The sequence below is a fragment of the Uloborus diversus genome, chromosome 9 (assembly GCF_026930045.1).
Source record: "Uloborus diversus isolate 005 chromosome 9, Udiv.v.3.1, whole genome shotgun sequence".
Lineage (NCBI taxonomy): Eukaryota > Metazoa > Arthropoda > Arachnida > Araneae > Uloboridae > Uloborus > Uloborus diversus.
In genome coordinates, this window is record NC_072739.1 from 58,768 (window position 1) to 130,856 (window position 72,089).

Sequence of the window (72,089 nt, forward strand, 5' to 3'; positions counted from 1 at the left end):
TTAAAAGGAAACACTACAACTTACCTAGTTTGTGTAAACTTAATTTTCTTCTGATTACAATTTCGTTCAAGATATGTTTCCTGTAAGTGTGTGGTAGAAAGATACTGTGTGCTAAAACAGAAAATAATAGGAATTTCAATTACTGATTCACCAGGGATGCACCTCACTCTGGCTGTCCTTCGTGCAGCATGTGTCTGGGAAATCAATTCCAAACGGGAAAAGAGTCGAAAAAAAAAAAGAAAGAAAGAAAGAAAGAAAACCACCCCAAAGAGACTGGGGAATGTTTGTTGACAATTACTTTGCCGATGACAATCTGGTGGACTGAGGGAAAGGGGACGAATTTCAAGGTCACAACCCTGCTGGGTTGAAAGAATACGGAAATTCTTCGTTTTCGTACGCAGTACGCAACACAGTAAAAGACAGGCGGCAACTGGGAACCTGCAGTTATTGCACGAGGTTCTCGTGTTCTGAATTGACTCGGATGCGGGAAAACTGCTGATTAATGGGAATATTTAAGGGGAAAATACCGGGTTTCATAAAATTTCTCTCTTTGGAAAATTTTTGTTGACATGAAGTGCAACAACCGAGAAAAAGCAGACAATGTTCTTTCGGGAAGGGGGGGGGGTCCGGACCCCATGGAACCCCCCCGCCGCCTTGGCTACGTCCTTGTGGGTACTGAATGTACGTAAAAACAGTGCTAAACTAAGTTATTTTCTCTAAGTCTCAATTTTTATATTATGATACTCAGGGAACTATTCCAAAACACTTTTTAAGCAGCCAGACCAATCGTAGGGGACAAACATCCCGCCAGACACAGTTATAACAAACTACCAGACACATCCCGTGGGCACTAATGGCTGCCAGCGGCGCAACTTTACTTATTTTCTAAGTCCCAATTTTTACATTTATGATACTCAGGGAACTATTCTAAAACATTTTGTAAGCAGCCAGACCAATCGTATGGGCTAAACTCCCGCCAGACATAGTTAAAACATCGCTCTGAGTACGAGCGCGATGCTATTACTCTTCAGCTGAAGCACTGAAAAATATTGTCTCATCTCATCTCATTAAATTTTGGTGGTGGAAGTTGTTAGAGAAGAACCATCTAGCCAAAAGGCTAACCTATGGAAAAAGAAAGGGGGGGGAGGAAACTATGGTCCCGTTAGGCCGACGAGACCGCTTACGAGTTCTTGAAGTTGGTTGAACTGCTGCTGCTGGGCATGGAGTTGGGCGAGGGCCTGCTTGATGATCATCATAATCTGTGAAGGGTCAGGCTTCGGCTGGGTGGCAAGTTGATGGAGGGCGACGGGCCTTGGGGTGAAGTCCAGTGGGTCCTTCTTCTTCGGAAGCAGGGGTCGGGTCCAGGTGTTGGTAGTTGCTGCAAGAAATGTCTGGTCTGGTCGTGGTTGACGGGGCTTGGATCGTTGAGGGCATATCGGTGCATTGGCAGGGTGGCTGCCGCCGCAGAGTGCTCAGCATGCTGGAGTTTCCTTGTCTTTTTTACACTCGTAGGAGCGATGTTCCTGAGAGCACTTCAAACATCTGGGTTTTTGGTGGCACTTGGAAGCAGCATGTCCATATCTCTGGCAATTGAAACACTGGACTGGGATTGATTTTGGCTTTAGGTGTTCCACAGTGATGCGGAGATATCCCAAGCTTGTAAGATCAAAGATCTTGTCTGCTTTGTCAGACTTGTGAAGGAGCACGATGAACAGGGGGAGCAGACGCTTTTCCGGCCCGGTCTTCATCTGGACCACCTTGATTGGGTTAAAGCTGCGATCTTTTAGCTCTTGGGTGATATCAGCGGTGGAGAAAGTCTGCGGGAGCCCGCGGATGACAACTTTCAGTGGACGTTGTTTCGACATCAGTCTGCTGTGGAATCGGAAGTTGTGAGCTTTGAGGTAGTGCTCGACTTGGTCCATGTCCTCCTCCATGGAAAGGAAAATTTGAAGTTCGTCTCCCGAGATTTTTCCCTGGACTGAGCCAGCACTAATATCTGAGAGTTCCTTCAGCAGCTTGACCTGGTCAAGCTGCTGAATACTGAAGCACGTCTGATACCGTGATGGGGGGGGGGGGGGAGAGCGCCGTCTTGCAATCGATTTGGCTGGAGTCGCCTCTGCTGTACTATGATCAGCATTCGTCTTGATGTCATCCTTCGGGGAGAGGGGGGTGAATCTGCATCTCTTGATCAAACTTTGATTTACTTACGATTTTTACATTCAAACATTTAGAACTTTTGGTGTGAGTAATCTTTATAATACTTTGAATCTCTCTTTGCATTTAACTGTTTTTTTCCCTCTATCTCTCTATTTCAAATTTATTTCAGCGGCCAATACATTTTTCTCCACTAAGCAGATTTTTAGGACAGCATTTTTCATCAAAAAAAAAGTATATACGTACATATGGGAATATTTTGGCGACCCTATCCTGAATGCTGTCCTATTTATTTATGTATTTTTATTTATTTGTTTTTTTTAACTGCAGAACCATGAAGCATGGTTTTGTATAACCAGGGCCGCAAAGAGACAAGGCGTGCAACATGTTAGTTTGGTCGCCTGTCCTCCCTCCCATTATTCAAATTTTACTCAATGCACATTGTTTTTAATTCGAGCCAAGCCCATAGTTTCCGACTTAGCAGACATACACACTCTGCGGGCTAGTGAAGAGTGTACTGTACTGAATACTTTTTTTGTGTTAATAAAAATGTTTGAAGTGTACATTTCTGTTTCCCTTACTTAGATACTTTTGATAAAAGAGAATCACGGATGTTCCTAAATTGTATTTTATAATTACATTTTTTATTCAAATTTGACAGAAAAAATACTTTTTGTCACTATTATTTCACTTCATCATTTATAAATATACTATTTTAATTTTTTAAAACAACAGAGAGTTTTCCTTTTTCTTCTTTAATTGCATCGCTAAAATGAAATTGGCGGCCACACTTCTGAAAAACGGGAGGGGGGTGGCTTGCTTCAGCGACGACCCTGAAAAATACGCGGAAAAAGTATTATTAATGCATCTATTTCTTGTTGAATGAGTTTAAATATTTTTTCTTTCCAAAATTCAAAAATTTCATTTTCTAAATAAAAAAACACTTTCCGAAAAAATATCCCCCCCCATTTTGATGGCGCAACTTGCGCCATAATCCCCCCCCCCCCCTCCGTGGGCGCACCTTCTCGTTGAGGGACTTTTCTTCTATGTCTAGAGCACCATACCATTAGAGATACATATGACCCCAGAAGCCTCAGTGGATTCAGGGGAAGAATTCTTGATATATACCTTTGATGCATGTTGTATGATTTTAGATTTCTGATACATTTTGACAGCAGAGTGTGGTCATCAGTTGAATTTGGCTATCAAGAGAACAACCAGGAGGACTTCCTCTCAAATGACAGCTACCAAAAAATTTTGCCATCTGATGAGAACCGTCGGTCGCAATATCAACGTCAACATTACCTTAAGCTCGGAGCGTATTTGTCTTGTGTTTCAACAGCTTCATCATTAGCGGATTTATCAGCTGACCGTTATGAAATTTGGACAAAAACCTTGTTTGACCGTCGTTTCAATTTTCTACCAAACATTGATGTTCATATGGTTTATACAGTCGTCTCTTTTTGCCTAACAGTTTTGTAGACTAGGTATCCTCAGTAACAACAAATTCAAATTTAATTAAATCAATGTCGTTATCAATTTTCTAAAACAGTACGTATAGCGCTGACTTTCTGTACGTCCTCAGTCCACCAACTCATATTGCACATGCGTAATTATGTAAATTTTCGTCCGATTCCTTGGTAAAGGGCTGTCCATATAAATAATGTCAAATTTTTTTCAACATTTTTGTCCCCTCCCGCCTCCTCTTTGTCACAAAGTTCGTTTTACAAGCGACTTTTCATATATATTATCGTATAAAAAAATGCTTGATGTCACACTTCTTACTCTATCATTTCCCCTTGTCACAATTTCACGCCCCCCCTCCCTTCCTGAACATTTTAGCTGTAATAATCCACAAATACTTCTTTACTGTCCATCAGGATTGTCGAATTTCTTGTGGAAAGAGGAAGTGCGCGATTCTTTTGAGTCAATTTGAAATCTGTGAATGGCAAATGCTCCATTTTTTGCCATGAAAGTGCGTGTTTGAAATTCTGTAACTTTTGATTAGTTGAATATAATATAACAAAATAGCATATTAAATTGAGGGAAATTTAAAGCTCTACAACTTTGCCGTTGATAAATTTCATGAATATTGATCCCGGGAGGAACTAGGAGCAAATGTTTGACAAAAAGAGAGACTTTTCCCGAAAATCATCAATTTTTCACAACATATACCCGGAAAATCATTGGAAATTTGAATCATATGTGTAGAAACAGTTTCATAGGAAGTTTATTTAGCCTGTACTTTTATTTTAAACTCTTTTTTTTTTTTTTTTTTTTTTTTTTTACCGTTTCCTACATTTTCTCGAAAAAACCCAAAATTTTCTTTCTTCCTTCCTCCCACCTTTAGCTCATAGATCTTTAAAACGGATAGATATGCCTTTCTCCTACAGCGCAGCGTATTTCGCCCGGAGAAAGTGGGGTCATCATGATTCTTCCGAGAATCACGTGATCAAGGGACATCGTGTCTCCCTCTTCTCGGGCAGCAGTGTTATAATGATATAACAATGCGAAGCGTCGTTAAAAGTTCAGGATTGTCTGAAGATTTTCATTATACTTTTGTGAGAATTCTCTATATGTGTGAATCTGAGATTTTCTAGCGAAAGAGGGTTTGATGAATTTTATTAAAAAATAAAGACATAGTGAGTAACAGAAATCTTTCTTTCTGCGAAAGGCAAAAAAAGTCCCCATGTAGAGTTGAAATTAAGAATATTTTAAGCAATTTACTGTAGATGCCGAGCATTATATTAAATCACTAAAAACAAGCGATGGAAAATTAGTTATAGTATGTCCGCGAAAAACTGGATTTTCAGGTTTTTCTAATTTCTATGAAAAGTGTGCTGGGAACATATGAAAAGTATACAGGTGCCCGAATTCCAGTTCTAAACTGCGTAATGACTTATAAGCTTACTCAGGATCACCTTGAAACTTTTTTCAGTGCAATCAGGTTATGAGGGGGGATTCAACAATAATCGTCGGACAATATCGAAGTGCGAAAAAAAGATTATTCATTCATACGGAAATTAAAGAGTCCAGTTCTTCAAATTGCCTGATTTTGACAACCTTCAAATGCTAAGATTAAATTTGAAGCGTAACAAAAATGCTTTGAAAGAAAGCCTTTTCTTCCGATTCCTTTGACGACGATTTGGAAAATTCAGAAATCATCTCAGTTAACATGATGCAGTTAATTAATGATGTTTCTGACTACGCTGGATTTTTTGTCCGGCAAGTGCACTCTGTTGTGAACTGCGACGACTGCAACGCAGTCTTAACTACAATAAATCAAAAAATAGACCAAATAAAATTTAAGAATTTTGGGACACATTCATGCATGATAACTTATTGCAAGATTGCATCCATTGAAATATGTACATTTGTGAAGAACAACTGAGCGAGAATGTGAAAAAGTTTTGGGAGTAAAACACAAAAACATAATGTTACTCATGAGACCACAAGAGTTATGAGAAAAATTTCGAATTCCGTTTTTCTAAGTTAAAATAAGCATATGTTGGAAACAGAAGCAGCAGATTTTCTCGTTAAAAAATAAAATAATGGTTTAAAAAACTAAAAAAACACGCTTCCGTAGCAAAATGAACTAAAAAGTGAAAATTAATCTTTGGAGGATAATAGTTGACCAATCACTTAATTTTAATGTAATACAAAAAAGCGTGGTGTGCTGTCTATTTACATTTTTGTTTTGTCAACAAATGGAAGAAACTCAAGACAACTGATAAGAAGCCCCCCACGCTTTTTTGTATTACATTAAAATTAAGTAATCGGTCAACTACTATCATCCAAAGATTATTTTTCACTTTTTAGTTCATTTTGCTACGGAAGCGTGTTTTTTTAGTTTTTTAAACTATTATATTATTTTTCTGTTTTTTAGTTTTATGTTGGAGAATTATCAGGTGACGAAATTATTTATAAAACAAGTGCGAGGTAATATCTTAAAGTTAAGACGAATGCACCCCGATGGAAAGCTACTGTAAGTCATCGATGTAATGTTTGCGGAAATCATATTTATATTACTTTGAAAATTTGAGATGCATTTGAATAAAAGTTTTGTTCAACAAAGGTCTGATCAGCAATGAATTTCCAATTGAAGGCTCACGTAAATTTTGGTATGAAATTAATTAAAAACAATTATATTTCATGTTCTAATTACCTTGGAACATTGGAACAAATTTTGTCTGATGCAGAAAAATTAAAGGTTTTTCTAGATATTTTAAAATAATTTTTGCGAGCATTTTTCAATGTATTTTTTAAAATTTTCCTTTTTCACATTGTTGGATTTATGCCAAATTATTGATTTTAAAATTGGAGGGAACTAATAATTAAAAGAGTTAATTAATTAATTTGATTATAGAATATTGCATTGTCATCGGGTCTGAGGTCGCGTGATAAATTTCAAAAGAATCTGATCGCAGGAAGTGGGCGAAATTTGAGCTGCAAGATTCCGTTACAAGATACATACATACATACATGCAGGTGAAGCTAATAAAATCGTGTTAATAAAAAGTTTATAAAGTTAATCGTTACTAAATATTTAAGCGTTAGAATGTATCGCGCAGTCAATTCAAACAATGAAAATAATTCACAAAGACCAATAAGTAGAAAAGTAACGAAATCAATATTGTTAAGGGACAATAATCACTAGTTTTCTTCACCCTCGAGTTTAAATTGTCAAAATTATCATATTCTGTGGACGAAAAAAAAAGAAGAAAAGAAAAATTGGGGAGGGAGGGCAAAAGCACGCATTGAAACTATTTGAAAAATTTGAATGAAATAAAAGAAAATTTATAAGGTCAATTTTTGTTTAAATTTTTTTGAAGACGTCTATTTCAACCCAGTATTTAAAGCACTTGAAAAACTGTTTAAATAGCTTCTGCGCCTGCTTCAAAAGTTATGATGGGAAAATATCTAATGAACCATTCCATGAAAAAGCTGTCATTTTGTTCCGCATTATAAAGTAATAACTTAAAAAGGTAACAAAGAACATTTTTTGCAAAAGTACAACAAATACATTTGCGATATCTTAATGAAAAAAAAAATGTTACTTTTTTTAATTATATTACTTTTAGTAAAAAATATGAGGTGTTACGTGAGGGACAGAGTGTTCCCTTTTTCTTTAATATTGGGTAAAATGCTTTAATTTAACCCATGCTTAAAGGAGGGTTTAATTCTTAAAGCATTTAACCCATGGGTTAAATGCTTTAATTTCCCTTAATTGTGCAAATGATCGCGGCGCAAAGTAATTCTCTTCGATAAGGGAAACAGTTTCTTATGAGGGGTGTCCCTTGATCACGTGATGTCCAACGGGGGGTGTTGACGCGCGCTCTGAGGAGAAAAGTGGGGAAAAGGCACATCTATTCTATTTTAAGATCTATGCTTTAGCTCACCCTCTAGGAACGCGGACTTTTAGTATATCTATTTTCTAACTGCGCCTAACAATATTCAGAAGTCAAAAATTATCGCATATTCCATGCACGCTGCAATGTGTGTCCACTGACTGGACAAGAATTCACAAAAACTTTTCTTGTAAATACGATTAAAACGGTTGCGCAACAAACACCGCTTCTTCTTGAAAGATGGATTCTTTTGTCACAATGGACTTGTTTCAGCGTCGTCTGCTCGATCACGTGATATCGGTGTCACATGACTTCCGGTTCGCGCCGAAAGACTGAATTCGTGTTGTGATTAAGCAGAAGATTTTTGTTTACGTTAATTTTGGGGGAAAAAACCATTCTGTTTCATGGTTACTTGTTCTCATGAGTGTATTTAAGAGATATAAAAGTCAAACAAGGTTGTTTTCCATGGATTTCCGTTGAAAAAAAAGTTTTTTGAACAGAGCTTGTCAACACGAAATGACAAGCTATGCCAGGAACGAATTATTTGTTGTTATGAGTTCAAACACTTGATTAATATTGTGTTCGATGCCAGCCATTCACTAAAGATTATTTTTTTAACAGAAACATGCACTTCTTGCAGCATTTTTGTTGAATAAATGTGTTATAAACAAAATCTTATCGTACCACATATCTCACAGTAAGTACGACATATTTTGCTGTCATCGAATACATGTTACATTAAATTGCATATTTGATAGATTCGAATAATCGTTTCGGATATTTGCTGGGTTTTTTTCGTTACACGTATTTCCTTGCTAGGAAAATTTTCGGAGCATTCAAATACAAAATCATATTCATAATTTCAAGCTAAACAAAATCGAAGAATTTGGTTCTTCTGCATGACTGGGTGGTTACAACAGGGAGGTTTGGTGTCATATTTAAAACAAATCCTCTGTAGTAGCTTTTCAGTTTACCTAACCAATGCTTTGCAGCTTAGAATTGCTTCTATTTTCTTGTTTGATGAGTTATATATGTTTTTTCACTCTAAAATTTTATGTAGAAACTTTTCTAAATAGTTTATTACAAGCGCTTTTTTTCGATGCATTTTTTTTAGCTATTTCAACTTTACACTTCAAAACAAACAAGTAAATAGATCTTAAAATTTAGTTTTTTGATTGAGGAATTGTTAAAGCCCAAGATCAAGAATAACTAAAGCAACTGCAAGAAGGGGGGGGGGTTAAACCCCCACATTAAGATACTAAACTAGATCAGATGCCAATAGGAATTCATATATGTGAACCTAGGGTGCCCAAATTTTTTTGGGGGGGAATGCGAAAAAGTAATGTTATTCGATTATTTAAACTTATCGCCTATTCCCATTTTCTAAAAGTTTTCATTCAATGCAGTGCCAGATTAAGGAGAATCAAGCCTGGTCCCTTGCCCTGAGCGGCAAATGCATCCTATTTTTTACTTTTTAAGTAAAAGCAATAGTTTCAAGTTTTTGCACTAGCTCTGAGAAAAATGTAGATCCGGCACTGATTCAACGTTATATTTTTCCTAAAATTGTAATCCAAACTTGTGAATCCTTAACCATTATTTAGTGTTTTTCACTTAACTTGCAAAACTTAACATACATTTTAGATTAAAATCCTTATGCTGCCGTGCTACACTCAAGTCATATCTGCATCTGAAGTGAGGTCAAAATGAGGAACTGCTATTTTAAGTTTTAGGCCAGCATAGCTCACATGAGAAACAAAAATTATATCAGGTACCAAAGGCGGCTGGTGCCACCATTAAGACGCGGATGTCAATGCACAGATGGTTTTGATACCCAGTTTCCACGAGATAGCGGCACCTCAATGATTATAAACCACAATAGGATTTTTTTCCAATTTTGCCGAAAGTGTTCAAAGCTGAACAACTCAAGGGATCTTTTACTGCCGCATAATCATACCACAAGGGTCCTGATGATTTTCTGCATCTGGAAAACGTACCAACTGGCCACCGGGGCGGGGAGGGGCGGGGGGGGAGAACACGGTACCAAGACATAACCTGACCACCACACCACCCAGCCGACTTACACTTATCAAGTTAATTCTTCGTTTTTCTAACACGGGAATCGATTAATTTCATCAATTTTTTTTATCAATCATTATTTTTGAACTAAAGAAATGAGGGGCAAGGCCCCCTTTGTTTTTGAAAATGAAGGGGCATCTATCTCCTTCCAACGTTTTATAATGTAATATTGCCTCCTCCTTCCATCACACCTTAGATATCAAATTGTGTGCTGGGCCGCTGAGAGCCAAGGCGCGCCTTGCCATAAAATGCTACTCCGTGCTACTCCGATTCTGAGCCAGGCACCCTGAAGGGAAGGGCCCCAAGGTTCCGACAACCTGACATGTCATACAGCCTCGTCGGCCCTGTTTTTATGAAGACAGTTATAACCAAGACAAGTTTTTTAAGTTTTATTTACACAAGAAAGTTCGCAAACTTGTGCCCTTCTCACCCCTGCAAGATTGTACCGATGTTACAGATAAGAACATAAGCACAGTAGAATGTATATGCGGTGAGACTTGAGAAAGCCGAAACTATGTATTATTTTCGCAGATATCATATTGACAACTCTGTCATTTTTAATTTTTTTAAGGAAGGAGAGCAGAGTCGACGGGTATTAACTAAATATAATGTTATCGTACAACAGTTACCTTGCAACAGTTATTCACAAGAGTTGTTTTTAAGCAAATTTAATAATGTAAGCAGACATGGATCTATAAATTTTGAGCAATCCTGCAAAAAGATCCTTGAGGCCCCCTAACTGTCAACTAGGTCTCCCCTGCTCCCCCAAAAAATTTAATTTTAAATCAGTATGTTTACTTTGCATCTTCAATATTTCTACATACATTTTCGAATTCATTTGTTTTAATGTTTGAATTTATTATTATGATATAATTAAAAGCTTTTTACTACTAGTCTAAGTATTTTCAAGAGCACAATGCGGATTCTTTCAATCCTGATTTCTGGAAACACATTTTATTTGATAAGTTATGCTTATAAGCACCAAGTAAACAAGTTTCGCATTGCTCAGCATTGTTCAAATTTCATCCAATTTTTGAATTTCAATCCAGGTTTTTTAAAATATCTAAAACTTCTCTCGTAAAATTTCCAAATTTTATATATGGTAGTATTTATTTAATTAATAATTCCACTTTTGTTTTTGATAATACTTTTGACACATGCTTTTGCAAATTATAATTTGAATAATTCACTCCAGATCTCCTACTAATCCCTAAACTGACACTTGGGACCGGCATGCCTTTGTGTAATGAACCCCTCCAAAACCAGAAACTGGATCCGCTCTCGGCTGTGAGATATTTCATTTTGTCTTGTTCTTCAATACATTGTACTTTAAATTGAGTTGTTTTGACTTGCAAAATTGCAATAATTTGTATTTTAATTTATAGCAGGAATGAAAACAAAAATTAATTGAATGTGTGAATGTCAAAGGCCGTCCCTCCCCCTTTTTTTTTCGTTCTTATTATAAGAGGGGAATAAAATTAAGTCTTTTGAGTTGTAATGGCGTCGTTGATGAAACACCTGACAAATTCAATTTTGATTTGTTTCATTTTCAAGTGGAACATTCATAGCAATTCCTTAAAATACTCACACACACTCCTTAAAAAATTGCACATTAATCAAAGTTAACACCTTCATTTTTGTCCAAATGATTGTCTAATCTGCCTGTCTAAAATATCGAAATGTATAGGTCAAAAATAAGTTTCAGGAAATAGTCGAATAGTGGGTTACGCAAACAATTGTCTGCTTATAGCATCATCAGAGCACCTCAAATAGTGGGTTACACAAACAATTGTCTGCTTATAGCATCATCAGAGCACCTCGTGACACTTTCAGGTTGCGCGGCTGCTAGAAAGGGGGGGGGGTGATGCTAGCAAAATCGTGGCACTTTCCAAAAATAATAATAACAAAGTACAAAATTACTGGTAGAGATTCTTCTATTTCTAATGTGAGTAAAATGTTCATATTTTTATCTTTTACCATTACATGCTAGAAGGGGGGGGGGGATGCTAGAGCAAAATCGTGGCACTTTCCAAAAATAATAATAACAAAGTACAAAATTACTGGTAGAGATTCTGCTATTTCTAATGTGAGTAAAATGTTCATATTATTTCCCGAAATTTTTGTAGAAACAAAACAGTTAATAATTTTGGCTGCAGAAATTTCAAATTTTGCTTTTGAAAATGTTTTAAGTGAAAAAAAGTGACCATTCCTGAACTTTGATGGTTTGGTCAGCTTATGTTTTTGTTCTCAGCTTTAAATTTTTCAAACTGGAATGACTTTTCATTACGATATTTCAAAATTTTGAAAATTCTTAATGTTGCCGTACACTAGCGCAGCCAGAAATACCTTCTGAAGAGTTTTTTTTTTTTGATCAAAACAGCCCTTTCATATGCATAAACTACTGTATTAGAATTTGCATTTTTATGTTAACAGCAATAACTTTGAAGGGTGTTTTCACTCCAACCCTCCCCCCCTTCGTTGCGCCACTGTTGCGGTAGGATATCAAACATTTTTTATTGTTTCAATTTTTCGTTGTTTTTTTGAAATGAACATTTTAGATTCTTTTTTATTACTAAGCATTTGTTGATTTTTTTAAATAATATTCGTTGAATTTCTATTTTTCCGCAGCTTCTTACTAAAACAACTTTTACCAAACTTGCCAAAAATATTTGCAACTTTATTTGTATACCTGTCACAAAAAAAAAAAAAGTTTGGTTTCTAGGGCGGGGGGGGGGGTCTCTTAGTGGTGTCTCCCCTCCCCAAACCGCACCATGAGATATGCACGGTCTATCTCAATTCAAGATGTAACTGTCTATTGTTTCGCTTCAAGATAACACAACAAAGGGTATGTACCACTGATAATTAAAAAAAAAAAAAAAAAAACAGAATTGCATTTTAGGAAATTCAAAACAAACTTTGGAATTGAATTTATCTATTGGTTTGTAGAATAAAGTTGAAGTAGTTAAAAATATACATTTAGAAAGTTATCACATACCTAATCTGTCAGAGCTGAAACAAAATATCATGCATCAAACAAGCCTGTTGCTGGTTGTCACTTTTGTATTTGTATAAATATAGAAATAATTCTCAGCTGCAAAGTATTGGATAGGAAAACTGAAAAGCTACTACAGAGGATTTGATTACAAATATTATGACACCGAACCTCCCTGTCGTAACCATCCAGTAGTAATGCTTCAATATTTGTTTTTCTTCAAATAGAAGATTGAAGTCATGTATGTGATCTTGTATTCGATGCTCCAAAAATTCAACAGAAAATTTTCAAAGTTTTACCATGAGTTATACGAATTTTTCAGAAAACACTGTCAGAATTAATGTCCATTTAATATTAAAAAATAATAGCTAGGAAATACCGATGCGAGAAGTGCCATTTCTCAAATATTGGAACTCATAGAACTAGTGCATTCGTTCCTGGCGAAGTGTCATTTCGTGTTGACAAGCTGTTCAAAACCTTTTTTTTTCTCTGGAAATCCATGGAAAACAACTTTGTTTGACTTTTATACATTTTAACTACACTCATCAATACAAATTAACCACCGAACAGAATGTTTTTTTTCGCAGAAAGTAATGTAAACAAAAAATCTTCTGCTAAATCACAGCACGTTTTCACACTCTTGCGGAGCGGAGCGAGATCACGTGACACCGAGATCATGTGACCTATGACGAAGCGTGAAACGAGTCCATTGGCTGCAGTGAAAGTTATCTTTCCGGAATGGACCAATCATTTCTCCAAAAAGCATGCCCGCTCGACGGATCGCTAAATGCATAAGTCACACAGAATGCGGGTCTATATGTACGTTAGTCCAACTGCAATATGTGATGCTACTAAAAGTACAAACTTCGTTTTTTTTCTCTCTCTTACTTAAGACCAAACATATTAGACTATTTTTGATCATGTTTTATGAACTAGAAGAACATAAACAGATTAAAAAATGTTAATCGCAAAGCTACGTTGTAACTACCAGGCTTTTTATGTGGTTGTTACAATATAAGTAAAAATTTGAATTTTCTTGACTGAATGAAGGAAGCTCATTCCTCGAACTCATGATTATCACCTTTTAAATGGAGGGTGATAGATATGGTTTGTATTCTGCATGGAGTCGTTCGGCGTATGTCTCGGACAGGCGTTACGGGCAGGACAAAGCTCTAATGTCAAAACCTTATTCGCTTATCCTTAACGCCGGGTAGGGAAAACTGGTTGAGCTTCTCGCTCTTGGTCCTGCTTCCTCAAATCACTGTTTATTTTCTTATACTATTATTATAATAATGCATTAATTCTAAGAGAAATGTTTCTTTCATTATCTACATTCATATATATACATTTTTTGGAACAAATTTACATACTTTGAATGGCTTTTAGGTATAAATGAGACGAAAATCTAGATGCTCGTTCCTGGGGAGTACCTGAGGCGGAGCCTCGCACCTCTCAAGCCTTGTCATTGGTGGGATGGATCCTCCGGAGAGGAATAAGCTGGTTGGTCGGCAAGTTAAGCCGATGACGTAGGAGCTTCCCCTGGCGGTCAAAACATGACTAAGAAATTTGGAGTCCAGAACTGAATTAAAAATGAAAAAAGGGGATAAAAATGAAAAAACTTAGTCCTCATCAATAAAGATTTGGACTAAAGTTGAAATTTTGCCTATAAGGTTTTCCTGACTTTTTAGAATAGGGAGGGCCGTCCTGAGTTTGGAAAAGACTTTTGAAAGGTTAAATATTTTATTGATTTCAGCAAAAAAGTTGCATGAAATCAGTAATTTCGTTGCTGGAGTTAGGCTCCTTAATATTAGGGGTGGAATGCTCAGGTAAATTACTGGAAGTGGCCTCAGCGTAGGAAAATCCTGCTCTGCGGCTAGCACCGCTTCCGCGGTTAACGGCTCGCTTGCCTTCCAGATTGATTTTGGGTTTGGGGAAAGCCACGCAACCCCTATAAGAGGCTACGTGATCACCCCTAAAATTAACACATTTAGGCTTTTCCTTATTAATTTTGGCCGGGCATTTGTCACGAGAGTGTTCCCCCCCGCAAATGACACAGCGGACTTTACGAAAGCAGTTAACTGCGAGGTGGTTGAACCCCTGGCAGGTATAACACTGTATAACACGTCGATTGGTCCGGTATCGCTCGACGGTTATGGCAGTGTGGAAGAGTGTTTTTAAATCGTTAGTTTTAGTGTGTTGCTCACCGGACGGGAGCTGGAGTTGGAATAGTGGGAGCTTAGTCGCGTCCCTTTTGGTCAATTGAGCGACCTTGACAATAGGAAAATTTAATTCAGAAAGTGCTTTCGTAATTTCCTCAGTGTCGGTGCATGAGGGTAGTCCTCTGATGACATATTTGAAAAGTCTGGGTCCCTTTGCCCTTTGAATGTAAAAGTCTATGTGATTAGACTTGAGAAGATTGATAATTTTATTGCGATCAGTGGGGTCATCCACAAAAATCGCTGTTTCATCCTTCCTATTTCTAAGTTTAAAGTTCTGACAGTTATCGTTTAGCTTGCGGATGAAATCAAGGTAGTTGGGGGGGGGGGGTCTCCACAACAAGGGGGGCAAGCTGATTAACTCCTCTAGCCGGAGAGGTAGAGGTAGATTCCTGGGAATTTAAATTTGGATTCGAGACTTGGGGGAGGGTGGAGAACTTATTTTCCAGTGCTACAGGCGCAGCCTTTACGGGCGAAGGCGCTTTACAAGTTTTACGTGGCAGCTGGAATTCCTGAGCATTAAGATAATCAGAAATGTGAAAATATTTCTGAAAGGATAGGAATTTAATTTTGTCAGTCAATGCATGACTCACCAGGGCCTCCGCCACTTGAGCGTCCGGGATCCCGTCCTGGTCCAAGAGTTGGAGTATCTCCCGGAGAGTCTCATCCTCACCGTCAGGGAAGAAGATGTCTGTGTATCTGAACATATCCTTAGCTGTTTTGATGATTTCGGTCACCTCGCTGTATGATAGGGGTGAGTCGTACTTTTCAGTGGTGTTAGTGGTGTTGACTTCCATCTCGTCATCTGATGGGGTCATGTCCGCCCATGAAGTGGACTGCGTTGGGGAATTTGTGTGATGATTGAAGGGGGTGGCCGCCTTGGCCGGAGTCCGCGAACCTGGAATACTCCCGGAAAGCTTCTTCCTAGCGTTCGGCGCCGCATTCCTCTTCGCCGCTACTCCTGTAGCGGCGGGTTTTCCTTTGACCCTCATTTTCCCACGTCCGTTCCTAACGGGATCCAAAGTGGGAAAACCGAAACCAAAATGCGTATAATGAATAGCATAGCATAGCCAGGCCCGCTGCTAGGCGTCTGAGCGCCCGCGTGCGAAACCTATTTTGGTCGACCCCCCCCCCATATCATGGGATATTCGGTCCCTCCCCCGAGGGTCATGAAAATTTATTTATTTATTTATTTATTATTATTATTTTATTCATTTATTTATTTATTTCATTTATTTATTTTTGAAGTAGGTTGAAAAAAACTTTCTAGCTTGATTTGCCCAGCGATCTCCCCTCCCCCCCCCCCAAAAAAAAAAGAAATCTCTTTGCCTGTGCAAAATTTTCCATGTTCTGTGCTTCCTAACACACGAGACACATAAGTTGTTCTTTTATTGCTACGTGAGAAAGCAGAAGATGAATGACACTTTGCCACTTTTGCAATTTATAGATTCTTCTCTCAATTAGCTTATTTTGGTGATTAGCTAGCACATAACGCTTACTAGTAAGCAACCTGTTGCTTCAGTATCTTAAATGAAACTTTTCATTTCAATTGTAGAGACGGGTAATCCAGTTGTTAAAAGCGAACATTTATTGTAAATTGCAACAAAACACATTACCATTAAAAGAAATAAATATAAATTAATCAGTTCCATCTCGGAATAATCTAACATTTACACACAACACATCAATCCAGATACCGCGAGCTAGCCAACTCAGCTGGAGCCTTTTAAATAAACTTTGCCAGATTTGCATGCGCTGTTTCTCTGAGTTTAGGCCGTTGCCACAGACTCCCTCACCAGTCTCACAAGACCATTGGGAGACGAAAACGTACTTTGCGGCCAAACCTTGTTGTAACTCCAGGAGTCCTTGGATTGGAATCTCCAGCAATTAAAAATGCTGGTTTTAAGCGATCGATGTGAACGATCTTTTCCTTGTCGTTCACCGAAATCAAAAAGTTCTTGTCCATTATCTTTAGGACCTCATAAGGCCCTTCGTATGGCGGCTGCAATGACTTTTTTACAGCATCCAAGCGCACAAAAACATGTGTACAGTTTTGCAGATCTTTAGGGATATAAATCCGTTGTTGACCATGCCGAATAGGAGTAGATGGACTTAGCGAGCTAATCAGTCTTTGAAGACGTGCAACGTAGTCAGGCATATTAGATAAAGTTTTTTCTTCATACAACTGTCCAGGTAACCGTAGAGTTGACCCATAAGTCAGCTGTGCCGCGGACGCGCCAAGGTCTTCACGTAACGTAGATCTGAGTCCCAGCAGCACTAATGGAAGTGCTTCAAACCAATCGGATTTGTAACACATCAAAGCTTGCTTCAATGGTCGGTGCAATCTTTCCACCAGACCGTTACTTTGGGGTCTGTACGGCGATGTCCTTGCTAATTTTATGCCAAGCATCTTTGATAGACTCGTAAAAAGTTCAGATTCAAACTGTCTGCCCCTGTCACATGTTATCCTTTGCGGAGTACCAAATCGAGAAACCCATGATTGTACGAAAGCACGAGCTACCGTTTCTGCTGTTATATCAGTAATTGGCACAACTTCAGGCCACCGCGTAAATCTATCCACTATAGTCAAGCAATACTTAAAATTTTGAACTTGTGTTAGTGGACCTATTACGTCTAAATGAATATGAGAAAATCTCTCATCCGGAACTAAAAATTGAACTAACGGGGATTTAGTATGCAAATGTACTTTAGTCTGCTGACACGAAACACAAGCTCTGCACCAAGCAGTTATATCTTTGTTTATATTTGGCCAGACATATTTGCTATCGATAAGACGTTTTGTAGCACGTATGCCGGGGTGAGACAAACCGTGCATTGTATCAAAAATTTTACGCCTTAGAATTTGCGGAACAAAGAATCTTTTATAATTTTCTGATGTATCACAATATAGAGATTTATCGGTACCAGGCATAGGAACTTTAGCTAATTTACCACTGTACTTAATTCGTCCCTCTAAAACGTCCTGAAGTTCTTCATCCTCAGATTGTGATTTTTCCCACATTTCTATATCATCTAGAGATGAAAATGTGATCTCCGATATTCGCGATAGGCTGTCCGCAACCAAATTTCCCTTGCCAGGTAAATATCTGATATCCGTAGTATATTGAGATGTGAAATCCAACTGACGGATAGTTCGGGGTTAGGATTTTTCATGTTTCCGCGAAATGCGAAAGTTAGAGGTTTGTGGTCTACATACAAAATAAATTTCCTTGCCTCTAACATGTATCGAAAATACTGAATTGCACTATATGCTGCCAACAATTCTCTATCATAAGTTGAATATTTACATTGAGTAGCCGATAGTTTCTTTGAAAAAAAACCTAAAGGCTTGGGACCTTCGTGGGATAATTCATGCAATACACCACCCATCGCAAAATCACTGCAATCAGTTGTTAAAGCAAGTTCTGCATTAGTAGAAGGGTGATAAAGCAAAGTCGCTTCCGCTAAAGCACTTTTAATTTTTTCAAAGCTTGTTTCTGAAGCAGTATCCCACGGAATTTCCCTCTTATCTCGTTTTTTTGCTTTAATTAAAAACCTATGAAGTGGCGCTAAAATCACGGCGATATCTGGAATAAAGCGATGAAAATAGTTTATCATACCCAAAAAACGTCTAAGTTCAGAAATAGTTTTGGGTTTAGGGAACTCTACCACTGCCTTCACCTTTTTTGGATCTGGCATACACCCCTTACTGTTTATCATATGTCCTAAAAAAATTATAGTTTCTTTCCCAAATTCACATTTTGATTCGTTTATAACGATCCCGTAATTAAGGAAACGTTTAAAAATTTCTTCTAAATGCTTTTTATGCTGCTGGTGATTTTCACTCGCGATTAAAATGTCATCCAGGTATGGAAAACAGAAATTCAACCCTCTCAAAACCTCATCCAAAAAGCGTTGAAATGTTTGTGCTGCTGAACATAACCCGAAGTTTAGAAACGGAAATTCATATAACCCAAAAGGTGTTATTATAGCCGTTTTCGGAATATCAGGGGGGTTCACAGGAATCTGGTGATACGCCCTTATTAAGTCAACTTTCGAGAATATTTTTTTCCCGTGTAAAATGCTAACACAATCTTGAATGTGAGGAATTGGATATTTGTCCTGAACTGTTATACGATTTAGTGCTCTGTAATCGCCAGTTGCTCTCCAGTCATACTCGCCTTTTGGGACCATATGCAAAGGACTAGCCCAATTACTTTTTGACGGTCTACAAATCCCTTTGTCAAGCATATATTCAAATTCCTGTTTAGCTATTTGAAGTTGCGTTGGGTGTAACCGACGCGTTTTAGCTGAAACAGGGGGTCCCTCAGTCGGAATGAAATGAACTGTATTATGTTTCATTACCTTTTGTGAAAGAACATTAAGTTGTGTAATCTCAATATATTTCTTTAACAATTCTTGATATTCTGAATTCCCATAAATTGTTTTCACATTCGGAACCTCGCAAAATATCGATCGACCGCTTGCACTAAATTTAGTCACCGGATCTAAAATACGCCTTTTCTTTAAATCGACTAGCAATTCAAAATGCTGCAAAAAGTCCGCCCCTATTATAGGCTTTGTAACGTCAGCTATGATAAACGGCCATCTCAATCTGCGTCCTAACCCGAAATCTAAATTTAATAACTTAGTACCGTAAGTATCAATCCCAGATCCATTTGCAGCGTACAAAGTGAATTCTTTTTTTCCGCTGTCTAAATTCAAAAAGGATTTTGGGTAACAAGAAACATCACTACCTGTGTCAATTAGATAGCTCGTTTGAGTTAAAATATCAGTGATATACAGTCTGCGACTAAATCCTTTTTTAGTAAAAGTCATAGAAACTTCCGACGATTTTGAAAAATTTGAAAATTTCGCTTCAAAAGCGCATGGTTTTACACATTTGGTAGCTTTGTCTTTAAATTTAAAATGATACCAACATAACCAATTATTCCGCTTTTCAGCTCTCAAATTAAATTGTTTACGGCCCTGAGATCGATTTGGAGACCTTGAGCGACTGCGCGTTTTTACAATTTTAGTAAGTTCGTCTACTTTCAGTTGCAATTGTTCCAACTGAATTTCAGTACTAGCAGTTTGGTATTTACAAGTTTGCTTATCAATTGAGTTTACAACCAACCCAGTATATTCGCAAATCTTGTCTGCCATTTCCGCTAACTTTTCTAAATTTTCAGAACTGACCGCTAAAATTGTTTGCACTGGTACCGGTAACCTACGAAGCCAAATATTTTTTAAAAAATCATCATCTACATGCCTCTCACTTAATTCTTTCATTTTTCGTAATAACATAGATGGAGATTTGTCACCTAATTCTAAGTCTTCAATTAATGTCTTTACTTTACGACTCTGAGAAAATTCGAACTCCGCTAACAATCTTTCTTTAAGTGCGGTGTATGGTTTTTCTGGCGGCTGACATAAAATATCGGTAGCATGAGACAAAGTTTCTGCATCTAGCGACGCAACGAAATGATCGAATTGCGTTTGTTCAACCGTAACGCCAGCTAACCTAAAACTAGCTTCAAGTTGTACAAAAAATAACTTCGCATTATTAGGCCAAAAATTAGGTACTTTTACAGAAACCCTATTGCAACTTAAGTTTTCAGCACTTACTTCCTTTTGAGTCAAATTTAAATTCTCTTTTGTTTCCATACTAACATGAAACAACTAATAGCTTAGGTACAATGCTACACTCAAGAACCTCAAAGGACACATGCACAGAAAAGCAAGACAGTTGAAAAAAATTGAAGTTTTTCGTCGAAATACATTACCTTCCGGCGAATTGCTGCGACCCATTCTTTCTTGAAATCATTTCGCTACCAACTGATAACTGCGTGTTCAGGTCACCAATGTAGAGACGGGTAATCCAGTTGTTAAAAGCGAACATTTATTGTAAATTGCAACAAAACACATTACCATTAAAAGAAATAAATATAAATTAATCAGTTCCATCTCGGAATAATCTAACATTTACACACAACACATCAATCCAGATACCGCGCGCTAGCCAACTCAGCTGGAGCCTTTTAAATAAACTTTGCCAGATTTGCATGCGCTGTTTCTCTGAGTTTAGGCCGTTGCCACACAATAAAAAAAAGGACAAAATTAAGTCATATTTTTGATTTAATATTTCTCTGGAGAGGGAGCTTGACATGCATAAGATAACTTCGGAGTTTAAATATCGGCAATGAAGGTAATAAGCAAGTAATAAGCTTAGTAAGCAAATAATATGTTTTGTTTATGATCAAAAATATGAAAAACAGATCCGTAATTAATTACCATGAAACAGTAACAGAAATAAGTACAGCAATTAGTTGTATGTTTATTTTGAGAACTTTTTTTATCCTACATTTCTATATAAAGTTTTAAAACCCACTGAAAATGTTTTAAAACAGTTATAAAAACCAATATGATTATGAGTGGGTGTAGAAAATGAGTCAATACTCATATCAAGTAGAAAACATAAGGAGTAAGTAATAGCATTTTTTGATTTGAAATGAAAAACACAAGCTATACAAAGAAAAATAACTTCCCAGGATTTCTTACTTTTTTCGGATTTTCAAATTCGTTCAAGAAAACACAACATTTTATTCCTTCTTTCGTGCGAAATGTACAAAGTAAAAGACATTTTTCCAAAAAATAAATAAATAAATAAATAAATACCTGCACCGAAATTGGCATATTTTTTGCTTTCTTAGAAGTTGTTTAGTGTCACGCCGCCCCATCTGTAGGTTTAGTGTTTTGGAACTAGCAAGGAAATAGGCCGATCGTATAGTTTTAAATAAATACTTTATTTGGACAAATAGGGCAGGACATGAGTGTGCATATGTTGGTCTCACAATTCAATCTAAAGTTTAAAGTTAAGGGGGAATAGCTGATGGAGATTTACTCACCCATATTTTCAAGCCGCTGCATTTCTCCAGCGTAGTTCAGCCTCTCCCTCTCTCTCTCGGAAAAACTGGAATGGAATCTCTGATCTAATTTGAATACGTGGAGTTTTATTCCCAGAAAAGCGACCCTTGTCACCTCAATCTTTCCCGAACTTTCAACTTCGCCTTGATTACGTGTAGGGTGCGGCGAGTTACACGCGTATATAATCCAAACATTCCTTAATTGATTAGAAAGTTCTACGTGACCTTCCCAGCACGTGAATTACATGAGCTTCCGAAGGTTACGAGTTTAATCTTATCAAGACCAAATGGAGGGAACATTCCGGAATGGGAATGAAAGATGCAAGTTCCCTTACGTGTTTTTAAAGTTAAATGGTTCCATTTTCATAAATGCTTAACGAGCGTCGTGACATCTCCGCAATAACCATGGAAAAAAAAGGTAAAAAAAAAACAATCGTTGACACAAGGTAAAACAAAAAAAGGTGGCGGAACTCCATCAGCTATGTACATCAGAATGGGTGAAACAATTGTAATGAATAGTGAAAAGATAAAATGCACATAATGACATAAATAAAACTTGTACAATTATAAAACACACAAACAAATTCCATCCAAGGGAAAGGTTAAAAAAAAATATAGTAATAATAATAATAATGAATAAAATAAAATATGTATTTATATAAACAAAAGAAGTATTAACTCTCAATGAAAAAAAAGAAATTGTATTTGAATTCAATACTTCACAGAAAAAACACTGCGGGAAAAAGAGAGCAAAAAAAATAAAGGAAATGGGAGTTTTTTTTTTTTTCTTCTCTTCCCCTTCTCTTCTCTTTAAAATGGACAATATCCACGTTTTTGTTCCCAGAACATCATGCATAAAAGTAAGTTCATTAAATGCAAGAATATATTGCTTTTTTTTCCTTTTCTCAAATTCCGAAAGTTCCAATAAAGGAAAAAAAAAGTTTATGAGAGAGAGGAAAAAAAAAAGTGAAGAAAAAATAAATAAATAAATAAATAAGTATAATATAGTAGCACTATTTACGGCAACACGTTAAACAAGTTGAGAACACAGTTATACTAAGACAAATGATTAAAAGAAATGCTCCAAGCATTTTCATTGAAAAAAAAATGCCATTTAAAGTCGGCATGGTAAACAAATTAAAAAATCCTGAGCCCAAGGAATCCTCATGAAGAATTGAAGTTGTATAAGAGGTATTAAATTTAATTAGTTCAATGCTTGGTTCGTTAAGACAAAAAGAAACCAGTTTACAGGTTTTCATGTTATGAGATACGAGACAAATTTTTTCGTCATAACATTGAACCATGGCTTGAAACTTTATAATGAATTCCTTTGGCTCAGTTTCCAAAATTAAAGTCTGTGTAAAAAGAGTAAGAATTTGAAATTCTACAGTGACCGTTCCTTTCTGGCACGTTGAGTGGGCGGTAATGGACAGTTCACTTAAAATGTTACACTAATAGCAACCTTTTGTGTTTACTTTGTCGTCTGACAATTTTGGACACACATCTGAAGTCTGCAGGAGAATTTTGTAGTCCGTGAAATGCAAGTGCACAATTACGGGTGCGGTTGATAATAAATTGGACGTTAATTGTCCTTTCTGCATTGAAAGGAGATGCATAGAGCGAGCAATTGGCAAGGCCCTATCCTTTGTAGTGTAGAGAACCTGCAGGTAATCAGGTTTATTGCGGCAACGTAGAGTTGTTTCAAAGAAGTCGCACTCTGTGAGCGATGGAGCCGTGAGGAAATCAGTAGAATAACTGACGTTTGCCTGCACTTGTCCTATCAAACCTGCTATAGGCATATTTCGTGGGCTTGTTGGCACTAGGTAGGCTTCGGATGTGTCTCCTACTCTAAGTACTAGAGACTCACTCAGGTGCAGTTGAGGTTGGTCTAAGGCCCCTTGGACTGCCATGTGAATGCCATCTGACGTGTGGGCGGTTGAACGCAGAGTCAATAATTCGACTGAATTGTTGAACGATCGCTCCACCGAAATCGTGTAAGAACAGCGGTGTCCCGAAATGGTACGGACCTCGTAGGAATGAAGGAGGTCCGGGATGTAGTACACGCGGTAAAAAAGACATCCCATTCGAGAGATAATGGTACAGCCGCTGCCAACACTGGAAGGATGGCAAAAGTTAGCTCCAGGGTAGCTAAGGCTTTCCTCTGTTAAGGCGGCAAAATCTTTCCCCGCTTTACAGTGTTCGCCCCATGCACAGTAATAATTTTGGGGACAAGCTAATTGTGAAATTGTTCGTGCCTGGACAGGAAATGTAAAATATTCCCTCTTGGATGAAAAGGAGCACTGTGCCGATATCAGTTTTATTTTTAAACTGAATAAGTTTTTCTTTTGTTTATCTTGAAACCAAAGGCACGTTTCGTAATTGAGGGATTTTAATGTCACAGCTGCTGTAGTAGAGAGTTTGCATAGTTGTTGGTCATCCAAGGATTTGCAGTTTTCGATGTTGGAAACTACAATCGAATGACTGGTGCAGTCTGCAGTAACTACGGCGAGTAAAGAAAAGATGACGAGTAAAGAGACGTTAGGTCTCGCTGCGGGGGCGTGCTCCTCCAAATGTGCATATAAGGTATGAAAGTGTTCGTGAAATTTTGAGCCAATAAGAGCACCACATAATAGGCAAATTCTAAAAATCGCCCTAATGAATTTGAATATAAAAATAAAAATTGCAGCAAAAAGTTTTAAAAGAGATACAAGTCCTCGGATGGCATATCGTAAGAGGAGTAAGGCTACAAGACCTAAAAATAGCAGCCCAATGTACAGGGTGTATGCTAGATATGATGGCCAGCACTGTACTTGAAAAAAGAATTCTCTACAAAAAAAACAGTTCGTAGAGCGGCAAATGGTTTTTCCCTCGAGCAGGACTTCTCCGCTTACTGCTTTTCCGGTTTCGGAAATAAAAATTATTGTTAGCTTAGTTTTATAGGAAACAAACTCAGGTGGTAGGATTATATTAAAGTCATCTTTAATATTAACTATCAGTTCATTTCCTGAAATACGGACAAGTAGTTTCCCAGGTCCTGGAACCGTGACAATGGGATCATTGTAATGTATGGATAGGTTGTGATTACTAAATGTTGCACTTTCAAATTCTAATAGGTGTCTGGGCGAAAAAGTGGGCTTTTGGAAAAGGCATGAGTCAAAAGTTACAAGGATCGGATTTTCTTGGTACCGTTTAGGAGATAGGTGGGAAAATGCGTAGTTAACTGTTTCGATTTTGCATTTACATGAAGCAGATGCGTCACATGCCGGATAAACTGCGCAGAATTCTGTTGTGCCGGTGCAGTTTGTAGCACAATCACAGGTTTCATCGTTCCCTTCCGATGTGGCGGCGCATCTGAAAACTGTTAAGTTGCCCTTTGTTTCCGTGGGTCGGTCGAAAAACTGTGACGGCTGGCTGAGGCTCCCCTCGGTGTACAGTAATGTTCTTTTGACCACGGTGCACCTTCTGCAGCGGTGAGCAGTGCATGCATCTTGAGACAGATCGATATCTGCTAGTTCTGCGGACGTGGCATTTCTGCAGACCAGGGCTGCTTGTCCAGGGGGTCTGCTGCAAATGCGAACGGCATCGGCGACGGTGAGGACTAGAATCCATAGTAGTAGGAATTCTGCGGAAAGAAAGATACGGGGAGTGTCTCCATCAAAAAAAGGAAGGACATAAGTTTTTTTTTTCTCTTCTGAGATATTAAAACGAGCGTCGTGACATCTCCGAGTTGTCACGCCGCCCCATCTGTAGGTTTAGTGTTTTGGAACTAGCAAGGAAATAGGCCGATCGTATAGTTTTAAATAAATACTTTATTTGGACAAATAGGGCAGGACATGAGTGTGCATATGTTGGTCTCACAATTCAATCTAAAGTTTAAAGTTAAGGGGGAATAGCTGATGGAGATTTACTCACCCATATTTTCAAGCCGCTGCATTTCTCCAGCGTAGTTCAGCCTCTCCCTCTCTCTCTCGGAAAAACTGGAATGGAATCTCTGATCTAATTTGAATACGTGGAGTTTTATTCCCAGAAAAGCGACCCTTGTCACCTCAATCTTTCCCGAACTTTCAACTTCGCCTTGATTACGTGTAGGGTGCGGCGAGTTACACGCGTATATAATCCAAACATTCCTTAATTGATTAGAAAGTTCTACGTGACTTTCCCAGCACGTGAATTACATGAGCTTCCGAAGGTTACGAGTTTAATCTTATCAAGACCAAATGGAGGGAACATTCCGGAATGGGAATGAAAGATGCAAGTTCCCTTACGTGTTTTTAAAGTTAAATGGTTCCATTTTCATAAATGCTTAACGAGCGTCGTGACATCAGTACAGAACATGTTCAATTACGAGCAACGTGTGATATTTCGATTAGGTTGCATTGCTCTGAACAGGATAACCTAATGTTTAGCACATTCGGTCGGTAAATAAACGGGTTGAAGTAAACTAAATGTTGGATAAATAAGTACATCATTGATAAAGCACAGTAAAATTTATGAGAAGTGCAAAAAGCACTCTGGTGAGCGAAGATCTAAAAAATGATTGCAATTGTAAAATTTTTGATATATCAATGTCTAGCTTTTCAAGGCACGAATTGAAAAAAAAGAAAGAGAAAAATGAAACCAGTTTTTTTTTTCAGATCGTTGCTAAAGTAAAATACCTGTAATAAACAGAATGGTTCACGCAGGGCCCGATCAAGCCAAACTGGTGCCCAGGTCCTGAGTAGAATTTGGTGCCCCCCCCCCATGAGAAAATCTGCACAATTTTAAAGTCAATGTTTCATACTAGAATGGCACAGTTCAGTCCAAATTCAACTTCCTTCAAAAAGCGCAAATGAGGTTTAGATTTTTAAAAAGACAATTCCTCCAAGAAGGCAGTTAGAAACAAATATTGGAACAATAAACTCTGAAGAGAATTATATACCTAGAAGCCTAATATATACTAGAAACTATATTTTAAAGGAACATTACTACATTTAAAAGGAAACCTGGGATTTCAATACCAAACACTTGATAGTTACCTAACTAATCACAGTTAAAATTTTCTCTCAATGTGAAAAAAAATTAAAAAACAATTTAAAACTGCAAAAAAAAAAAAAAAAAAAAAAAAAAATCTTACTCATTCTGACATCAAGCTTTAAAAGGTTTCTTTCTGGCTTTAACAGAGGCAAATGTGTCGATCAAATAATCGAAATCTATGTTTGATGTCACAGCATTTTCAGTGGTCGATAAGGAAAACACCTGTAAATTATCCTGAGAAACGCAGCTCCTCAAATGATTTTTGATTCTTTTCAAAAATGAAAAGGAACGTTAACTGGAACAGCTGCTGATAGGCAAGGTAAGAAGAAGCTGCAGGGGTGAATCCACATTCGAAAATGTATGTGTAATGTTTAATGATCTTATCCTTTTAAAACATTCTCCAGCAGAAGAGTTTCCTTTTGCAAAAATTTGAAAGTGTGTTAATTCTTCTGGAAAATGTTCATCTATGTCATCCGAGTAATTTTTTTGAAATTCCAGAGCTAAGGGACAACGACTTCTTTACGCGAAATTTTTTTAACTTCATGAGTTTTTGAGCTGATTTTTAAAAAATTTTGAGCCTCCCTCTACCTTAAAGTTGAGAAAAAGTAAAATGAGCTTTAAAAAAAAAAAGTAAAAAAAAGGAAGGAAGGAAGTGAATTTAGACTAGGCTATTTTGGTGCCCCTAAATTTGTGGTGCCCAGGTCCGCGGACAAGCCGGACCGTGCGTTAATCAGGCCCTAGGAAAGTGGAGAATTTATAGGGTGAAGTAGTAGAGGTATGCCTAAAAACAGATGCGACTTCACTTCTTGGGTCATTCCATACAGATTCAACGGATGAGTGCGCTCGACCATTTTTAATTTTTTTGAAACTCATATCCCAAAAAGATGCATATAAATGATGTTTAAAACCACTTTTATTTTTTTTCTAACCTTAACCCTTGGTTTTTTAGAGTCATCAAAATTCATTTTCGCAATCAAAAATGGGACTTTTAGACTTTTGCATTTTGGCCAAAATCTATTTGAATTACATTTAAGGCAGTTAATTTTACGCATTGATGTTAAAGTACATAAGATGATAGTCTTACATGCTGAGTTACGCGGCTGTAACTTAATAACTAAAATAATGGCAATAGGTTAAAGTTCAAGGTCAAATGTAAAATTTTTACTCATTTCAAAGGGGGCTAACTCGCGTAGGGGACAGAAACACAAAATGAAATACGGCAAAAACTAATCACTGGAACCATGCTAATAAGAATATGTAACTGTTGCTGTGTGTTTGCTTACCTTGTATTGGTTACAGCTCCTCAAAGATCAGAAAAATGACAAAAAATGACATTTTTAGACCCCTGTAAACCAAAAGGGGAGGGAATTAAAAATAAAATTTCTTGGCCAATTGAATATTCCATTCAAGGCACAGGTCTTTGAAATTGAGCAATTCTGCTAGTTAATTTACGCACTAAAACAGAAATAAAAAGTGAAAACTTCATTGCACTTTCTTAAATGGCCTATGTAATATATTATACTGAAAGAACATATTTTAAGTATTAAAAAAAACTATTTTAATTTATAACTTAGAAATATTTGGACATGAATGAGTAGTTCATACTTGATTGACAGCTTAAGTAGTTAATTTATCTACACACACAAATTTTCAATGCACACAAACATATGCTCTGTTCATAAACATATCTAAATTGCCTTAAACATATGCAAAAACATTAGATATACAAAATTTAAATTTTAAAAAGTGCGTTTTTTATTTCTTGGTTGAGTGTAGTTTTAAAAAAATGAACTCACCTAGTAGTTCTATAGTTGTAATGGTGACTCAAGTATATGGCGTTTTGGAGTGCTTTACCAAGGCACACTCATAATTTGATGTTTTGAAAATGTACTAGGAGCAAGACAATGACAGGGGTTCTAAATTTAGTGATCAACACAAGCTATGTAATAACTTTTTTTGACAATAATGGGTATTTTCTTTTAATAGTCTTTTTAGTAACACACTATTCTTCATACCTGCTAGGTGCTAATAATTTTACAGTGATAGTATTTAAATACGGTGGCATAAAGTGTGATTAAATATTGTATTGGGAATTTTATTTGCAGAGTCAAACCTTTAAGCTGTCAATAATGTATGAACTACTCATTTATGTCAAAATATTTCTAAGTTATCAAATTAAAATAATTATTTATATACTTAAAATATCTTTTTCCAGTATAATAAATTACATAGAGGACACTATACGTAATTTAAGAAAGTGCAATGAAGTTTTCAGATTTTTTATTTCTGTTTTAATGTGTTAATTAACTTGCAAAAATGCTGAATTTCAAAAATCTGTATCTTTTTTAAAAACTAAGTACACAAAACAATATATATAACATGTATAGTACTTGAATGGAATATTCAATTGGTCAAGAAATTTTATTTTAAACTCCATCCCCTTTTGGTTTACAGGGGTCTAAAAATGTCATTTTTCTCAATTTTCTGAAATTTGAGGGGCTGTAATTTATAAAGGGTGAACAAACACACAATTACAGCTATATTTTCTCATTAGTGTAACGCAGTGTTTAGTTTCTGCCATATTTCACTTTGCGTTTTTATCCCCTAAGCGAATTATGACCCTCTGAAATGAGTAAAAATTTTACATTTGACCTTGAACTTTGGCCTGCTGCCATTATTTTAATTATTAAGTTACAGCTACATTACTCAGTGTGTGAGACTATTATCTTATTTACTTTAACATCAAAATGGAAAATGTTCTGCCATGATTGCTATTCAATTAGATTTGGATCAAAGTGCAAAGGTCTAAAAGTTCCATTTTTGACTACGAAAATGACTTTTGATGACGTCTAAAAAATCAAGGGTTAAGGTTAGAGATAAAATAAAAGTGGTTTTAAACATCATTCATATGCATCTTTTTGGGATATGAGTTTCAAAAAAATTAAAAATGGTCGAGCGCACTCATCGGAATCTGTATGGAATGACCCAATTGTGAAACACATTTTATCTCATCTCCGATTGGGGCCCGGACTCCAATGAGCAGGGATAATCAGCACATAAGTCTTCCCCCCCCCCCGACCTTCTGGAAGGGCAGATTATCGGCAAATGTCCTGGAAAGTTGCATTAAATTCGAACCTTATGTATCACATACGTTCATCATTTCAAAATTTTCCTGGAGGGCTCAAAAGATACATATTTGTCAATGCATATTGCAGTAGACGGTCAAAATTCGAAATACCAAAAATCCGAAGGCACTCCCACGAAGCTTTTATAAATTGATCAACTGTTGCTAAGAAACAGATGCGTTTCGTGAAATAAATTAATTTCCTCACAGTGCATACAGGGGCGGACTGGGTCCTCAAGATGGCGCCAGCCTTGACTCCCAAAGCACGCAAATTAGGAATAAATAAATAATCAACAAAGATACACAGGTTCGAGGGCTCAAAAAAAAAAAAAAAAAAAAGCTGAGGGCGTAGAGTTTCGAGGGCGCAAAAAATGCATAGGTGGTGAGGTTCCAGGGCGCACAGGTGGGAGCGCACCGCCCCGCAACGGGTTGAAAGACCAGTCCGCCCTTAAGTTAGCTCCACACACACTCACGCTCACACGGAAAAGGAAGCTGGTTTTACTCGTAAAACAAAAATACTCCAGTGGCCAATAAACATTGGCTTTATTTTAATGCTGCCAAACTCACGCTAACAACGACAGTGAGAGTATATTGGAAAAGTACCGAATATTTTCGCGTTTTCATTGTTAACAATATCAGATTTCATTTATAAAATAATTGTGCACATCACTGTTTTTTTTTTTTTTTTTTTTTGCATCAAAAAATTAAATATAGCATTTTAAAAACTGTTTAAGATTAAGAAAAACACTTTATAAAAATTAAAAAAGAAGACTAATTTTAATGCACAGTAGAAGCTCAGTTTGTGGCTGCCCCTCTCATCTCTTGGCGCCCCCCCCCCCCCCGCTCTTCTAATTGTCCTGATCCTACGTTAAAAATTACCTTGCTTTTACGGGAAGAAGATATCGGGCTTTAGAAGACCAGCCATTTTACTTCACATCCCAATCCGACGCGTCACTACCTTTTTGACTTGATCTCCCGACGGGGGCGGCAAAGTGACCAAACAAAACACAAGCAGAACAAGCTTTTACTACACTGCCACTGAATAAGCCGTGAGCCCCTCTCCAGCCTCGAGGGTTGCTTTTCATTTATTTTTTCCTCTTATCTTGATATACTTCCGAGAACATCAGGGCTATCTGGTCTGCTTGGCCTGGTAACTGAGTGAACATTGGAAAAGGTCAAAAAAGGTCATGAGACTCCCTTCCGCCTGCTTTTATTGAGCACTGGCCACAGGTGGTACTAAGAATGAAGTTAAAAGAGCCTTCTTTCTTGCTGTTATTAAATTTTCTCGCACTGAATGGTCTCCTATGAGGGGGGGGGCGTCGTTTTGAGCAAACAAAATTTTTGGAAAGTCAGAACTGATTTTTTTTTTTTTTTTTGATTTTTTCCCCTTGATTTAGCATGTTGAAATTGATTTTGGCGCCCCTTTGCCGCCTCTCAGGCGTGCGGCGCACGCCTTGCACGCCCGCTTACGGCGGGCCTGCTTTCATCTCAAATCATTGAGAGTGAAATATTTTCCTGTTGTGCGCAGAAACTGTTCCTTCGTATGACAGGATAGATAACCTTTTTCAAATTCTGTTTTAAATATCTTAAACGATGAATAGAATTCCAAAGCTCAAAGAAAGTTATACAACACCTCAGTTATCGTCAAAATGGCCATGTGCTGTTTACTAAAATTTGAGATTCTCAGTCTTAGACTTAGAGATTACTTGCCAAATAATTTTCGTGATAAATGTTCGGTATTCGGTCATTATTGCACTCGTAAAAACATCAACGCCTGGCATGAAATGGTGTAATGGGATGTTACTTACTATTTCAAAAGCATAAACGATTTTCAAGCTTAGAAATCCACGAGATTAAATTATGCCCTAGAGTTGGGCTTGGAAATATGTGGCATATGGATCATTTGAACTGTGCTTAGGGCTCTTGAGTATTTTAATAAAATGTTAAAAAATATGTGCTAGAGTGCCATTTGCCAATGTTTCGAGTAAAACCTTTCATCTTAATGCATTCTTCATTTTTCAAAGTACTTGCAGTAAAACCAGTGGCGTGCCGCCCATGTACCAGAGGGACTAGGCTGGTCCCTTAAATATTCGCCCCTTCAATAAAATTACCTTGCAGAATAATTTATTAAGAAAAAACGTGAGCAGAAAAACAAGTTTATTAGAAAGCGCTACTTCTTTTACTGCTCCTCCCTCCCTTTCTCCCCTGTGTGCGACGTCTTAAATTTACTTGTCCGAGGGACTAGCTCTTAAGAACCTGTTCCCTAGATCTCATATAGCTTTGTTAGATCCTTGGCGTTTGCTCGAAAGCTTATTTGATTATTTCATGCATTTTTTAAACCAACGGATAAATTTTTGTTTCCGTACCTAGTGTACAGGTTTCTATATGAGCTTCAGGAAACAACAGATTCACTAGTCAAAGTTATTTTCCTGCGTCCATTGTGTTTTTCTTTTGTAATGGAAGGAGACCCTGTCGAAAAAACAAGTCCCCAACTGGACGTAGTTGAGGAGCATGCGCAAAAGCACAGACTGCCCCGGAGCTCGGAAGAGAATTGCTGCCTGCTGGACGTTTTCGCAAACCGTTCGTTCGGAGCTTTGACTTGACCAAGAGAAAGCTCAAATAATTTCACAGAGCAGGCCTACTCCTGACCTAGCAATATCTGCGAAGCTAAAGACTGTTAAGTGGCTGACTGCTTGTAAGTCAAGAAGAAAAAAAATATTTTGCTGGCCCTGCGTCCTTTTAGAAAAGGAAAAAGGCGTCTGGAATGCCAATGGATTTTCAGATATGAGCAATTTCCACAAGGCAACGATTCGTCACGAGAAAACCTAAGGACACTACCAAGCCATTACTCAGTTGAAAACTTTTGGTAAAACTCGAATAGATTTTCATCTTAGTGAGCAATGTTACTCCTCAACTTTGAAGCATAACACTAAAGTGGATAATAATAGGGAAGATAATATATCTATAAATCCTTTTACTTTTGTGTATCGTAATTTACCGTAACCAACTAGTCCCCTAAAAAATATTGATCTGCACGCCACTGAGTAAAACCTGTAAAGTTGACCACCTCTTTAAGTTGACCGCTATTTTCAGGCACAGAATTAGATCGATCTCATATAATTAAACCTCTATAAGTTGACCACCTGTTTAAGTTGACCATTAAATTAGTGCACCGCAAGTGGTCAACTTATACAGGTTACACTTTATCTCATTTTCGTTGTAAAAAAAAAGTTTTCAAATGCTTTTGTTCATACACTTTACGCCCAGATTTCCACATACGTTTAGCCGTTTCGTCATGCTCGATGTGAATCAATTAGACTGCAACGTCTACACAGCTACGAGAAATCACAGCAACTGATAAGGATTATCAAGGTCAAACTCTGCTCTACCATTTTAGATCAGCTGCGCAGGAACTGTCATTTGCATGTGTTACATTCAGGCCTGCCAAACCAGAACAGGGAAAATACGAAAAAACTTTTGACTTAACCTGGTAAGTGCTGATCTTAGGAGAAGGGGAGTTTTTCCTCCGGTAGGACTTTATGCAGTAATTAATAATGAAACATCACAGGCCGTCATCAAGACTCACGGCTATATTTTATACGACTTTCGTAGGCACGACTAAACAAACGCAAGTAATACTTTATTTATTTTCAACTTTCATGTAAGTTAAAACTATTATTAGAACTTATGAACGAACGTTCTAACTTCAATAAGCAATCTTGTAACAGACTAAAAACATATTGGTTCTGAAATCAGGAGTGCACTTTGTTTATAAATGTTATCGTTTATGATATGTTTTTAGCACTTTTTTTTTTCTTTTTTAGATGTCTGTAAAGAGTTATGTTGCTTTTATGGAGCTTGTAAGACTGACAACGCAGGAAAGCCATATTGCAAATGCAATCGGAGCTTTGGTGGAAAAAAAGGTGAACTTAGTGAGAATACAAAAGTGTTTCGAACCTCGTAAACAATATTGGAAATCTAGTAAAAATAATTAAAATGAGAAAAACATCATTTCTTTTTTAACATTTAAACTATAATTGCGTGGGTGTTTAAAACAGAAATTGTAAGCAATTTCTGTAAATACTGCGAATAAAGCAAATATCTCTGTTAAGCAAGTGATCTGATGAACTTTTTACAAAAAAAAAAAAAAAACTTTGTTTCCTGCACCCTATAAATGTACAGTAAAAGATATTAATAATTCAATTAAACTGCGTAAGTACTCGTTAAAAAGCCAAGGAAACAAGTTTATGAGTAGCAACTTCTCAGAAAGATGATTCGTGTAAACGACATGCATTGCTACATGCATTTTAAGCATTAGGACAAGGCTGTCGTAGGGGAATGTGAGACAAAGTGAAATAGATAAGGTAACTTACATTTTTTCAAAATGAACAAATTAGAATGTGTTTCTGGAAGTTGCGGTACATAAAGAAATACCAATATATTTTATAGTAAAAACTTGTATTGAAACTTGACTTTTTATTTTTGGCAGTGCATTGGTACCCCCAAAGAAAGGTGGAAATTTTTCTCTTTTTTTTGGTCATGGGGTAAAGTGAAAATACAATATTTTTTAAATGAAATACTTTCTTTCCAACCATTAAAAACATTTTTTAGCAAATAAATGAGTAAATAAAAAAAAAGAGTGAATAAATAAAAAAGTTTGTTAACATTGAAGAAAAAAATAAATGAGTGAATAAAATAGTTAATGAATAGGCAAATAACAATTTATTAAATAAAAGAGTGTAAATTAATGAATTAATAAATGAATACGCAGGTATTTAATATCGTAAGTAAACGAAATGAATGATTTCTCTTTGCTCCATCCACTTGATCCCTGCATGCACTTGACTAATTATAAAAAGAAATTAAAACCCAAATAAGCTTAATATTATACAAACAAATACTTCACCAAATATTAGTAGATCTCAATAATTATTTAAAAGGTAAATAACAAGAACTTTATCTTTTAATAACAGCAAAAATAATTTTTATCATAAAAAAAATTACACTATGAGTATCAAATTTTTAAAAACTGCTTGTATTATCATATGCTTTGATTTTCAGATGTTATTTCTTCTTGACTTACGTTACTACTTAGTTAAAGTATTACTAGGTAAGTGTAGCTAAAAGCGGAAAAAAAAAATTTCACTTTTTCACTTTGCCCCACATTTCTCTACTTTTAGCGAAATAACTGACTATTATCAGGATTCTAGTGTCTTTTATATCGGTAACATTCTTTTTAGAAAAAATGTTCTATATAAAGGGTAGATCGTTGAAAAAATAAAAAATTAACAGTAATCGTCCATATGTAACGAGCAGTGGGAAGCAATAGTGCAGTCAAACTAAAGATCAAATACTTTTACAATGGGCAAAATTGCAACAGAAGGTTTTTGAATTGTATTTATATCAGTAACTCGAACATAATAACCTATCCAAAATTCGGTCACGAGAACACCCCCAAAATCAGATTTGAAAATGGGGTGATAGTGGCAGTTATCTAGTATTCTTCTTTAAAACATATAAAAAAAAACCCATTTAGCCAACTCAATTGGAATAATTACAGAAAAAGTGTCTTGGTTAATGCTTAGGGTACAAAAATTAGGTAGAACTACGGTAACCCGTCACTTGGATAATTTGACAATCCCGATAATTCGACGCTAAAAAGACGAATGGCCGTAGCTCACTTTTAAGCATTTTGCAGAAAACCGATTTAAAATTTTCCAGTTTACTCTATCGCTTGATGAGGACCGTCACAGTGTGAAGGACTGTAACTTTTTTGATTATAATATCGATTTTGGGTACTTCTGGCGTGATCATAACTCATTTGTACTTGTAGTCAACCATATATTGCTTGGTCTACAAGAATTAACATCTGATCAGCCTAAAAGTCTACGTTTCTTGACGGTGTAATTGCGCAAGCACCTTGTAATGTTTTTGTAAGCAAGGAATGCACTTAAATTTAGAATAACATAAAGAACACCAATTTATACAACGGGGAAAACGTAGATTTTTATCAAACCGAATTGTAATTATGTGTGTTTAAAGTATGATTATTACGTTCGAAACGGTGGAATAGCTCTTCTACTAACACAAAAACGGCACTTGCAGACTTAGACCGAAAACAGCGATCATTCTATTTCAATATGAATGCGATAACAATCTATCTAGTAAAAATATGTTATAAATAGCAAATTCAAACAAAAGTCGTCCATCATCTACAGCTCTACTGCAAGAAATACGTTCCTGTAGAATCAGACGTACCATAAATAAACATGAATAAAAATCTTGTCGACTATGTAAAGTGTCCAAATACCACACGATTTATTTGTGCCTCAAATTCTAAATACATTTACATCCAATATGCTTTCAAAATTTCCACACAAAAAAAGTAAAAAAATTGAGCAAAATACCATTGTTTAACTAAGAAAAATATTCATTTTTTTTGTCCAATGGTGCATATACTTATTATTATTTTTTTTAATAACACAATATTTTCCATACATGGAACTTTTTCTGTCTTAATGATTGCAGTTTTAAGCACACTTTTATGAAAATATTATCGCATTCAACAAAATTTGAAAGCTTGGTTTAAAATTGGTTAGTAAAACTATCTTTTGTTCTGAATTTGTAATCATTTGCTCATCTCTTCATAGGCCACGTACAAGTTATGTTTCGCGAAAATATATCGCTTTCTTCTGGGTGAATGTTTTTTTTTTTTTTTTTTGACAGAGAGTATTTAAAATGTTACTGTGTATATTATTTTTCATAAACTGCGATATATTGCTAGATGGTATCATATTTCTAAACTGACTTGTATGTACCTTGATATTTAGAGCAATTTATTTTTTGCTGTTGTTTCATTATTGGATAGGTGGTGTTGCAAACTGAAACTATTTTGCCATTTCACTTTCCCTCTATTTCATTTCGTCTCACATTCCCCCAACTGCCAATACAGTGTGTGTTGCTTGCAACCCCCCTCCTCCAGTCTCTTATATGAGATATATCGTCTTATTTAGAAATTAAAAAAAAAAAAAAATTTTCGCTTTATAATTAGTGAGAAAACCTTTATGAAAAAAAAATCCTATTGTTTAGGTCGTGGAATGGATTAAAATTACTTGCTTGATTCGAGTTTAAATTCTAACAATGCATCTCAACAATATAACATTTTACTACAGAATCTTAACGATGTGTGACGTCCTTATCATCTTCATTATTAGAAGCTATTATTGCGGCAACCACTGTTGATGGAAGATTCTAAACTTATAAGCTGAAAAACATTTTCGCTGCGATTTCTGGGAGCTGCTCTTTTAGCTGTTAAGTCTTCATTACATACAGCGATTGATTAAAGTAAGTAACAAATGGCATTATAATAAATAGTACTCAAGATAGCAAAATTAATTAATTTGCGCAACACATGCTATTCATAGATGGCTTAAACTGAAAGAGATTACAAGTATGTAGAACGGTAACTAATATTTACATCAGTGGTTCCTACCCTTTTCATTTCTTGGGACCACTTGATACACTCGACGTTAAATCCCGGTTATCACAAATTTGCCATTTCAACTGCGCTTGCGCGCGGACTTTGCTGATTTCGAAACTCTTGCTCAAACTAATGAAAAACATGTTAATATGAGATAAGAACAGATAAAAATTAGAAATTACAAAGCTTTCTTTGATTTAGTTTCTACGTCTCGGTAAAGATTGAGTTTTGCGTCTTAATTATTTATGGATTCGGAGTCTGATTTTTCTATCAAACAAAGGCCCTTTTCAGGGCCAAATTTTTAACCTCAGAAGAGCGTACTCGACCTGCAGCATCACTTCCAATACAAAGCCGAACCCTCAACCTAAATACAAATGTATAATGCTAAGCTGTTTACGCCTAACGTAAAATATCCGCAAAAGACGGATATTTGTAATATTCCGATCAGTTTTGAAGTACATAACGTGTTTTACGTTTACGTTAAATAAATATTTCCAAACCAATAAATATTGAATGGTAATTTTTCTCTTTTCTTTATAAAAATTATCAGTTATTCATATCCATAGTTTCATATAATGTATCTCGAAATTGCTGTGAAAATACTCTAATCGCATTCATTAATTTGTTGGGACACTAGCACAACCTAAATATAAACAAGCAACACGAAATCTTAAAACAGAAAGCCCAAAAAGCAAAGTCCGTGAGCAAGCGCAGTTGAAATGGCAAATTTGTGATAACCGGGATTTAACGTCGAGTACTTGATACCCCTTCGAAAAATAAGCGGACCACAAGCGAGAGAAATGGCACTTTCACAACAATTACATTAAGTGAACTGAGGTGAATACAAAACATTTCTTCACTAAGTTAATTACAATTATAAAAACTACATTTCAGTATTAACAATGTTCAATTAACGTTCAATGATTTTTAAATCTACATAGTTAATATCCAAACTGTCTTGTTATAGAAATAAATGATAATAGAAAAAGTTCAAATTAATTTAGGAGTTAGGTTGAAATTTGAAAATAAAAATGTGAAGTTGCTTAAACTGAACTGTCACTTGTAGTCATGGGCCTAAAATGTTCCTGCTATAGCCAAATTTTCACTTCAATAACTTGCTTGATCTTGCATTTCATTTGAAAGTTTTTCAACATTTGGCTCCAAAGATATCATTGCCAGTCTCATTGGAGCGAACAAGTTTAATAAGAACCGGACCTATAAATTTTGCATCCCCCCCTGCAACGAAATCTATAGGGCCTACGACGCAAACATACACGCCTCCACATACGCCAGCAATGTATATTTGAGACGTTAATAGGTCTTAGTGCTAGTTTTTTTTTTCCATTTCTTAGGTCGTTGGGCCCCTGAAATACGTGGGCCCCACCACACTGCGGAGTCTGCGGTAATGCAGATCCGGGTCTGAGTTTGATAGATAGTTTCGATTATTTTTGAAGACAATGTTCAGAATGCTGTCTCTCAAAAATAAGTGGAAATAAATAGCAATGTGCAGATATGTGCAATAATAACAATAGTGGAAAAATAAGCAGTTTTAGTGTCAATTCACTGAGTAATATACTTTCATCAAGCAACCAAATACAAAAATCAGCAAAGTTTTTACGTTTAGATTTTTTTATCACCTGAAGATAATCATGATGCAAACCAAATGCAGGAACTCCTATTACAAATTACCAGTATGATTGCAACTCATCTCTAACAAGTCATACTGTAGAACGGAGCTATAATGTCACATGTTGTGAAAGTTTGACTGCACCTACACAACACGGATGAAATATTACAAAGATGAGCATGAGCATTGATAATTGTCAATGCGCTTACTCAACAAATATGTTTCCACAAATAGCGTCGGCAAATTCATGAATGCAGTTGATTTCTTTATTTGCATCAAGCGTTCTCGCGTAGGACTCTAAAAATGTATTCTGTGAATTTATTCACAAAAAACCATGTATTTGACTCTGGTTCTTTAACACACAATCAAAAAACACATGTTTGATCATAAAAGTGGCTTAAAAATAAGTAATTAAAATATTGGATGATATGAAATCATTGTAAAATAAGTAATGAAAACAAAATGCAACGGTTAAACAATACATTACACTAAACGAAAATCATAAAAAAAAAAAAAAAAAAAAAAAAAAACAAATTTTAAAAATCTCTTGCCATTTTTTTTTTCTTTACCAACACACACAAAAATATTCGAATGGATTATAGTCACGTCCTCTCTGACTAATCTTACAGAATTGGCTGAAATCTTAAATTATGTTTGATATTGGGTCTTTATTTAAATTCAGTGCACTGACACTCTGTATATTGTATCCCTTTTTCCGTCTCAAACAAAAGGAAAAAATAAAAAGGTTCTCCACATATCTACACTACTGTAAAAGATATTATGAAAATTTTGAGATTTGGTCAATTATCTCCAGAACTACTGGACAATTTTAATGAAATTCGGTATGCACAGACATTGAAACAATACAAAACAAATAACAATCCAAAATTTAAAATATACAGGCATGATCATAAGTAACACTCGTTGGAGAATGATGGTTTGAAACTGCGGTTGCAAAATTGAGCAAAAAAATGGTTTAGTAGGGGTTATGGTCCCCTCTAAGAGACATATAGGCCTCGCAGTGTGACTCCATACTTCAAATGAAGCAGTTTATTGCATCCTGAGGCAGTTGTTTCCACTCGTTCAACAACACTGTACTCAGGCAATAGAGGGTTCCCGGAGGGGTGTTGCGAGTTGCTATTGCGCTCCCAAGAGAGTCAAAGACATGCTCTATAGGAATGGAGTCTAGAGATCTGCTTGGCCAATCCAACAGTGAATATCCTTCCCTTCAAGAAATTCGTCGACCAGAAGAGATCGATGTGGTCTTGCGTTAACATCCATTAAAATTCACTCAGGGGCTAACAGTGTTTCTTAAGAGGTGAGCATATGGCTCCAAGACTACAGACCTATACCTCGCAACTGTCACAGAGCCTCTCTCAAAGACATGGAGGGGTGTGCAGCCATCCAACATGATGCTTGCCCGGACCGTCAAACCTCCTCCTCTATAATGGTCAATTTTGTGGATATTGGAGGACAGGTAACGGGTCCCGGTTCAACTTAACCGACTATTATTGTCCTACATTCGTATGTATAGAAGCAAGAACCCGCTCCTATCCTCCAATATCGGTAGCGGGTCCCGGTTCAACTTAACCGACTATTATTGTCCTACATTTGTATGTATAGAAGCAAGAACCCGCTCCTATCCGCCAATATCTGCGAGAGAGGCTCTGTGACAGTTGCAAGGTATAGGTCTGTGGTTTTGGAGCCCTATGCTCATCTCTTGCGGGGCGCTGTTAGCCCTGAATTAATTTCAATGGATGTTAACAAAAGGTCACATAGAGCTCTTCTGGTCAACGAATTTTTTGAAGGGAAGGATATTCACTGTTAGATTGACCAATCAGATCTCTAGACTCCATTCCTATCGAGCACGTCTGGGACTCTCTTGGGAGCGCAATAGCAACTCGCAACCCCTCTGGGGGACCCTCCATAGCCTGAGTACAGTGTTGTTGAACAAGTGGAAATAATTGCACCAGGACCCCATAAACTGCTTCAAGTATGAAGTCACACTGCGAGGCCTATATGTCTGTTAGGGGGAATCATAACCCCAACTAACCCATATTTTTGTTCAATTCTGCAACCGCTGTTTCAAACCATCGGACTCTAACGAGTGTTACTTCAATTTTTAGATAGGGTTTTGTTTTGTATTGTTTCAATGTCTGTACATATCCAATTTCATTAAAATCGGTTCAGTAGTTCTAGAGATAATTGACCAAATCTGAAAATTCTCTTAATTTCTTACACAAATGTATATAAAAACAATAAATACATCAAAGGTAGTTTAAAAATTGGTTTCAATTACTCTAGCGCCATCGGATGGCGTTGTTTTTGTCTAACGATTAATAAATTACACAAAATAAGAAAAAAATAAGAAAGATGATTTTTCGGGCGGGGGCTGCTAATGTGTTTTGCACTTTTTTCAACTCTTGCCAGAGTAAATTTAATTTCAAACATATTGAGATTTCAGTATTTATATTTTTCAGAAAACTCTTAAATATATTTCGGGTGTCATTCCGTAAAGGGTTGTCACTCAACACAAGTGCCGCCACCCCTTCCCCCTCGTAGTGATGTTACTGCGCTTGATAGATTAAATATAATTTAAAATATCTGAAGATTTCAGTATTTATATTTTTCAGAAACTTTTAAATGCATTTTGGGTGTCACCACCCAGAAAAGTGTCAGTCGACGACAATGCCGCCTCCTGTAATTGATACATCAAATATAATTTTATATTTTGGGGGGGGGGGAGTTAAGAATTGAAATATTGATATTTTCCACAAGTCCTTAATCCAATTTGGTATCAGCCGCTTTTCAGAGGGTGTCTCTCAGCTCAAATGACCTTGTGACTTGTTTTGGTCTATTTTAATTTTTTGATACTTGCAACTACGAAATTTAAAACATATGTCACATTTTCAATATGTCTTTAGAAATGTAAGGAGGGGAGTAGTGATGCTTTTGTTGCCCTAAGATTTCTAGGGGAAGGATCTAAAGCCTTGCTCATTAAAAAAACACAGTTTTGACAGTGTCACGCAATAATGTAAATCAAATATTGAAATTTCAATCTGAAACTGAAGCAACATTGCTTTGTTAGAACGTATGCAGAATCCGGAGACTTCTTCGCTCATCTTATGAGTTTAGTCGATTTGGACACGCCATAGTCCAACTGAAGCCAATACACTTAATAAATACCCTCAGTTAATTTTTAAACTGGTAGTTAAAACCATTTTTCACAACAGTGCAACTTGTAGCAACTCAGGAAATCTTTTGAAAAATATACTTCGATTTATCAGGAATTGAATGAAAACCTGTGAAATCGTGAAAAGTTCAACGAAAATAATCAGTCACGTTTCGCAATATTTTTACAGTTTTTCAGACTAAATTTGCCCAAAATATAGTATCTCCACTTTCCCCTTCACATGCAATTTGTAGAAGTCGCAATAAAATAGCACGATGAACATCTAAGTGCGTTATGGAGGAATATGTTTGGAATGGTGGTTCTTAACGAGCAGTTCAGCGAGAATTTCACATCATGTTCCAATTTGGTCACCATGAGTCCAGGCCCTTCATTGAAAAATTATATTTTTACACATTAGTAGGCGTAAAATCATTGTTTTCCATAACATAGTATTTAGTATACGCTATTTGCCTCCTATTCCAAACCCCCACCTGGAAAGTTCGAAATGACGTGCCTGCAAGATCTTGTTTGGTTAGAAAAACTATTCTCGCGCAAAATTTTATAACCTTGCATTTCTATCAGCATTTATTCCCACTAAAAAATACTTGACACAGATTGCCTTTTTTTTTTCTTTTTTTTTCTGGGGGGAGGACTTTCTCTTTCTGAGGAGAGTTCTTTTTTTGGGGGGTGGGGGTGGATCGTCAAGGTATTTTGGGGAATGCGTCATTGCTCTTGTGGGGATGGGCAGCCCTGTTATCAATCACAAGGAAGCTGCATACACTTTGATGCACTTTCCTGGATTGACGCTCTGACATACGACACTCTTTTCTGGGTTTTTATACTGTCTGAGGTTGACTACGCGTTTTTGTTTTCAGTGCAGATCTTGCAACTATAAATGTTGATAAACAAACTTGAATACATTTTCTATATGGAAGAGGGTTGCTTCAACCAAGTTAGAATCGAATGCAAAATTCTTGCTCATTATTTCTCAAAGAAACACTATTACGAATATACTCCTACACAACACACGAAAATACTAACCCCGCCACGTCTTTGTAAAAAATGTCACCAGCGGTGACATTACCGTCACCAGATCGGTACTGTCACTACAAGAACTCACTTAGTGCCATCCCCAAAGAAAAAGATTCATTTGTCGTACCCTGTATTAATTTCTAGAAAATTTTAGAAATTCACTGAAAGTAATGAAAAGTTTGTACGATTATGATGTTTCTCATGTTGTTTTAACAGGTCATATAGCAAAGGACATCAGAGCACGTCAGATTAAGGCGTTGGATTTGTGGGGTTATACTCTGCTGATGTCTATAAAAGTAATGCTGCTGAAATGAAAACAGACAATGATAAAAGAGAATCAGAAAAGAACGACCAAAAATTTAAAAATATCTCAATGAAGGGTCACAGTCAAGCAATTAAAGGTCTCATGAACCAGGAAGATCATGATGTTGGATTGCCGTTTTCAGATGTCCAGAAGAATGATAATTTTGAAGTTAAAATGGTCTGTGCTCATAATGACTCTCAAATAAAAGCACTTAAAGTCAAAAATATCATTGCTGGAAAAGGTGGTAAAGAAATTGAAAACGTTAGAAATTGGCCATTGGACTTGCAGGCAAGTAAACGAGAAAAAAGTATGAAAATGAGTGAAGTTGCAATAAAACCAAAAAGAGTTTCATGGAAAGCCAAATTTAAAAAATGGTTCAAAAGATTTAAAAGTGGCGATAAAGAAAATGAAGGGGAGATGAACCAAACTAATTATCAAGTCGACTTGCCTTTCTCTTCTGATGTCCAGAACAATGACGATGATGAAACGAAAATGGAAATTCATCAAAGAGAATCGCAATTGAAAGATCAAAAAATTGAAAATATTGATGAGAGAAGTGACGATAAAGCAACTGAAATGCACGTAAGCCAACCAGATAATAAAGTTAAATTCGATGGGTGGTCATCTTTTGATAGCCGGAATTACGACATTGCTAAAGGGAAAATTCACTTCGTACAAAAGAATTCTCAAGTAAAGGAAGTAAAAGTCAAAAACCTCATCATGAGTGGTGATGACAAAGCAGTTGTAAACATTAGAAAATCGCCACCTGTCCTGCAAGCAAATGAACGAGAAATGAGCTTGAAAATCAATGAAGTTAAGACCGAACCAAAAAGTGTTTCTTTGAAAATCAAACTAGAAAAATGGCTTAGAAGGTTTAAAAGGGAAGATAAAGAATGTCAAGGTCACATTAGCCAGTCGAAACATGAAGACGGGTTGACATCATCTGATATCAAAACTAATGACAATGCTGAACTGAAAATAAACTATGGTCAAACAGATACTAAAATGATTGTTGAAAAACTCGAACAGATAACAATGAAAGGTAACGATAAAGAATTCGAAAGGTGCACGATACAGCCGAGGTATGAAGTTGGGTTGTCATCTTCCGATATTCAGAACAACGAAGATGCTGAAAGGATAATGAAATATGCACAAACCAATCTTCAAATGGTGGTAGAAAAACTCGAAAAGATCCCTTTGAAAAGTGACAATAAAAAAAGTGAGGGGGACATCTGTCACACAGATTACGAAGTCGAGTTGCAGTCTTCCTGTATGCAGAGAAACGACGAAGCTAGAAATAAAATGGACTGTACTCAAACACATCCCCAAATGAAACCAGAAAAACTTGAAAATATCAGTGTGGAAAATGACGACAGAGACACTGAAAAAAACATGAGTCTACTAGATTATGAAGTCATTTTGTCATCTTCTCATATCCAGAGTAACGACGATGCTAAAGGAAAAATGAAATACGGTCAAACAGATTTTCAAATGATGGCAGAAAAACATGAAAATATCGCTAATGAAAATGACGATGGAGAGTTTGAAGGGTGCACGATTCATCAGAAGTATGAAGTCGGGATGTCATCTTCTGATATTCAGAATAACGAAGACACTGAAAGAAACATTAACTATGCTCCAACCGATCTTCAAATGGTGACAGAAAAACTCGAAAAGATCTCTTTGAAAAGTGAAAGTAAAAAAAGTGAGGGGGACATCTGTCACACACATTACGAAGTCGAGTTGCAATCTTCCTGCATGCAGAGAAAGGACGATGCTAAAAATAAAATGAACTGTAGTCAAACAGATCCCCAAATGAAACCAGAAAAACTTGAAAATATCAGTGTGGAAAATGACGACAGAGACACTGAAAAAAACATGAGTCTACTAGATTATGAAGTCATGTTGTCATCTTCTCATATCCAGAGTAACGACGATGCTAAAGGGAAAATGAAATACGGTCAAACAGATTTTCAAATGATGGCAGAAAAACATGAAAATATCGCTAATGAAAATGACGATGAAGAGTTTGAAGGGTGCACGATTCAGCTGAAGTATAAAGTCGGGATGTCATCTTCTGATATTCAGAATAACGAAGACAATGAAAGAAACATGAACTATGCTCCAACCGATCTTCAAATGGTGACAGAAAAACTCGAAAAGATCTCTTTGAAAAGTGAAAGTAAAAAAAGTGAGAGGGACATCTGTCACACAGATTACGAAGTCGAGTTGCATTCTTTCTGTATGCAGGGAAACGATGATGCTAAAAAGAAAATGAACTATAGTCAAACAGATCCCCAAATGATAACTGAAAAACTTGAAAATATCTCTGAGGAAAATGACGATAGAGACACTGAAGAAAACATGAGTCTACTAGATTATGAAGTCATGTTGTCATCTTCTCATATCCAGACTAACGACGATGCTGAAAGGAAAATGAAATATGGTCAAACGGATTCTCAAAATATCTCTATCAAAAGTGACGATGACGAATTTGAAGGGTACATGATTCAGCAGAAGTATGAAGTCGGGATGTCATCTTCTGATTGTCAGAATAACGAAGACGCTGAAAGAAACATGAACTATGCTCCAATCGATCAAATGATGACAGAAAAACTCGAAAAGATCCCTTTAAAAAGTGAAAGTAAAAAAAATCTGGTGGACATCTGTCACACAGATTATGAAGTTGAGTTGCAATCTTCCTGCATGCAGAGAAACGACGATGCTAAAAAGAAAATGAACTATAGTCAAACAGATCCCCAAAAGAAACAAGAAAAACTTGAAAATATCACTGTGGAAAATGACGATAGGGACACCGAAGAAAACATGAGTCTACTAGATTATGAAGTCATGTTATCATCTTCTCATATCCAGAGTAACGACGATGCTAAAAGGAAAATTAAATACGGTCAAACAGATTCTCAAATGATGGCAGAAAAATACGAAAATATCACTAATAAAAGTGACGATGAAGAATTCGAAGCGTGCACGATTCAACAGAAGTATGAAGTTGGGATGTCGTTTTCTGATGTGCTGAATAACGAAGACGCTGAAAGAAACATGAACTATGCTCCAACCGATCTTCAAATGGTGACAGAAGAACTCGAAAAGATCCCTTTGAAAAGTGAAAGTAAAAAAAATGTGGTGGACATCTGTCACACAGATTACGAAGTCGAGTTGCAATCTTCCTGTATGCAAAGAAACGACGATGATATAAAGAAAATGAGCTATAATCAAACAGATCCCCAAATGAAACCAGAAAAACTTGAAAATATCACTATGGAAAATGACGATAGAGACACTGAAGAAAACATGAGTCTACTAGATTATGAAGTCATGTTGTCATCTTCTCATATCCAGAGTAACGACGATGCTAAAAGGAAAATGAAATACGGTCAAACAGATTCTCAAATGATAGCAGAAAAATACGAAAATATCACTAATAAAAGTGACGATGAAGAATTCGAAGCGTGCACGATCCAGCAGAAGTATGAAGTCGGGATGTCATCTTCTGATATTCAGAATAACGAAGACGCTGAAAGGAACATTAACTATGCTCGAACCGATCTTCAAATGATAGCAAAAGAATTCAAAAATATCACTTTGAAAAGTGACAATAATGAAATTGAAGGAAACATGAGAAATCCAGATCATAAAGCCTGGTTGCCATCTTCTGATATTCAGAACAATTACGCAGATGAAAAAAAAATGGACTCTGTGCAAAGAGATCCTCAGAGGAAGGCCCCAAAACTCAAAAATATTGCTATAAAAAGTATCGATCAAGAAAGTGAAATGCACGCGTGCAAGCCAGAATATGAATTTGGATTTTTCGGGTCGTCATCTTCAGATATCCAGAGTTACAACACTGCTGAAGAAAACGTTGACTTAGTTCAAAGAGATTCTCAAGTAAAGACACAAACAGTGGAAAATATTATCGCGAGAGATGATGGTGAAAGAGTTGCAAGTTTTGAACCTTGGACATTGGACTGGCAAGAAGCTGAACAAGAAATAAGCAGGAAAATAAATGAAGTTCCAATTAAACAAAAAAGAGTTTCATGGAAAACCAAGTTAGAAAAACGGTTTAAAAGGTAATTTTCATCCATCTTATATATATCTACAAACACACACACACATTCATATGTGGATCATTCTCCAGAATGTATAAGTTTTCAACAATAATATTTTGAACGAAAATCTTTCTTTCTTTCTTTTTATTTTATTCTTACATGAAAGTGTTACATACTACGTAAAACCTGTTTACAACGATACGGTTGGGACCTAAAAAATATGATTGTAGACAGGTTATCGTTATTAGACAGTTTGATTATTCATGCTGACATTTTTCTTGGGACCAAGGAAAATATCGTTATAGACAGGTTTATTGTTATACACAGTATTGTTATACACAGGTTTTACTGTAGAAGTAACCATAAACAATGGCCCAGCTTAATTCAAATGATTTTACTCATAAATAAAAATAAATAAATAAGTACCTTGTTCACGAAAATAAAAAAAAGAAGAAAAAACTTTTAGTGTTTGTAAATAGGGGATAATTTAATATCAAAGTCGATATTTTGTTGATTGTGGAAACAATGACCTATTTGAATGATTTGTGTGAATCTAATATTAAACTCTCTTAATTAAAGTTACGTCTAAAGTTTAAGTTATTCTTTTAGCTCTAATGTATAGTAAAAATGGTAAAGTATTAATAAATTTTCAAATTAGTAAATTTGGAATCAACTAGTAATTTAAAATTTCGGTAGCCTGTCTAAAATTGATGTATTTCCCCTCCAGCACTTATTCTCACCTCAGAAATAATGAAATTGGTACGGTATGTTACGCATTTGAGGAATTTTCCATTAGCATATGAAAACATGTGCCCCTTTTTTTTATATTAATTTACGTCCCTGAATTTAAAGTTCACGGGGATGAGAATTCCCAATAACCACATTTGGTTTTTAAAACAAAATCCATCTTCTTATTTTTCAACAAAATTTTCATTACTTCTTTATGGCTCTAAATAAACAAGGGAACTGACTCCCTTGTATCGTGGGAAATAAAATGTAATGTTATTACTACCATCTGTTAATGACAAATGGCGTTTCGTCTTTGGGTAATGGAGGTGAGAATTAATTGTGTGACGTAACTCCTTATCCTACTAAAACGAACTAAAACAATATTAAAAAGTTAAATATACTTAAACAATTAGTATTTGAGAAACTTGTGAAAGAAACAATAAGTAAATGAAGATATACTTTTAATTAAACAAGTTTTTAAGCAACATAAACGCTCATATCAAGTATGTGACATGCCACAGAGGTGAGAATTTGCATGTTGTGAGTCAAAAATATATTAAAATGAAAATCATTATTAAAAAATTGTTGGCAGGTTTAAATAGACATATTTTTGAAGAAATTAAAAAACGTTGTTAAATACGTTGTTCCTTTAAGATTTTATTGTAAAAGTCGTGTGACTGAAACATTACATTTTGAAGAAATACCCGTATATATATATATGAATATATCTGTACCTTTGAGGGATACAACAGTACGTCCATTTTTTTCCAAAAGACATTACAGTGTTAAAATCAGCTTTTTTCATATTTCCTAGAGGAATAGAGCACTATGTCCAATACCAGATATTATTTAATGGATATGGCGTATTTTAAAAGAACACCAAGCTCATTTTCACTTAGAGAAATAGAATACCATATGGTTGAAACTGCTCTCCTGTAAAATTATGAAAATGGACATAGTATTTACCCCTCCGACGTACACAAACACACACACACACACATACATACATACATACATACATATATGTATATATATATATATATATATATATATATATATATATATATATATATATATATATATATATATATATATATATATCATTTAATAATGTCTACTGGTAAGAAATAACGCAACAGACATAACTTGTTTAGTATGCAATTACCAGAAAAGCAATCGAATACTCAAAGTTCATATTTCTGTCAGTGTAAAATTTTTAAAGCCACCAGTATTTCATTAAAGCAAAATGTACATTTTCTGAAACAAATACTACCGCAGTTAAGAAGATTGTGGTAACATTCAACTTGTAGTTTTGCCATTAATTTCTTAAAAGTTTTGGTCCTCTTTGAAAAGATGTAAGAAATTAACTGATCATGAAAGAGAGCAGATTGAAACTTTTTCTTTTCATTGGAATGAAGAGCCGTACTACTGCGATGAAAGTAAGAAGATCGAAGACTGTAGTCAACATTTTTTTTTTCCATTGAAACGTAAGGGAAGACTTAAAGCTTTGCTCTCGCGTAAGGAAAGAGTTTCTAAACCTTCATCCACTGAAAAAGCTCTGAAAGAAATTTAATTTGGCGAAAGGTTTAAATTCTTGTCAAAAAATATATACTATTTATAAGCTGCGAACATTTTATTTGTGCAGCAAAATTGGTTAAGAAGCACTTACTGAAAGGAACAAAAAGAGCGTTTTAACTTTACCCAGGGAGTCTGGACCTGAGATAACCAATAGATACTAATATATTATTTTGGCCAAATACAGTGGGATTTGAATGGACCATGGACCCGACGGATGGAAGTTCTATTTTAATGATGTACAAAAAGAAAAAAAAGAAAAGGGAAAAAAGAAGAAATATTCTCCGAGCATTAATTAGAATGGAAAAGTTCTGAAAGAAATGTAATTTGGCGAAAGGTTTAAATTCTTGTCAAAAAAATTTATATATATAAGCTGTGAACATTTTATTTATGCATTGCTTTAAATGATGTCTGCTCATATCCTTTCGATTTTGGTAAAATGAATTCACAAGCATATCAAAATGTCCTCCTAAGTCATTTTTTATCAAGTACTTAATTCATTGCTGGAGGAAAATGGAAATAATAGCAAGATAATTCACCTATCTATTTGACTACAGTATAAAAAATTGGTTCTAAGTCAATAATGTTGAAACTTTGAACAGACCAACTAAGTCTCCAGCTCAGATATTGGGAGAATTTTCTTTTTACTTTATCAATAGAGCTGAAATTTATTATCAAAAATGAACCGATCCGGAAACTAGTTTTATCGATGAAGACGAAATATTTAAGTCATTCGAAGAAATGACCCCTACAGAAGCTTGCAACTGATTGTGGTTCTTTCTTCCTTTTTTTTTTTTTTTTTTTTGTTGACCTGAAAGCTTTTACTTTGGCTCAAATGTTAATCTCTAACATTTTCTGATAATGAAGTACTAACAAAAGAATTTTTTGTCTCTTTTACTGGTATTTGACACTGGAATTACCGGAGGGGTCATTTTGATCCCAAGCACACTTATTTTGCTAACTGCTTCTCGGTATTTTCATAAAAAGCTTAATCTTTCCCAGACTTTTCCCAAAGCATCGTGCTGTGTAATAATAAAGGTTTCAAAAAAAATTTTTTTTTCTTTGACCGGGCTGTAGGATTGTACCTAGAAGAATGTTAAGTTTTCACTTTGACCCCTTTAAGAAAAAAAAAGGCAATCCAAATGCATTTACTGATGCTGAAACAGGGTAGAAACTCAAAAATGCCTCTTGGAACACATCACTGCAAGAATTTGCAGCACTCATAATGTCTTTACGTATAAAAAGTAGCATTAGCCTCCAGTTTCTGAAATGCAAGTCAAACAGCACTGGCTTTTTTTTTAGGGCATTTTAAACTCTTTTTAAATACTACTTCATTACATATAGTTTAAATATCTATATTCTTTAAATAAACCGTATTTTCTACAAATATGTTCACTTTTAAGTATCTTTCACAAAGATAAAGATGTGCAGATTTCTTCTCAGAGGGTCAAAATGACCCCTATCTTATTTCTAGACGCTCAAAAGATATTACGAGACAGGCCGACAGACCGATGGACCGACAGACACATTGTCCCCATCTCAATACCCTACCAATTTCCAGGTTTTAATTTTCGTTATTTATCTAATTATTTAATTTATTTTTTGCCTTTTTTGTTTTTGTTTTTAGAGATATTTTAAGATGCATTAAGCATTATTTCATGATTTTTTTGCTTTCTCTAGAATTTTACTGGGAAAGTAGGCTAAAAATAACAAGAATATGTCATGTAATTCATTTCTTAAATACTTATTTTCTACATTTTTATTAACCATTTTAGTAAGTATCATGCATAGATACATCTCGAGTCATTGCTGTTATATCATTAATGAAATTTTTACTCAACCTTTATTCTATTAAAGATCCAATTATTAATATAGATTTATCATAGTGCGTAGTACTCAAACTTTTCTTAACAATTGTTGTTTTTGTTGCAGAATGAAGAACCGACTGATTAAGAGAGGTGAAATTTCCTATAAAGAACTGAATTAAACATTTCTCTGTCAACTTTTTTTTTCTTATATTTGATTGAAGGTTTTTTCAGTGGTTAGTCACTTTTGATGTTCATTCATGTTTAATTAATTCGTAAAAGATTATTTAGGAACCTATAATAGTTTATTTATTTATGGTAATTTTCAAAGTTTATGCTCTCAAAATTACATTTTTTCAAGAGTTTATAGAAAATGAATACATAAAGTTTGATTAAAATTTATTATTTCAAATATATTGTCTGTTTATTTAATACAGAATACAAATAACATAATACAGAATACAAATAACAGAGTACAGAATTTTGAACATTTTAAAATGTTAACATAAAATGTAATAAATGTAACATAAATAACAAGTTGTCAATACACCATGAAATGAATACTAGGAAAAAGGGCCTACGTGGTACTTTGAAATAGAAATCCTTCTGGAAACAATAATTTGACAGTAATTTTAAAGACACACACGAGAGTCCATTTATTTATTTATTTATTTATTTAAACCCCACCAATCACCACCGTACCAACCCCGGTGAGGGTTAAACCGGATGTGGTGACTGGGGGGAACATAACAGATCACGAGCGACACTCGCTGAAACAATTTTGATAATTACAAAAACCAATAACAATAATAAGATAACAAACAATAAAAAGAACTAATATACAAGTGAATAAGCTAAATAAGACTGGGATGGCTGGTAAATACAATGTAAAAACGCAGTTATGAAAGTTTTTAGGCTGGATATTTAAAGTCATCTGCTTGAGAAATGAGAAACGACATTATTTCATGGATATTCTTGCGTGTAACTGGATGAGATAGAATGTGAGAAATATTTTTTGAGAAAGAAAAGTTGGAATTATAAGTGCAATGGAATGAGCTGGTTAGAGGACAGTTGACTATGTAATGTTCAGGAGTTCCAGGTTGACTGCATACACATAATGGTGAGCTAATTAACTTAAATCTGTGTAGATACGATGGAAATGGTCCATGTTGCACTTAGAAATTGTACTTCTACTGGATGTTTGTGGCGTTGTTTTAGTTTTACTTTTGGCAGGAAATCATGAACTCTCCGACCAGTTTCTGCAGTGTCCCAGATTTCCTGCTAATTTTGAAGAAGTTCAGACCAGAGGAGATATTTGAGGAAAGATTTTGGCAACGGGGGCATTTTATAGACGAATGGATGTGTAAGACTCATTGCTGCGGTTTTAGCCAAAAAGTCGGCTCGTTCATTGCCGAAGTATCCCATATGAGCTCTAATTAATTTTAGTTTTATATTTGGGTTTTCTCTGTAGAGAGTTTGAATGTTTCTGACCAACTTTGAGGTATGCATCGGGTCCATTATCGCTTTGAGAGAAGACATACTATCTGAGAATATTGTAGTGCTCGAGATAATATTTTTTGATGCGATATAGTGTAAAGCGTGAAAAATGGAGAAAAGTTCAGCTTGAAAAACTGAATTATTTACAGTTAGTTTGGCTGACCAATCGTATACAACCTGATTATTGGAGATGTCGGTGAATGCTGATGCTGTCCCATCACATATTTTCGAACCGTCGGTGAAAATTCCTGTATGAAGTATTGAAATATTAGGTTCTTTTAGACTAATATACGGAATTGCACACTGTAATTTTGGATGTTCTGTCCATTTTTGGCTGGCTTCTTCAAAGCTATTAGATGATAAAGTATTATTTGGTGATATTTGAATTGTGGTTTTCCTGATAAATATGTTTCCCAAAGCTAATTTTCGATGAACCGTAAGAGCAATTGGTGGAATACCCGCAAGAACATGCAAAGTGGTATGAGCTGATGTGTTATATGCTCCTAAGACAACAAGGAGGAAATGACACTGAATAGTTCCTAATTTCTTCATATCTTTCTGCTTCAAAAATTGACCCCATACTGCAACTCCATAAAGAATTGAAGGTTCTATTACTGTTTGGTATAGCAATCTGTGCAGTTGGATATTTGCTCCCCAAGATTTTCCAGAGATGCATTGTAGCTTACTCAGAAGAAGAATTGATTTTTTATGGATTTTTTCTAAGTGTGCTGAGCAGCTGAGCTTTTTATCCAGCCTGATTCCAAGATAATCAATTTCTTTGTACCTTTTGATGAAATTGTCGCCAAGTTTTATGATGGGCTATCGAACGTAGTTTCTAGGTTTAGAACTACGACGAGAGTCCATACCAGAGGAATACCATATTCCTGCGTGCATTGCTCAAAGTCATTTTCTCAAATGGGAACCTTGACGGTACACATGAGAGTCCATGCCGACAAAAAAACGAACCTGTGCGAATTTTGTTCTAAAGCATTTTCTGACGCAAAACGTTTAAAGAAACATTGGCGCGTCCGCATATAAGCTACCTTTACTCCTGTTCGGTCATAGGAAAATTTCAGGCCCTCTCATTGGCTTATTCGAGTGTCAATCAAAGCTTCAAAGACGCCATTGTAATGTTGCTTGTCGTCTTTCGCACTGTGTTTCTTGTTTGTAATCTGCTAAATACGAATAAGCATTTGCAAATGATATCTTTCATTGAATGTTGCTGGAAAAAACAGCATTATTATTTCCAATCAATTTCATTCTTTGCAAAACAAATGAAAGCTGCATTTGAGCAACTATGCTTTGAAATAAAAATAGGTGGCGCCATCTTTGGGCAAAAAATGCATGTTTTAGGACATTGTTTTGATTTAAATTGAAGTTATTTTAAAAATAATTCTCATGATAAATTACTTTGTAGATGGAAAAGAGCGAATTCTGCAATTTTTCATATTCTTAATGATATTTAATGCAATTTAAACAGCACTTCTTAAAGAAATGATTACCATATAGCTTAATAATAAATACTTCTAGTGAATTATTTAATACATAATAATTTCTAATACAATTTTCTCTTGTGTCAATTTTTTTCTCGCTACTTTCTGTTGAATATGAGTTAGCATTCAAGAATAAAACTTCCAATTGAATTTTGAGTGAGTCTGCTAAACATATCTTTCTTGTCTCCTTCTAATTTCATAACTCATAAAATAAAATAATGCTCTGCTTTTTAAGAAAAAAATCCCTAAAATATATAATTAAGCGATTAAATATCATTATCTTTAAGCAAAAAATGGCGCTTTTGAAGAAGGAGCTATTGGAGTTTAATTTAACTCATTTTTCAACTAATTTTCAATGTAAGTTTTTTTAATTGAACAACAAATTCTTTATCTTTTAATATTCTTCATAATATTTAAAGTTATGTAAAAAGGAATAGGTAATTTAAACTCTTGAATGAAATAATTGAAAATAACATTAAAAAGCAATGTTTCTTAATGTAAAATTATATATATGTTATTCCAAGACAAACTTTCAGAAATCGCACCGTTTGTTACCTTAAATTCACTTATTATTAATTTAAAAAAATTATCACTCACAGTTGATGAGGCAATTCAAAAGAATTTCATGCAGTTTCATTTACTATTTAACTTAAATACATTAGGGGAAAAAAAGTTTCACAAAATTCTGAAACTTGAAAACTCAACCATTTTTGAGACAATTTTGAAATCAATATATGACTTTTAATGTATTGTAATAAAAAATGCAGCGAAATGTTTTAGACTGACTCATGAAAAGAACTGCAGCTGTTAAATATTTTCAGCAAAATTAGCAAAAAAGTTTTCCTTATTTTTTTTTTGCTTTACTGCTGATAAGACCTTCGTGGTTTCATGAATAATTCTGAAACAATTTGAATTTAATCATTCAAATACATTAAATATCATACATTCATTGAAAAAATTTTAAAGCATTTAAAAAATTGAATTTAATGAAGGTGAAAGCCTTTCTTTTTTAAATGCAGACATCTCAATTGTTTTAGCATTTTATAAAGAGTACACATCGACTATTTATAATTTAATTCAGGATTATGAATTTAACCAGTGAAGACAAACATAAAGCAATCCAACCAATGAACGATAAGATAAACAAAATATAGACAAAAAAAAAAACGGATTAACATTAAAAAAAAATGGACAACCTGTTAGAGAGCTTTATAAAGATTTTGACCAATAACGTTATGATATTTTGTTCAGCTGATTTTATCCAATAGTAGTGCGCGAAAGCTGATTCTTTTAAACATAATCTTTAAAGTAAAGGATTAGTTTTTTTTTTTTTTTTTTTTTTTTTTGTAAAGAAGGAACTTTTTCCAAATGCACTCTCTACTCAATTAAAGGTCTTATTCTTGAAAGTTAAGTTATATTCAATAGAATCTTTCTCAATAAGAAAAACATGCATGTTTCAACACTCAAAGTTATGATTAAAAGCTAGATAATAATATAATTTCTCTTCATGACTTGAGCCGCACTTTTCTTCGTTTGTGGTGCCATTTTCTTGAACTTCTCGAAAACTACAGGAATTCTTAAATTGTCCTTTCTGACCCATAAAAGTTATTTTGTCCTTTTGAGTGCGTTATGAAAAGTGCTTGGTATTTTGTAAAAAATTCTCTCATTTTATTTTGAGTTGTTTCTTTTTTGCAAAACTCATACAGGTTTTAATATAATGATAATATGATTCACGATTCATTGTTTTGTCATACAGTTTTTTTGGTAGGTATTCAATAATCATAATTATAAATAAACTAGAAAATCGTTCGTCAAGGTATGAGGGGTGGAAATTGCTTCTACATTTAACCGAAGCCGTTGGCTGTTTGGTGATATTCAGATCGTTGAAATTGTAAACTTAACTCGAGTGGATTAACCCTAAACTCCAGTGGGTAGCTTTTATTGTTGATCATTTTTTCGTTTCTTCATTCCCCTGAAATGGCAGTCTTGCCAGTAAAACTGTCAAGTGACCAGATCGAGTTCAGCATTGTCACAGTAAAGCCTTTCCCTGCATGTAAAAAATTACCAAAACATGTAATCAAATTATCATGCCGTGCGGCGAGTTTCATTGTTGAAACTCGCGGGTTACTCTATTAGTACCTATTACTTATATGAGAGTATACTGTTGCTTAATTATCGTAAATAAAAAAAATGGTTTAAAAACTTGAACGACTATCAAACACTTTAATACTGTTGCTTAATTAGCTTGAATTTAAAAAAAAACTGGTTTAAAAATTTCAACGACTTTCAAACCCTCTAACTATTAATAAAATATATAATTCAGTCGCATGACGAAATTACTTGTCAGCAGTAATAGCACAGTAAAACTATGTTTGTTTAATGTTGTCTTTTTAGTTTAGAAAAATAATTAATTTTCCGAACTACAACTATATTGCTTATCAATTTGAAGTTTTTTTTTTTTTTTTTTTTTTTTGAAGGAGAGAATCAGTGTCACACTCTCTGGGAAAAATTTTTGATCGGTAGTTGCTTACAGTTTTCACCGTGTTGTCAAATGAAGTTTGGTATGAGGTCCGACTTACGCAGTGCACAGATGCCATAAGGACCCATTTATAGGGCAGGAAACCAATTACAGCACTACAACACATTCACACAAAGAAAGGGCAAGGACAAGAGGGAGAAAATATCTATACATCCCTGCCCGAGTCGGGATTCGAAGCAGGAACCTCCCCATCGCACTCAGCCTTCTCTGACTGCTATACAAGGCGGCCGACAACATAACATTGGCATAGCCTGGGTGTAATTGCAGCGGTCCTTCGATTTAATGTTACAAAAAATAATAAATTAGCACAAAATCAAATCATTATAATTCATTGAGAGCTGCCCATCCGCCCAAGATTCTGGAGCCCAGTGGTGGATTTCCTAGGGGGCGGTGGGGGAGACCACCTCCTCCGTGAGCGTCATTTTCTAAAACCAATGCCGAAAAACCCAACCAACTATTTCTTACAATCAATGGCGCAGGGAAAGGGGGGAAGTTGAAAACACATCCCAGGGCCATTGGTTTTAACATAAATGCAAATTCCAACACAGTATTTTGCAGTAAGTTAACGCTCTAAGCCAGAGCTTAGGCAGAAACAGTAGTTTATGCATATAAAAGGTTTGTTTTGATCAAAAAACCCCTTCAGAAAGTATTTTTGATCGAAAAATCTCCTTTAGAAGGTATTTTTGATCAGAAAACCCCTTTCAGACGGTATATTTTTATAAATCAAAAAAACCCTCTTCCAGAAGGTATTTTTCATTAAAAATAGGTCTTTCTAGAAGGTATTTTTCATCAAAAAACCCACCCTAGAAGATATTTCTGGCTGCGCTGGTGCTTACAATAATTTGTAAGATTGACCGGTATTCGACAGTCTAAAGGCAGGGTCGTCACCAAGGGGAGCGTAGACGACGTTTCCCCTCGGGGTTTCTACAAAAGGGGCAACAAATTCCATTTTAGTAATTTAAAGGAATAAAATGATCGTGTAAAAAACTAAAAAAAGCACGCTTCTGTAGCAAAAATGAAGTAAAAAGTAAAAAATAATCTTTGGATGATAAGTATATAAAGTAATTGACCAAACACTTAATTTTAATGTAATTATAAAAAAAAACGTGGGGTGTTTATTAACATTTTAAATTCAAGACAACTGGTAAGAAGCGCACCACGCTTTTTTGTATTAAATTAAAATTAAGTGTTTGATCAATTACTTTATATACTTATACACATACTAACGAATACTATATGTATGCTGCCATACATATAGCACTCTTTGGTTGAACCGAAGAAGTCGGAATTCGAATGATTTCTTATTTATTTATTTCTTAAATCAAAATGCGTGCAGAAAAATGGTTGTTGAAAGAAACTGAAAAAAATAAAAATAAATAAATAAAATAACTCAAGAACAGGAGAGCCTTTGTATGATTCATTGTCACAAGATTTAGCGGAAAGCTAATGGTAATCTCATGACTTTGTTACATAATTTGTAAAATAACACTCGCACTTTTATGTAGGAACAGAATTTTTTAAATTTCGCTCGATATCTGTTCCAACGGAAGTTATTCTCCAAGCGAAATAAACGGCGAACCTAGTTCTTTGAATTAAATATTATTTGTATTCTTGTTTGATAAAATTAATACGGTGAAAAATAGATATTTTGTGTCCTTTTCCATCTTTAGCCAGTAAATATGTAAATTGTTATAGCGCAGCACCACATTTCAGACGGCAAAAATCCTTTTTATGCTGGTTCATGAATTTAAAAAAAAAATAATAATCACGCTAAACGATTTAAGCATAAATGTGTGTTTGTTAAAAAGGTTTAAAAATGAGTATTTTTAAGCGACTTCAAAAAGGAGGCGGTCATCAGTTCATACCTTATGTATGTTTTTTTTTTGTTTGTTTGTCCACTCATAGCGTCTCACCTAGTGAACCGATTTTGATGATTCTTTTTTTAATGGATGGGGGATGGCTCAACTTAGGTCCCATTACTTTGTTTGACCATATTTGTTCTTTAGAAAAAAAGTTATGGGCAAAAAACAGTAAATTTCATGCAATTTCCCTATTAAATGATTAAAATGATATTGTAGCGAAGTTCGCACTTTTCATCCGTGGATAACGGTGGCTCAGTGGTAAAATTCTCGCCTCCCACACAAGCGACCCGGGTTCAAATCCCGACTAGAACAAAGTGAATTTTACTAAAATTTCGTTTCTACTGTTTCCCGTATTTTCTCGAAAGTTCTATTAATTTATGTATCTTTCCAAGTCTGGAAAGTTCCAGTACTTTCTCAAGTAGTATATAAGGAGATGTAACTTTCATTCGTGGTTCTGAATAAAGATCTCGAGTTGAGACTAACGAGTATTCGTTTCTTTTGGCTTTCACATTGTCTTCGCTATCTTCATCTACGCGACAATATGAAACTCATTGTTATAAAAGTTTGGTGCCATATAACAGTAACATTAATAGTAATTGCAATGAAAATTTTGAATAAAGGCTTTTCTGAAGCAATACAGTGATACATAGCCGAACTTCTTACTAGGTAACTTCTTACTTTAACTGAAATATCTATTTATACTAAAAAGAATGAAATAAAAAAATTTTGAAAAAAAAAATAGAACCGACTTCAAAATTGCTCTAATAAAAAAATTTTGAAAAAAAAAAATAGAACCGACTTCAAAATTGCTCTGAAAAGTTAAAAATAATTTTATTCTTTAAACACCATCGATAATGCTTTTAAACATAATTTTTGAAGTTGGCGCAAAAACAAAACGTAAAATCCAGTGTAACATGCTGCGTTCATATTTTTTTCAGAAAAGCATCCAAAGTTAGGAACGAAACATTTATATCGTTATTCAAATATGCTGTCATCAATGCATAATGTATGTGATAGTGAAGAAACTGGGCCTGGTTAAATTTACAGTTGTATTTGAGTTATGGCTGTGAATGATTTTATCTATCGTTTTTGCGCCAACTTCAAAAATTATGTTTAAAAGCATTATCGATGGTGTTTAAAGAATAAAATTATTTTTCACTTTTCAGAGCAATTTTGAAGTCGGTTCTATTCTTTTTTTTTTTTTTTTCAAAATTTTTTTATTTTGAAACCAAGCTCAGTAAAAATTTATTTATTGAGCAATCACGATTGCTTATTGCTTTCATTTGACTGTTTTTGGCGTGCTATCGTTTTATTTTCCCACCGCCACCCCCCACACCATCACCGTCGACCGGCTCCTCACGGTGCTGCTCCTCTAGCAAGCGCCGTCTCCAGGTTGCATCCATGTCCTACACACACGCGCATACATACACAACTACGCACACACAAAAACACATACACACACGCATACACACACGTATACACGCAACTACCCACGCATTCATGCCTTAACACAGACACAAACACGTATGCCTACACACACATACACATACCCCCCCACACACACATTCATACACACAACTACCTAAACACTTATGCCAGCACAGAGACACAAACACGCATGCCTACACGCACATACACATACCCCCTACACACAAACACACATAGCCCAGACACAAACACACACGCCTACATACACACACTCGTGATTGCGAAAAACATACATTTGAATTCAAGATGTCAAAATTCAAATTAATTTTTCTTTTTTTAATTTTTTTTAGAAATTGTTCTTCAAAACATTTGAAGTTGTTCCAAGTCTTTTGGTTCTATGGTGCTCTTTGTATTTCTCCTTTTTTTTAATGATCGTAATAAAAGGATACATCTACATCTGATGCACAAACCGAAGAATTCACAAAACTTTTTTGTAAATACAATTAAAGAGGTTGCGCAACAAACACCACCTTGTTCCGTTGTTTTGAAAGCGGACGGATTCTTTTTTCACAATATGGCTGCAGTGAAACTTCTTTCCGAAATGGACCAATCATTCCTCCAGTAAATCATGACTGCTCGACGGATCGCTAGATGCTTATTCACACAGAATGCGCGTCTATACGTGCGTTAGTCCATCTGCTACATGTTATGCTACTAAAAGTACAAATTTCGTTCTTTTTTTTTCTTTTACTTTATACCAAGCATATTAGACTATTTTTGATCATGTTTTATGAACTAGAAGAACGTAAACAGGTTAAAAAATGTTTATAGCAAAGCTACGCTGCAACTACCAGGCTTTTTAACTCGTTGTTACAATATAATTCAAAATTTTTTATTTTTTTGAAGGCGTAAGTGATAAAAAAAGTATTTTAACTCTTGATTATCACCTCTAAAGGGCTGGTGATAGACATGATTTGTATTCCGTTCGACACCTGTCTTGGACAAGCGTCTAAGAGCAGGACAAATCTCGAATGCTAATCACTTAGTCGTCTTCTAAACGATGGGTAGGGAAAATTGGTTGAGCTCCTCGCTCTTGGTAGGAAAAAGGAAAGGGCATATCTACGTTTATCTTTCTGCTGTATCTGATGGTACTAAAAGGGCAATTTTCGTTCTTTCTTCTCTCTAATATAAGACCAAACGTATTACACAACTTTCGATCTTGTTTAATAAACGAGGAGAATGTAAACAGGTTACAAAATCTTTATAACACAGTTACGCTGTAACTGCCAGGTTTTTAAACGGGTCGTTATAATATAAATTAAAATTTGAATTTTCCTTCAGTGAAAATGAGCACTAAGCTGATAGCAGCGTCCAGTAGTCCAAATCGCCTCTGTACTGGAGAGTGATTTGCAGTAACTATAGGGCAGGACCCAAAATGGAAACGCTTGGATTGCTGGCCATGTTCCGGGGCTGTTGTTTCACTTAAATGAGCCGCATGAGGCAGGTTTTTGGGAATATAAATACAGTGAAATTTCGGTGCGTCGAACTTCGAGGAGCCGACAACTTTGATAAGCCGAAGAGAATATTTATTGCCGTCAAACTGAATGGAGAATTAATGTCTTTTATTTTCAAAAAGACAAATTTCGATGATTCAAAATGGGCTCCCCTCAAAAGCCTTGACTCTCTGCGGCCCTATCTTATAACTTGCTCCAAAAAAACCAACCGTTTCTTACAATAATTTGTAAGTTTCACCATTATTCGACAGCCTAGAGGCAGGGTCGTCAACAAAAGGAGCGTGGAGAGCGTTTCCCCCTCGGGATTTCTACAAAAGGGGCAACAAATTTCGTTTTAGTAATTTAATACAAAAAATGGAAACCTTTTACAATCTTAAAAGTTGAAGGTAAATAATTAAATGGACTAGAAATGACAAAGAGGATTTTTTTCTGTAAAAAAAAGCAATATCGTTTATATGTATATCCGATAACCTTGATTATATTAAGATAACCAAATAGTATGGAATCGAAATGTACGTCTCAAACTTCTTTTTACGTAAGCAAAAGTGAATCTCATGGCAATGCTCATACAAAATTAAAATTACATAAAGGATATCATACTTTTCTGGAAACCGCTGACACAGTCCTATCATTACTTTTTTAACTCAATATTAGCACAAAAATCGCAGTACGTGGAAAAACTTTAATTACCAAAATTTGTTTTAAGTAGTGCAGAGTTTCCCAAACTGTGAACTGCGAGTCCATGCCTCAGGGGTCCATGCCCCGAGTCCATGCCTAGGGGGTGCGCGATGCTATCCAGCTAAAACGTTAAATATATTTGAGATTGAAGGATGAATAACGGCATTTTAATTTTAAAAGAAAGCATATTTATGAGGAAAAAAAAGCTCTTGCTTAAGTACATCCAAGACGCAGCAGCACCCCCCCCCCCCCCGCCCTGGTACTCTTGAAAGTAAACGCACTATACATTAAATGGTCTTGCGGACATAACGAAGTTCATATTGTTACAGCACTATGTTAAGTCAAATGTAAGTAAACATGGAGGCACATTTTTACAGCTAGGATCTCTCTATTCAGTAAATTACCGGGCCCAATAACCAGGGCTAAAGCAGAAATACGTGAAATGCATTGTATTTCTCGTAATAACTCATACAGATACAAATAGGAAATTAAATGGACCAGAGCGGAGCTCTTTTACCCTGTATGAGGGAAAGTCATGAAGGAGTTGATTTGGAATGGTGTGAGGGGGGGGGGGGGTGGAGAAGAAAAATAAAAAGGAATCTTTTCAGAGCCACACTATATACATATTTACAGGGGTTACATAGTTGAAATGACAGTATAATGAATGATCTGAAATATGATAAGAGTATATACAAGTATTTACATGGTATGTACAATTGGAAAGAAAACTGATAGGCCTAGTCCTATCAGTGTTGGAAAGGAGAGAAGCTTAGATAAAACCTAAGACCGAGAGCCATTAATAGATGAACAAGGCATCTGACGGCATATTTTTGCCGCCAGAATTAAAAGAGGATTTAAAACCTCTTAAAGAAGTCAAGAGTGCCAAACAAACTGGCAGCTAATAAGGAATTAGCGCAGACCAGACAAGTGACCGAAACAATGGTTCGGTTCAACTCGAGGATTGAAGGCAATGCATGGTACAGTCATAGAAAAAAAAAACGAAACACTTTTAATTATTCGGCCATTATACATGCTAGAAAGAAAAGAAAGCTGTCATCCGACTTGGTTTAAAGTCTTCTTTAAAACTACTTTGGTAAAATTTTGATAAGGGACCATATATAAAGCAAAACGAGCACCAACTCTTGATTTTCAAATGGGAACCCCTATTTTTTACTACATAATTATGTTAAGACCGCAAAATACAGCCAGGGTACGAAATTTCACTGCATTCCGTGCAGTAGAACAGGAGTTATTAACGAAAAACGTTTTAGGGACCGTCATCACATTGAAAACGCTTCTTTCAAGGTCACGGCTTATCAAGTAACGGAATGTAAACAAAGAAAAGATCGAGATTATCCAGCTCAATTCATGATCTTTTGAAATTCGCTCTTTTTCCGTAATTCGAAACTTTTTGGGCCGATAATGTTGCGCCGAAAAGCGATTTACGGTCGAAAACTTTTTTTTTTTGAAAAAAAAGTTAAAATATTTACAGATTTTTGTCTATCATGATTAACCTAAGAATGACGGACCGGGTTTGGCTGGTCCATCGTATAGATCGTTGTTTAGTAAATCGAATAAGGACAAATTAAAATTAATGGAACTTTTTGCCTTTTCTAATATGAGCCTATTGGATTGCTTATATAATCATTCAGCAAATTAGCCTCAAAGAAATGTAAATATCAAACCTTATACCTAGAACCATGATGCGATTATGTTTGATAAATGTATTGCACCTATGTTACAGGTTTATTTTGGAATGAATAGAAAGTCTTTTGATGTCAAATGGAATTGCGCGTTTTTAATTTCGCAGAACATCGGCAGAAGTTTGGGCCATCGCACACAAAAATATAAAAAATGTACCGCACAACGTGGGAAGTTGCTGCATTAAATAAATTGGAGACACGAGAGAAGCAAGGTTTATTTATTCCGTGAAAATTTGCTCTATGTACATAAAATGAACGAAGCATCAATCTGAAAAATAAAACAGAAACAGAAGAATATAAATACCCGTTAATGAGCAAACTGTTCATACTCGAACTTTATTTGGTAAAAATTTGATTATATAAATTAACAGAGTGGACAAACACGGTAATTGTTTTAGCGGCTTTTTTATAATAAAAAAAAAGAGAATTTGTTTCAAATCCAAATTTGATGCGGTAGATCATAATGCGTGGTAATATTAAAAAAGCATAACACAATTGGCGGTTTAAGTTAAACATGTAATGACTCTCAAAAACAATTTAGGAAAGTAATTTCCCAATGCTATTTCTAGCAACAAGTTTCGACATGGTCCAACCCGTGATTTAAAAAGACAAATGTTATTTTAGCTTAAACCAAGATGAACCGAAATCCGACTTCTTGTCATTTCTCCGATTTTGGAACTTAGCACATGCAAACAAAGCTTAGTATTAATTGATTTTGTATCGCGTACTATGTACTTGCAATTGAACATCTCCTATCGTGTGAGGCTATAGGCTAGCGCAGTTATAGCAATACTACATGAAGCATAACCGGGACAGATCAGTTTAATCTATCCAGAGACTACAATTTCGTCCTTATTACGGATTTCGCAGACTGGAATCGAATCTAATCGTGCGGTATCCAGAAGTCACCTCATTGAAGCTAAGAGTGGGAATAAACTGGAAGGTAAAGTAAATTTATTTGCTGTATGTTTACGTCATCTCACTGGTGAGATAAATTTTCTTCATCCACCAGTTTTTAGTCACTCTCGGCTTCAATGACATGACACCTGCTTCATTGTTCGGTTAATCCAGATGTTCGGTGCAGGGCTGTTATGCTCATTATTAGGACCCTCTGCAGCCATCGAATGGGATAACCAGACCACAGTGAAGACGCGGGCCACATTAAGCCCTCACAGCTGGTCCAGGTGGCCCGTAGTTTGTTTAAGGAATAGGAGCAGAAATTTGAATTAGAGTGCCAGTGTCATAAAGGTGGAGCCGAATATTCAGATATTGGATTCTGAAAAACATGCATTTAATAAGATAGGCATCTAGTAGTTGATAACAATAATTTTTTACAACTATTTTTTTTTTGGTCGATATTTTTCCACGTTATTAAAAAAAAATGAAATTTTATCTTTGTCTTGCGAGATTAGTTTTAATGTGAAATGCACGGACAATGACCGAGAAAATAAATAGAAAAAAAAAATATTTAAATTATAATTAAGAATAGACAAAAACTCAACTTAATCTAACACGCAAATTAATGGTTTGTTAAAAAAAGTTCACAATTAGCTACAACTACTACTTTCGTGCAGAATGAGGCTCAAAGCACGCGGTACTCTACTGCTACTAAAATTTCCTCTCCTACCACATTGAAAATTATTCAAACACTTTACAAAAAATAATAATAATAATTTCTAAAAACCAGTAAACTTATCTAAGAGCAAATATTACATATTGACCCATCTGGATACTGTTAAAGGCGAAACTTCACACTGTCGGCTATTTTTCGAGTGCTTTTTCCCGATTTAGACACTGCAATAATTTTTTCTTTTAGCAAATTATTACCGGGAAGAGCCATTAATTCTACACTGTCTATTGCAAGAAAAAAAAAAAAAACAGAAGTATTTTAAGTGTCTCTTTTAATTAAAAAATTTCTGTAAAATATTCTTTTATTAAACAATGAAGTAGTGTTTCGCATTATTTACACATTGACGTTTGAATGATATCCACAAAAAACTGACGGTTGCAATATTGTGTTGTTTTTCTGCTGAGACAACGAATGAATTTATGCATTTAAAAAATTCATAAACGTAACTCTAATGTAGAAAAACCACGTTATAATTGGTTTGCTTATTTTGTTGAATATATTTTTTTCTTTTTTTACGAAGAAACCAAATTTCATAATTTCTGTTTCAAAAAAGTATACTGTCCCCTAAAGTAAGAAAAAATGAAGTTTTAAGCATAGTGCAAAAACTACTGAATATTTTGAGCTCAAATTTTGGATTCCCGCACAAAACTCTTCTAGATTGTATTTCTGTTAAAATTTAATATGGTTTCAGATCATATTTTTTTCAAAAAGTATTAAAATAATTCATAAAAAAACTAAAATTACATTTTAGATGTTGTAAAGGGCGTTTTTATTATTGGGTCGATTCATATATTGATATAAAAAAACAATCTTTGCCGTGCCTAATCTAGTTTTTGCGTTATGAGTAAAAATATCAAAATACGTTTTAACATTACGAGAGGAATTTTTCAAAACTCGATTCTGAAATAACGGCTGGATCGAATTAAACAAAACTTTGCATTCAAAGTTAAAAAAGGATGCTGATCACAAATATGTGATAAAAAAAATGGGGTTCTCATTGAAAAATTTGAAGTTGATGCTCGTTTTAATATGAAGACGACCCCTTAACAGCAATTTTTTAATATAATTTTGTAGAACTTTTTATTCCTGAAACAATGACACCTTTCACGTGTCTGTAGTGTCAATAGTCTTTGAATACGATGGAGTGTTTCGTTTTTTTTTTCTATGACTGTACATATATGATAGTCTCCTGTGTAAGTCAGTAGTGAAAATTGTTTATTAATGCACCAAATATGCCGAAAGGCAATTTTTGAGAAGCCAAGAGTTCCAAAATTCAATTTTATTTTATTTCTTTCTTATGCCCTCAGACCTCAGACCCCACGATTTATTTTCAAAATGCGTCGCAAGTAAAGAATAGAGAGATGTTTCAAAGCAACCACTTTTTTTTTAACTGCGACATAGATAAATAAGAAAAAGCTCTGATCTTCCCCATTTAATTTTTCTTCTTTCATTTCACAACTTCTTGCACGTTCTAATCCGATACTTTGGTACGGGGTTAGGGCACTGATCAGAACTAGAATTTCTGGATAGATCGCTTCCTCTTTGGAGGAAGCCTTTCGCCGACATCATGGGGAGGAATTCGGCTGTGCTGCCAGCTTGGCTACATTATCGCTGGTTTGGCAGGTATTTGGTGAAAATGCCATTTGGCGGCTTTTAATTGTTTTTTATTGTTCTGTTTGGATCCATTGTTGGGTTTTAAATCGGATGCGTAGATTTTTTTTATAACGAAAATGCCGACTATAACTGCTCTTAAAAGCAAGCATTGAAATGTTACAACCTCAGGGAAAACGGTTAATCTATGGCAGGAACGGATACAGAAAAAAACTTTTGGAGGGGGCCCGGAAATTGCATAGCGCACCTAACACCCCTCCACCCAAACACAATGTTTCATACCAAAGTTTTCACGACTTTGATTTTTTAATGATTTTTTTTACGATCACTTAGGGCCTTTTCGTCTACTTTTAGGTACATAAATATTATGCACTAATATGCTTTAAATGTGGACGTAAAATATCTTTAACATTTCAAGCAAATTAAATACTAAACACTATATAATGTCAGCGAGATGTTATTATATGAACGGTTTTAATTAGGAACATTGTCATAATGATTATAACACGAGGGCAGCGCAGGCCCGGCTCTTGGGGAACACGGCCGCCTAAGGCGGCAAATTTCGAAGTTGAAACATATATATTTTAAAAATATAAATGTTTGTTTCAGCGTCATAAAATTCACTGCTTCATGCTAAAACGAAAAAAGAATTTAGATTGTGTACCAGTGCTTGGATATGCAAAACATATATATATATATATATATATATATATATATAGTTCGCAATTTAACAGTAAATTCAATTTAATTTTAGAGGCGGCGAATTTAGTGAAGCGTGATTTAAAAGTCATTTTAATATATGTTTCAGTGTGATAAGTTGAGCTATTTTAATGTTAAAAAAGATAATTCCAAGTGTGTAGCAGTGCTTGGATATGCTAAACCCAGTTTGGAATTTAACAAGAAACTCATTTTAATTTTAAGCACTTCAAAATAATTTTTATTTTCTTAACATATTGTAACGGATTCGGTGCGACTTCCACTTTCTTGAAATGAAGACACAGTTCTTGATAAAACACAGGAAATTTATTTACACTATGTACAGGAAAGATCTTCAACAACTGCTAAATTATTCATCAGCAATTAAGCAATTATCACACAACACCGTAAACTCAACGTTTACACACGTATTTACTTCCAAATACGAAAACAACACAGCGAAATGCCTCGCTATAAACAGAGCAAAATGCTCTCGTTCGAAATCTGAATCGAAACTCCCCCGTTTATCCATCGCTAACGGCTTTTATAAACATCGAAGAATTTTCCACAACATTCTTTCTGCTTCCAGAAATGCGTAGACCGTTTTACAACTACACTTCCAGTGATAAAATCAGTGAATGAAATAAGAAAAAAAAGAATAGGGGGTTGTATACTTTAGCCATATGTTAAGGGGTTGTATATTCATTACGGGAAACTATTTACAGGTTACGCTACTACAATAATTACTATTTACAGAATTTGTAACATTGCCCCCTTCCTAAGGACTGCACGTCCCGGGCAGTACAATCCCCAGAAAGGGTGCCAAACTTCTATCACAAGTTTACAAATATACACATTAATTAATAATTAACAGATACAGAAAACAAAATAATAACAAGAAATATTACTAAACATTAAAAGCAAAAATTATCTACAACTTTTATGTTATCAACCATGGTTGTTTACGTAATACTCATGAACTATGGCCATAGTATGGGGCTAACCGATCATAGTGTACAACCCTAGGTTTTGCATTAGGTGATTTTTGGATCCTCACTACGACGTCATTTAGTCGGTTAAGGACTTTGTAGGGTTCATCCCAATGCGACTGCAATTTGGGTGACAGACCTTTCCGTCGGATGGGATTCCATAACCAAACCTTGTCGCCTTCGTTGAATTCATGTCCAGTAGACCTTGTGTCGTATCGGGTCTTCATCTTCTCCGCCGCGATGTTGATTCGCTCTCGTGCGAAGTTATGAACGTCTTCCAACCGGGCCTGGAGATCCTGGATGTACTCCTCAGGCGATGAAGGCGCATCCGGAGGACGACCGAAGACGAGATCGCAAGGTAGCCGAAGCTCTCGTCCGAAGAGCATCTGAGATGGGGCATATCCGGTAGTCTCGTGGACAGCACTGCGGTAGGCCAGCAGGAACAAAGGTAGCTTCTTGTCCCAATCCTGTTGATTTCTGGATACCATAAGCGAGAGATTATTCAGGATTGTGCGGTTAAATCTCTCCACCATGCCGTCCGATTGTGGGTGTAGTGGTGTTGTCCTAGTTTTCTCAATTCCGAAAATTTGACATAGGCCCTTAAACACAGCAGAGATGAAATTCCTCCCTTGATCGGAATGAATCTGCAAAGGTGTTCCGTATCTCGAGATCCAATGTTGGACTAGAGTCTCTGCTACGGTGGTAGCCTCTTGATCTGGAATGGGATATGCTTCCGGCCATTTGGTGAAGTAGTCGATGGAAACAAGAATGTATTTGTTCCCATCAGCAGTTCTTGGTAGAGGACCCAGGATGTCGATCCCAATTCGTTCGAAAGGAGCTCCAACGTTGTACAGATGTAGCTTCCCTCTGCTTCTCTTCTTCGGTCCTTTACGAGCAGCACAGGCGTCACAAGAATGGCACCACTTCTCCACGTCATCCTTCGCCTTGCTCCAGAAGAAGCGCTCCCGAACTTTATTGAGGGTTTTCAAGACACCAAAATGTCCTCCAGTCGCACTACTATGTATTTCTTTCAAAACATCTGAAATCCTTGATCGGGGAAGTAGTAACTGCCACCTAGATGTTTTACCGTCGTCAGATTCCCATTTCCGGTGTAGCACGCCGTTCCGTAAATGGAGTGAGTTCCATAAAGTCCAGTATCTTTTTGTTGCAGGACTAAAGATGGAAACGTCCTGCCAGCTAGGTCGCCGACTGTCACTCTCCATGAACTCCAAAATTGGTTTTATGTCGGGGTCTTTAAGTTGATCTTTTCGAACTTGGTCGTCACTCCATGGATCAGGTTCTGATGATATTGGAGTCACTGTCACCTGATAGGCGGTAGGGCTAGTCGTTCCATACTGTTTCTCGATTCGGGAACAATAGTGGCAGTTCTCAGGACAGGGTCTCCTTGATAAAGCGTCAGCATTACCGTGAGATAACCCTTTTCGATGCTTGATCTCCATGTCATATTCCTGGAGCCGCTGTATCCATCTGGCTATCTGGCCTTCCGGATTTTTGAAGTTCAAAAGCCAAGTTAATGAGGCATGATCTGTCCGAAGCAGAAATTTTCGGCCGTAGAGGTAATGATGGAAGTGTTCTACAGCTTTCACTATGGCCAGTAACTCCTTTCTGGTGACGCAGTAATTTCGCTCCGACTTTGATAAGCATTTGCTCCAGTAAGCGATGACATGTTCATTTCCGTCAATTTCTTGGGATAAAACAGCTCCGATGCCCTCGTTGCTCGCATCAGTGTCCAGGATGAAGGATTTTTCAGGCTGAGGATAGGCGAGGATAGGCGTTGATGTTAAAGCCTCCTTCAGTCGTAGAAATGCAGCTTCGCATTCTTTGGACCATTCAAACTTTTGCTTGCTCTCCGTCAGCTTATGCAAAGGTCGTGCGATGTTGGAAAAACCCTTTACAAACTTCCTGTAGTACGTGCAGAGCCCCAGGAAACTTCGCAGCTGATGGATGTTTTCGGGACGACTCCAACTCCTGACCGCAGATACCTTTTCTGGATCGGTTTGTACACCTTCAGAAGACATGATGTGACCAAGGTAGTTCACTTCCCGGCGGAACAAATTACATTTGGACGGGCTTAACTTCAAATTGGCTTCCTTAAGCTTTTGCAGCACCTTCCTAAGATTTGCCAGATGTTCTTCGAAGCTGCGTCCCACGATGATGATATCGTCTAAGTAGACCAGACAGGATTCGTAAGAGAGTCCTTTTAACACTGTCTCCATAAGACGCTCGAGCGTAGCTGGTGCATTGCAGAGGCCGAAGGGCATCACTTTAAACTGCCATAAGCCTTGTCCAGTTGTAAACGCTGTCTTCTCTCGGTCATCAGGGTGTATCTCAACCTGCCAGTAGCCGCTCTTCAAGTCCAGGGTCGAAAACCACTTGTGTCCGGACAGAGTGTCCAAGGTGTCGTCTATCCGTGGAAGAGGGTAACTGTCTTTCTTGGTGATTTCATTCAGCCGCCGGTAATCGACACAAAATCTGGTGGAGCCATCTTTCTTTCGGACCAAGACGATGGGAGAAGCCCAAGGACTGGATGAAGGTTCGATGACATCATTCTCCTTCATCTCTTTCAGGAGGGTCTCAACTTCTTCCTTCTTGGCGAATGGTAGTCGTCTTGGATGCTGCTTAATAGGGAGGTGTTCTCCAGTGTAGATCCTATGCTGCGTTAAATTCGTCCTGCCCACATCCTCCGATGTAGATGAAAACAGATGCTTGAAGTCCTCCACCAATTGTTCCGCAGCAGTTCTTTGATCTTTCGATAATGGCGCACTCCCAAGTAACTTCGATGTCAAGG

At 35.8% G+C, this 72,089-nt stretch overlaps 1 protein-coding gene across 1 annotated transcript; it reads left to right on the top strand.

Annotated features, from left to right (window-relative positions):
• The first annotated feature begins 43,533 nt into the window (after positions 1 to 43,533).
• On the top strand, positions 43,534 to 47,556 carry LOC129229684 (myb-like protein X). Its single transcript, XM_054864044.1, has one exon. It carries the CDS (start codon positions 43,534 to 43,536, stop codon positions 47,554 to 47,556), a length of 4,023 nt encoding a protein of 1,340 aa, XP_054720019.1.
• Positions 47,557 to 72,089: the final 24,533 nt, after the last annotated feature.

Bases quoted from the DNA above. Each gene is read 5' to 3' on its own strand.
- LOC129229684 (XM_054864044.1), top strand. From the start codon at position 43,534: ATGAAGGGTCACAGTCAAGCAATTAAAGGTCTCATGAACCAGGAAGAT.